Below are 71136 nucleotides of genomic sequence, written 5' to 3'. Positions count from 1 at the left end.
GCTGTTGTTTATCATATCGCAATATATTTATATGTTGATTTTTAATTACACTAGCTTACCCTTTGTTGTTTCCCTGATGTTTGGACTGCAATGATTATACTATGTATGGGAGCAGAGCAGGGATAGGTGGATGTCTAGTGAGGAGCCTTCAGCGGACCGGTGGAGTTGATCTCTTTTGTGATTATTTTGTTGTTGAGCTACTTGGGATAATAGCTTTTGATTGTAATTTTTGTACACTTTAACTCTGTTCAGACTGGATCATGTATATGTATATTCTAGACTTTATATGTATACAGTTGTTCTTTTCTGTGCGGTGTTTCTAGTGTGCTGTGCCGTGTGTAGTGACCAATCGGGTTGTTACACTATGCATACTTGGTGTTATAACTTAAATGAAAAGAAAAGCTTGATAAATATACTCCAAAAAAGATCGAAAGTATTTATATTTTCATGAGCACGAATCATATAACGTTATTTCAAAGTTGTGGTCCTAATAATAAGGCCAAGGAATAGGTTGCTGAAATTTCAGATAATTTAGATTAGTAGGTTGGAAGGATGGCGTCGAAGTGACGATCTCAATCCCAACTCCAAGCTTCCAGAAAGAAGGAAGAATCTGAATCGCCGAGAAAAAGTGGAAAACCAGGGATCGCAAATTCGTACATGGGTTAAGACAATTAAATAGCCGCTGCGGTTTTGGATTTTTACCTACAAACCATTATGGTTACATAAGAAAATTTAAGAACGGTTTACTTTAATTCAATTCGAATGTATTATGAAATTCAATTCAAATCAAATTAGATTTTTTTTTCTTGATTAGATTCGACTTTTATAGTTTTTTAAATTTAATTAATAATATATAATATTATATATTTTGTTTAAAGATGTGTATGTAAAAAATAAAATTAAAAATATATTTAAACACGAAATTTTTTTGTCACTTAATATATTTACTATTAATTCTTATTTTATTATTTTAGTAAAAATATATTTTAATATAATTTTAGTTATCGTATTAAATATTTTTCTCATATATATAATTTGTTATTTAAAATAAATTTATTTTCTTGTAAAATAATTCATAAATTTATATTCTAAAATATAATTTGGTAGCTTATAATATAATTTTAAAATATATTTTCAATCAAATTTATTATAATGTATATTTGATAAAAATTTAATAACTTTCAATTTTATAAAATATCTTTTATGTTATGTATCTATATTATTTATTTGAAAGAAGAAAAAAAAAACATATCTACATATAAGTATAGTTAAATTTGGTTTGAGTTGATTTCACATTCTTGTTCAAAAAACGAGCTAAACTGCATGATTTAAAAAAATTCAACAGAACTATTAATTTACAGTTTTGTATTAGTTTTCGATTCTGTTAATCAATTTGTGATTTTCCATTTGAATTGGTTTGATTTTAAACGTCTGAGATAATAATATTTTTTTTTCTAGAGGAGTGTATTAACATACGCTTTCAACATAATTTTCATTATTAATTAAAGTTTGTTTTGGTGTAAAAAAATTAAAGTTTTTTTTATATTTATAATCTATTAATTAAAGTTTGTTTAAAAAACAATTAAGTGAATCATTATTTCTTTAATTATTTAAAATCCCGCATTTGGTCATGTCGTGTATAAGTGTATTATATGAGTATAATGGTATGCTAATTATTTTCATAATATAATGGAGGCTCTAGGCCTTGGTAAGGTTTCTGCAGAGGCTTCTAAAGAGGCATATGGAGATAGGTAAGGGGGTGTTTGGTGATCATCAGGCTGTACAATTGAGTGCCCAGATGTCTTATATGTCTTATAGTGGGATGAGGAGATTCTACCTTCTATTTCTTTTCACCACATGGCCAATTTTCCTGAAATTCTCATCTTTCATCAAGAATTTTTGGATTGGTGTAAACCTTGGAAGGAGTGACTGTTATGGGGGAAAAGGTGTTATCAAGATTATTGACATTCCAAAAGATTATTTCCAAGTTCTGTTTACTTCTGATGAGAACTATAATTATGCTCTTATGGAATGGTCAGCAATAATGGTTGCTTATTATATTTTAATCCAATCTTGAATATCATTTTTTTTAGTCACCCAAGTGTGGCATGTAAAGTGGCGGTGTGGTCCGTGTGGATTTGGATTCCTGAATCCTGAGCTTCTCATTAAATTGTTTAACCATTAATTTCTATGACGGTTGGGTTGGGTTCTATCCTAGGAGTCATGCTAAAAAAGTAAAAATTGATAAGACAAGACACATTACATTATCCGTCATTTTTTTACACAAACGCACTTTATTTGTTTACGTTGTTTTTGGTTGTGAGGAAAAAAACATATGATAAATAGAATGGAAAAAATAAAAATGAAGAAAAATAAATAAATATTTGATTGTTTAATTAAAGAAAAATAAATGATAAATATATGAAAAAATAAGATATATATATATAAGATAAATAAATAAATAAAATTTATCGTCTTTTAATTTCTCTCTTTTTTTATTTTTCCTTAATCAAACAACTTTTCTCATTTTCACTCTTTCATTTTTACTTCCTTTACCATATTTCTTATGTATCTTTTTTTTATCAAACACAAACTTAAAGATAATTGTGGACAAGATGTACGAGGAATCCACTTCCACAAAAGGTGGAACACATTTTGAAGAGAATTTTCATTTGTAAGACATAATATAATTATTTTTTATTTTTATAATTTTATAATGCAATTTTCTTATAAAGAAAAAAGATTATGCATTACTTGTGTAAAATATTTATACTCGATCATCCAATCACAAATCACAGTTATAATAACTTTGTTAACTCTTAAAATAATTATCTTAAAAGTGACAATAACTATAACATTTTACTAGTTAACAATGTAAAAGTTTTTACACCATGATCATTAAATTCTTTTATACTGACATTATAATCATTAAGAATGTCTTTGAGAAAATTTTAAAAACTAAATTACTTGAATAATCAATTACATGTATAATGTATTATAATTATAATTAAAATAAATTATTTTAAAAAAATAATTTTAAGGTATTTGATTTTATTTAGATAAAAATACTTTTATGAAAAAGAAATTGAGAACTAATCATATAGTTCAAATTTTTAACCTCATAAAAAAAGTTTTTTTTAGCAAAAACTTATTTATAAATTAAAATTGTTGTTTTAAATATACAATTTTTACCCTAAAATACATAATTAAAATATAAATTATGATTCTTTTTCCAAATTTACTTTAAATCTATGCCATAGCTGACAGTTCATAAAAATAAAAAAAGGATAATGCCATATTTTCTCACATGCTGCGTGACAGTTTCTAAGTTTTATAAAATATTTTGAACTTCTCTTTATTTTTTTTACATCTAGACTTTGTCATAAAAAGTACACTAAACAAAGAATAAAATATAATAACAGCACATAATAAATTTTACAAATCTAAAATGAAATTAATTAGTATTGTTATCAGAAAAACCCAGATAATAAAATTCTATTATTTAAAAATATTAAAAAAAAATAAAGTTGATGGTATTTATATATTGGAGAACTAAAAATAAAATAATGATAATAAATGATAGGACACCACTTTGGCACGGATAAGAACTAATTTAGGTGTAGCCACCGTGTGAGTGTGTTGGCACTTGGCACCGAGCCACCAACGCGTCTTGCATACCCATTGGGTGACCATGCCAATTGCCAACATGCGAAATTGCAAATAAAAAAAAATAGTAAAATAATATTGACAATTCCTTTGACCACATTACTCTCGAATCTCGATTATTATTCTAGGGGTTTTGAACTTTGAATTTTGAAGTCTTCCCCTTTCATTCCGGGGTCCGCGTTATCCACTAAAATCCCAACTACATATGGGGTGACGTCAGTGTTGTTTTCTTCTTCCCCTTCCCCGCAACTTGCAACTTGCAACGCGCAAAACCAAAACTTATATAAACTCCCCAACGTTAATTCCATGATAACATAACGCAAGAGACAGAAATTAATTAAGCACGTGTTTGTTTGCCGCAAGACAGAAATTAACTTGGATGAGGAGAGACAAAGAGTACGAGCGTGTGCTAAGCTACTTCGACGACGACGGTGACGGCAAGATTTCGGCGTCTGAGCTAAGGAAGCGTTTGGGTGGCGAGGTTCTGTTGAAGGAAGCGGAAATGGCGATTGAGGCCTTGGACTCCGACGGTGACGGGTTGCTGTGTTTGGAGGATTTGGTGAATCTCATGGAGGAAGTGGGAGAGGAGGAGAAGTTGAAGGACTTAAGGGAAGCCTTTGATTTGTACGACACTGAACGTTGTGGCTTCATCACGCCCAAGGCCTTGAAGAGGATGCTCCACAAATTGGGGGACTCCAAGTCCACCAAAGAGTGCAAAGCCATGATTAGTGCCTTTGATTTGAACGGGGATGGCATGCTTAGCTTTGAAGAATTCACAATTATGATGAACTGAAATCTTATGCTACTTGTACATTCATTCTGCCACTTTAGTTCGTCTGTCTATAGTTTGGTTTGGTGGATTAATTAATTGATTTGTTTCTACATTGTCTTATGTCTAATTCTTTTCTTAATTCATGGGTTTCTGTTCTTACTGGAATTTGGTCGTAGGGGTGATCTGTCCAGTAAGATCGGTGAACCTCCTTTGCTTGATGTATTGGTGCTCCAAGATGGAGGAGGTACCTGCAAAAGAGACTCCGATGCCAAAGTTAGGGTTTGCATGAGTAATAGTCTCATATATATAATGCACGTACCTTGAGGTGATCTAGGTTTGCCTTGAGCTTTTGGGCTTGAGATAAGATATATCATGATATGATATGATATAATTGAAGGGCAGATCTGGTCTGGGACGAGATCCTCAGAATCAGGTATGATTTGCTCAAATACCGGGCTGGCGTCATGCACCGCGTGCCCGAGGTCACCTATTTGCATTACTAATCCGGGCTAGGAGCCCGGGTGCGAAATACGGTTAGTACACTAGCCCCCCGAGCTCCGAAAGCCGTAGGTCGAGGAGTTAAGGCCGGGCTCATTGGAGGGGAGCGGCTTTTCGCTATACGTTGTCCGAAGGTTTGCCATGTGTCACGACTGTTCATTTCCCGAGGGCGTTCGAGCGACGCGTTAAGGGAAGTGACGGTTGTGTAATGATGGTTTTGCAATAAATGTGTTGTCAGTTGTGCTTTTCAGCCGACACGTGTCGCGTCGGTTTTGAATTTTGGGAGAGAGTTTTTCCTTTTCTTCCACTCGCGCCTCTTCGTTTTTGCTCTTTGTCTTTCTTCTGACTTCTCGAGTACGAGAGCTTTTCTTGCTTTCTTGCCTTTGCGCTTCCGTCGTGGTTTTCGGTAACCCCTTCTTTGTTAGGGTTGTTTTCTGAGGAGGAGTACCAGGTACTTCCTTTTTATTTGCTTCTTCTCTCTTTTCATGGCCGGTGGAAGTGGTGCCGGATCCTCTGCGTCTGCCAGGGGCAAGGCGCGTGGCAAGGCGGTGGCCGTCGGAAGGGTCACTGTTGAGGAGAAAGACCCGCCGCCGCCTAGGGGCCCGGAGCCAGGCGTTCCTGGTTACGACTGGATCAAACGCGAGGTGGCTGAGGCTCAGAGCATTTTTCGCTCTATCCTCGAAGTGAATGCGTTTCGGAGAGCGCATAGGGTTTGCGATTCCTCCATCTCCCACCTGATTCGGCTTGAGCCCTGTCATGCCGATGAGGGCGTGTACATGGGGAGGTCTACTGATCCCTCCCATTTCTATGTATATCAATGCTTTTTTAGGGATTTGGGTGTCTGTCTTCCCTTCACTCAGTTTGAGTGCGATTTTTTGAATTTCATCAACGCGGCTCCTTGCCAGTTGCATCCCAATAGTTGGGATTTTTTGAGGGCTTTTCAGGTTATGTATACAGTTCTAGGTATAGAGGTGTCTCTTCGCGTCTTTCTTCATTTTTATCAGTTGAAGATGGGCGTTCCGCCTTATGGCATTTTGTCCCTGAGCGGGAGTAGGGATGGGGGTTTGTTTACTCCCTACTCCCAATCGTATAAAAATTTCAAGCAGGAGTTTTTCCGGGTCGCCCTCATGGGTGTTGACCCTTTGGAAGATGAGGTGTTTTACTTCGTCGGTTTGCCGAGGTTTCCGTTCTATTGGCGTCCCAAACCGTCTAGGTTTCACGACTTGGGAGATCAGAAGGTGACGGCCACGGAGGCGGCCGCCATTAAGAATCTTGCGGCGCTCCCTCGTCCGCTGGATTGCAAGCTCGTTCTGTCGCTTGCAAATTCGCCTTATAGGGAGAGGGGCCTAGAGAGTGAGTATTGCACGCTTCAATAGATTGTCGGGCTTGTGTAGTTGCCTTTTACTGATGTGCTTCTATTTCTTATCTGCAGGCATTATGGGGAAAAACTTGTGGCGTGAGCTTAAGCACCGCTACAACATTACCGAGCTCGAGGTTCCTAAGCCTCCGGAGGAAGATGTTGCCCCCTTGAAGGCTAGTCGGAAGAGAAAGAGGCCGAGGGAACCTCAGTCCCTCCAGGAGCCGAGGAGGTGATCTCCAAGGCCGCTGATGCTGATGCGGTGGATCTCACTGAGAGTCCACCACCCCAGGTGGCTTCTGAGGAGGTGGCTCAGATTGCTGAGCCTACTGGGCAGGTCGTCGAGGTGGAGGCCCAGACTGCCGGGCAGGCTGCCCGAGTTGCCGAGGTGGTGAGTATCGTCTTTCTCGGACTTTCCCTTTGCCTTTTGTTATGTTGTCTGGATGTCCGATCTGGGTGATTTTTTGCAGGCAGGAAATACCGCTGAACCTGAGGTGCAGGCTGCTGAGCTGGTCACCTCATCCTCCAAGGAGCGAGCGCGGCCTCGAGAGAAGGCGACGAGCTCCTGCAGCTCCCCCACCTGAGAGGCATAAGCCTCATTGGATCGCAACGCAATCTCAAGAGACTTCTGCACCCGGGAAAGGTCGCCATGCGCAGAATGGAGCTCAGCCTCGTGCCGCTTCGCCTCACCAAGGGCTGCGCTAAGAGCTTTATTCTCTTCCCTCAGGATCTTGTTTGCCTCCTTCCAAGGTTGAAGTCGGCCCCTCAACTTGGCCAGGTCCTCTTGCTGCTTAGCCAAATCCTCCCGCTGTTGGCCCCACTTAGGCTTCCAGTGGCTCACTATACCCATCACTCTTTGCAGCATGACCTGGGCAGCATCAAGGCTGTCCTCGGGACCGACCCTGTCTATCAATTCCCGGTCCTCGGAGCTCATCAAACCCTGAGGGAAGAACCCCTCCGTAGTCACCCCCGCGCTCCACAATGAATCCATGTCGGCAGAGGCGCTCACGTGATCCAGCCGTACCTTATCTATACCCTTCCCAAAGCGATGGGATAGGTATTGAGTCCGGTAAGAACATTTGGCGCCCACCGTGGGGCCAATCAAGACAACTCTTATCGGCCACCTGCATGGTTTCTACTAGAAGCCATATCAGACGAGCGATAGACGACGCAAGCCACTCAATCAACATGGACAGCGACGCTGCAACCCTAAGGCGGCTGATCGACCAAGTTGAGCAGATGCGACAACAGCACGACGCCGACCTTCAAAACATGCGCACCCAGCATGAAAACGACCTTGCAGCGAAGCGGACCGCTAATGAAGCAGACCTCGCAGCGTTACGTGCCGAGAATGAGTGCATTCGCGCCCAGCTCCCTCGACACCACTCCGAACAACCTCCGCACGAGAGCGACACTCATGAGGAGGAGGCACATTCAGCCTCCCAATCCCGAGCGACGACCAAGGCACCGACTTCACGGCCCGCCACGCACCGGTCTCATGCATCAACGCACAGATCAGGGCAGGGTACTAGCAGGGCCCCCACCCATGTCTTCGAGGGCCAAGAACCCTTCCACCGTCATCCTTTTGTGGATGGCATCATGGAGACCCCACTGCCCTGCGGGTGGAAGCCCCTCCACCTCGACCGCTACGACGGCACCACGGACCCCGACGAGCACATCGACTCGTACACAACTCAGGTAAACCTTTACACTAACAGCGACGCTATATTGTGTAGGGTTTTTCCGACCTCACTCAAGGGACCCACGCTTCATTGGTACACCCAACTACTAGCCGGATCCATCGACAGCTTTGCCACCTTGATGCGGCGATTCGTGGCACAATACGGCACCAGCCGGCCTCACCACACAACCTCGGCCGCCTTGGCCAACCTCAGGCAGAACGATGATGAATCTCTGCGAGCTTTCATGGAGCGCTTCTCCAACATCTCGGTTCGGATCCGGAATCTAAACCCGGAGGTCGCCCTGCACGCCATGCTCATGGCACTGAAACCCGGATCGTTCGTCGACAGCCTATGCCGCGACGCCCCCCGCGACATGGATGAGCTGCGTGCCCGGGCCGCCGGCTACATTCAGATGGAAGAGCACTCGGCCTTCCGCGACCAAGTTTGCGGGAAGGGCCCCGCAAAACCGGAATAGGACCTCAGAGATAAGGTAAAAGTCAATAATGACAGCCAATTCAAGAAGCCGACCAGAGCCAACAGAAGCGGGAGGTATGAATTCTACACTCCCCTAAACGCCCCGAGAGTCCACATCTTGGAAGAAGCCAGTAACAATAACCTACTAGCCCTTCCACCACCCGACCACACCCCCAACAGCGCCGATCAGTCCAAACACTGTCGGTACCACAGGAACTACGGCCACACCACTGACGAGTGCCGCACGCTCCGGGACCGCATCGAAGAGCTCATCCAGGCAGGCCACCTCGGCCACTACATCCAGCGACAGCCAGGTTCCTGAGGTGGCTTTGGAGGCCGGGGACGCGGGAGAGGCCGGGGACGCGGGAGAGGCCGCGGGTCAGGAGCTCGCACAGATTTACCCACAGGGTCCCAACAAAATGCTAACGGCGCGATACAGGCCGAAATAAGTCAGGAAACAGCGTCGGCTCCCTTACGGGGAGTAATCAACACGATTGCAGGTGGTTTTGCTGGAGGAGGCGCTAGCAACTCGGCCCAGAAAAGACACTTGCGGAACATCAGCTGCGTCCACTCTACCACCTCGACCCCGCACCCAAGTTCGCCGCCGATCTCCTTCTTCGATGAAGATTACGCCGGCGTCAGCCCTAACCAGGATGACCCCATGGTCATCGTTGTGGAGATAGCCAACTAGAAAGTGCAGAAAACACTCATTGACCAGGGAAGCTCGGCTGACGTCCTGTACTGGCCGACTTTCCTCAAACTAGACGTCCCCCACTCTCTCATTCAACCTCACACGGAGCCCCTAGTCGGCTTCGCGGGAGAACGAGTTCACACTCGGGGATATGTAGACTTGCTGACAACTTTCGGAACGCCACCAGATACAAGGCGGGTCATGGTCCGGTACCTCCTCGTGGAAGCCAACACTTCCTACAACATTATCATCGGGAGGCCAACCTTGAACCAACTCGGAGCGGTAGTGTCAACCCCACACCTCACTATGAAGTTCCCGGGCAAGGACAGTCAGGTCATCTCCGTCAAAGCTAATCAGAAGATAGCTCGGCAATGCTACGCCGAGAGCCTGAAGATCTCCTCGTCGAGCAAGCAAAGCGAGGAGAATCCCCCCACTATAGCTCCCTAAGTTTTTTGCTTAATCTTCTTTTACTTTCAGTACGAACAAGCTGTGCACTCTTTTCCCGCCTCAGTCCTCAACTGAGAGGGTTTTTAACGAGGCACGTAAGAACAAATCAATAAAATTATACGTTTTGCTCAATCCATTTCCTCACGAATTGCTTTTGTAACGCTCGAAGTTAAACTGGCCTCTTACATGAAAATCCGGGGTCGAGTACGAACCTCGGGACTCTCAGCATAAGGACGAATTTGAACCTTAATTACGTTGTTCATTTTAAAGCGAGGTCGAACACGAACCTCGAACATGAAAATCCAGGATCGAGTACGAACCTCGGGACTCTCAGCATAAGTTCGAATTCGAACCTTAATTACGTTGTTCATTTTAAAGTGAGGTCGAACACGAACCTCGAACATGAAAATCCGGGGTCGAGTACGAACCTCGGGACTCTCAGCATAAGGTCGAATTCGAACCTTAATTATGTTGTTCATTTTAAAGCGAGGTCGAACACGAACCTCGAACATGAAAATCCGGGGTCAAGTACGAACCTCGGGACTCTCAGCATAAGGTCGAATTCGAACCTTAATTATGTTGTTCATTTTAAAGCGAGGTCGAACACGAACCTTGAACATGAAAATCCGGGGTCGAGTACGAACCTCGGGACTCTCAGCATAAGGTCGAATTCGAACCTTAATTATGTTGTTCATTTTAAAGCGAGGTCGAACACGAACCTCGAACATGAAAATCCGGGGTCGAGTACGAACCTCAGGACTCTCAGCATAAGGTCAAATTCGAACCTTAATTATGTTGTTCATTTTAAAGCGAGGTTGAACACGAACCTCGAACATGAAAATCCAGGGTCGAGTACGAACCTCGGGACTCTCAGCATAAGGTCGAATTTGAACCTTAATTATGTTGTTCATTTTAAAGCAAGGTCGAACACGAACCTCGAACATAAAAATCCGGGGTCGAGTACGAACCTTATGCTTCTGTCCAAGGTCGAGTACGAACCTCGATGCTTCTGTCTAAGGTCGAGTTCGAACCCTAATGAAATAATCTATCTCAAACCTGAGGTCGAGCACGAACCTTGAGTCTCTCGTTAAAGGTCGAGTTCGAACCTTAGCTAAACAGCATATCCCAAAATTGAGGTCGAGTCCGAACCTCGACATTTCCGAGGTCGAGTACGAACCTCGATGCTCCCGATAAAGGTCGAGGTTAAAGGTCGAGTCCAAACCGCTAACCTGAGGACGACTTTGAACCCTGGCAAAGCACACCCCACTCTCAATACCGGGGTCGAATTCAAACCCCGGCACGACCAACTTACGGTCGAATTCAGACCTTGACTCCAGTCTAGGGTCATTTATGAACTTTCACAACATTTACTTAGTCAAAATTCGAGGTCGAATACGAATCTTAACACATTCATTTACGGTCGGGTTCGAACTCCCACGAAAAGTCCTACTAAACAAAAACTAAGGCCGACCTCGAATCTCGACTTCACCAACTCAAGGTAGAAGTATCACCATATACAAAAGCATATAGCAGACACCAAACATGTGCCTCAAACAGCGCGAACAGCCAAAATTGAACGCAAATACGGACAAGATAGAGCAAAATATATATATACAAACAAAGTTCTCAAAATTCGGTACATCAATTCAAGCCAAAGAAAAATAAATCCAACTATTACAAAGGCGGCCTAGGCTGAAGCATCCCCGCCAGAACTGCCGTCGGCATCGTCCTCCTTGACTAGCCTCCCAAAGCGGACGACTTTCTCCACATGCATGGAAGAAAAGTTGAATCCGGGAGCAAGAAGTCGAGCCTGACGAGCAACCTTTTGGAAGCCCCTCTTGTGTTCAACCACAACAGAGCGTTCGACCTCCGCGAGCCTCTTGTGCCACCAGCTCCGCGAGCTCCGCCTTCAAGGTGGCGATTTTGTCCTCACGGCCACCAAGAATGACCTCGTTACGGAGGCGCTCCTCAGCCGTCGTCGCCAACTCGCCCTTAAGAGAGGTCACAATGTCCTCCAGGGCCCGTACTTGGCCACGACTAGAGGTCACCTCATCCTCCAAGGAGCGAGCACGGCCTTGAGAGAAGGCGACGAGCTCCTGCAGCTCCCCCACCTGAGAGGCATAAGCCTCATTGGATCGCAACGCAATCTCAAGAGACTTCTGCACCCGGGAAAGGTCGTCATGCGCAGAACGGAGCTCAGCCTCGTGCCGCTTCGCCTCACCAAGGGCTGCGCTAAGAGCTTTATTCTCTTCCCTCAGGATCTTGTTTGCCTCCTTCCAAGGTTGAAGTCGGCCCCTCAACTTGGCCAGAGGCGCTCATCAAACCCTGAGGGAAGAACCCCTCCGTAGTCACCCCCACGCTCCACAATGAATCCATGTCGGCAGAGGCGCTCACGTGATCCAGCTGCACCTTATCTATACCCTTCCCAAAGCGATGGGATAGGTATTGAGTCCGGGCAGGCCTCTACGACGAGCCCGCCTGCGGCGCCGAATTCGTGGCAGAGGACGGATCACCCCTACGACCAAATTCCGGTAAGAACAGTTTCTAAATCGCTTTCGTGTTCATGGAATGTGCCAATATAATTAACAACTTGGTTAAAACTTAAAACTAGAACCGTGTGCCTCCAAGTGAAAGGCATCAATTTTGTAAGGTTTTCCTTAACATTCTCATGCTTTATTCTTTACTTTTAATTTTTATCGGGGAAAAGAAAGAACCACACCAATTACTCATCCCCTTCTGTTTACAGATTATGTTTTCGAATAAAATCCTTTAAAAAGAAAAGTAGGGATGAACTGCTGTTAGGGGGGAAAAAGCTTAACCCCATGTTAATGTTATGGCGTTGTAAGGAATCCAACATCTTATTTTTAGCTAGTTGGTTTGACAGTTATAAGCCTCTTACATATAATTCGATTTCTATGAACCAGTCGAAATAATTCCTATAATAACGAATCTCTCTCTTTAGTATCTTGTGCAGTTATAAGATATTTTGTGTAATTTTTATGGATAAAATGGAAAGAAAAAAAATAAACACCAAATGGAATTATTTAATTTATTATTAGTATAGATAAAAAAAATTAAATATGAGATAAAATTATTTTTAGTTTTTTAAATTAAAAAAAAACTTAGTTTAATCTATTTGATTAACTATCATTAATAAATTTGTTAAATAAAATTTACTTAGTACCTCACCAACTTTTTTTCTTTTTCAAATTATACAAAAATTCAAAAATTCATTTATTAGTATCTTTGTTAGTTAAAACATTATATTTAACAAGAATTAAGCTGCACAAGGAATCTAATCTATTTTTTTAGTTAAAACATTATATTTAACAAGAATTAAGCTGCACAACGAATCTAATCTATTTATGTCAATGATGATATTAGTTTTTTGAACATGATACTAGTAGCCCCAACAAACCGAAACTAACTTCATTTGGAATTATATTAATTATAAAATTGAGGACTGAAATCATATTTAAAAATAAAAGAAAAAATTAGTCACTTCTCCTTATTCGTTTAATTAATACTCCCAGTAGCTTTAAATTTAAGAATTTTGCATACTGTACTCTAAAGAAGATACCAACGATACACGAAAAAAAATGATTCAAAAAATCCGTAACGTATAAAAAAAGAGTCAACAATACAAATGTTGTTGAAACTAATTTAAGTTTCTAACATGTTAATAGTAAAAAGAATTGAAAAGAAACCACACACTATATGGTAAAAATAAAAAAGAAGAGAGTAAATAGGATGAGTGTCTTCCATGATAACAAAGAGAGTAAATAGAAGTAAAATATTTTTGTTAAATGTTAACTCAACTTTGGATGATTATAATATTTGTTTGCAATTTTGTTACTGAATTAATATAAATAGCGTGAAGTGATATATTGGAGTAAGATAATATACCATAATTTACTAAAATAAAATAAATTTAACTATATGTATATCCCTTAAAAAAATCCAGTCTGAATCATGAAATTCGTAATTCTTTTAAAAAATAATTTTAAGAACAGCATAAATAATATAATATTTATGATATTTATTATATTAAATTAAATTGAGAGATAGTTATAATTTTATGTATAAAATATATAATTTTTCTTTTGATTTGGTAGTTCTATTAAAGTAAAAAAAAAAATGAACTTGTGTCATGTGTGTAGTAGAAATTAGTGGAAGTTGATAATGAGTTAGAGAGAGTAGTAAAATAATTTAATATTAATTAATTAATTAAATTACTATAATAAATAATAATTATTAAATTATCCTTTATTGATATAAAATTAATAATGAAATATGTACAAAAAAACATCATTATAAATAAATGTAAAAGAGATTCTTACTAGTTGATATTTCAACAACTGAAAAAGAATACAAACAGGAAACAAAATAAATCAATTATAAAAATATCGTCTATAACATTTTTTCTTATATATATATATATATATGAAGAAGATCCATTTATTTTAGAAATAATTTTTAAATTTTAAAAAAAAAATTATAAATTTAATTTTTATATTAAAAATTTTAAATTTAACAATTAAATCATTAAAAATTTGATATAAAATATAAATTATTAAAAAAAAAAATTTAGATAAATTCTCTTAAAATAAATAGATCTCTATAATATATATGTATATAAAGAGGAGAAAACCAATAAAACTTGCAATATTGAGGAATCTCCACTTTTAACGTGTAACTGTGTATAGGAATAAAATCCTTTATTGAACATAAAGAGTAAAGACATCATAAAAAAAAAAAAAATGTACTGGTACAAACAGATATGGCCTTAGAACCACTCTTTAAATTATTTTTCGCTTTAAGCTTTGCTTTCTATCAAAATGTCGGAGAATCCGGTTCAACTATAAATGTTTTTTTTTTTTTTTAATGATTGCTTTGTTGGTTAATGTTCAACTATAAATATCTGAAAAATATGCCACACCCTAAAACTGTTGTTGCAAGTGACGCACGAACATGTGTAGGCTACATCGGTTTTTTTAACAAAAATAAATGATTTAATTTTAGCTATTTACAATAAGATTTAATGATTATACTTTTTTACTCTCACATTTTTTTATTTAAAATATTTTATACACACAAATTAATTATAATTTTGGTTCTTATACTTTTACTTACGCACAATTTTAGTTTTTTTAATTTTAATCAATCATAATTAATATTCATAACTCTATAATTATTTAAATTAAATCTCTCACATCAGATCAAATTCAATAATTAATAGAAATGTAATAATCAATAAAGGGAAAAAAACATGTAAAATATTTGATTAAAAATGAAAACAAATTGTATAAAATGTAACCCCAAAAAAACATTTTATATTTTTTCTTTATAAATTTATTCACAGAAATTATTGAATAAATTTTTTTAGTAAGAAATTTAATTTGAAAAAAAATATAAATATATAATAACTAAATACAACCTAAATTTAGCTTAGTTTAATACTTAATAGCATGTACCGAGATGAATTTTTTACCAATATAATATTTTTTTAAAAAAAAATTACAAGATTAACAACTGTGCATGTTTATTTGCCACACTAGAACCATTTACTGTGCATGCTCAGAATTCGGTTCCCCGGAAACCGAATTCTGAGCTTCAAAGTGTTATTTTTTTTGTTTTTTCTACTAAGAATTCGGTTCCTGGGGAACCGAATTCTGAGTTGTTTAAATTTTTATTTTTTTTTCGTGTTTGTGGGGGAATTTTGGGCAGATGTTAAAAGTGGAACGGCCCGTTCCAAAAGCAGAACGGGCCGTTCTGCTTAAAGCCACATAGTCATTTTGTTGGAATTAAAACGGGCCAAGAACGGGCCAAGAACGGGCCGTTCCAGAATTAAGAATTAACGGAAAAATAGACCCATGAACGGCCCGTTTTAAAGAAATTTTTTAGTCATTTTTTTGAACCTGGAACGGGCCGTTCTTGTTTTAGAACAGCCCATTCCAAAATAGAAATTTACACATGTTTTTGAATGTGGAACGGCCTTGGAACGACCCGTTCCAGGAGCTGTTTTAACGAAATAGAACGTAGTTTGGAACGAACCGCTCTGGTTTTGGAACGGCCCGTTCTGGGCAAACAGTAAAAACGCGGGTTTTTCTATAAAAAGGCCCTCTCCCCTTCATTTTTTTTTATGCGATTTCAACTTACCTTCTTTTCTTTATTCCTTCCGTCTACCCCTTTTGAATTACTTTCTTAGAATCACGTTCTTTTTCTTTAAACCTTTTATAAAATGGCTTCTTCAATCTACGTTATTGTTCATTCTGATGGTTCCATTAACCAATGTCCGAATGAAGGAATCACCTTCTCCTCTCCATCTGCAAAATTAGTTCGTATCAAGAGAGGAATTACTCTAGAAAGGCTTCAAAGAGTCATCCACACAAAGCTACATCGACAAGATTCTGAGAGGGTGGCTAGCATACATTTTCGGTACCCTATTAGACTTGGCCCAGGGGTTAGTAACTATACTTGTGTTGAGTTGACGGATGATGAAGACGTTGAGGCACTTTTCAATGTTCACGATTCTAATCAACTTCAATCAGGTATTGAATTATATGCTACATTTACTACAGTTGAATCACATGCACCACAAGTTTCACCTTCACGTTCACCTTACGAAATTTATCAAAGTTACCAGAACACTAGCCCATTTGGCCCCTCTTATGATATCCCCTCGAACTACGACATTGAGTCATACACACAGCTTTTAAGTGGTCCAATCATGGACCTTAATCAAATACCTTCTCAGCCATTTGAGCAAGCTACACCTTCTGCTTCTCAACCCAATGTTGAAACCAACATTGAAGATGATGTTGTTGTTGGTCTCCCAATAGAAAATGTCTTTGATCCTTTTAGTGAGGACGAAGACAAAATTCTCTCTGCACATGAAGATGATGATGAAGAAACCCTCCCAATTCCAAATAATCCACCACTACAACCACAACCAGTAGCCATATACAACCCACCTCCACACTTTTTAGAGTTTCCCAATGAAATCCAACAAGACACTGAGTATAGCCATTTGTTGGAGCGTGATATGGTTGTGTATCCACCTGGAACACTATTTGTTGGCCAACGCTTCCAAACAAAAGAACAAATGCAGGACGCCATAAATAGATTTCACATTGTCAACCATTGCACTTACAAGGTTAAAAACTCAAGCAGTAGTAGACTTGTTATAGAATGCGTTCACCGCGACTGTGCCTGGAGATGTCGTGGTATATTGCGCACCAGGGAACAACATTGAGAAATCATGATCCTTGAGGGCCCCCACACATGTGTTTCCCCACTTATCTCCCAAGATCATAATAAATTGGGATCACAAATGATTGCTCAAAGCATTGGTGAAATTATTGAGGCTGATCCATCAACATCCATTTCAACCATCATAGCCCACATCAAGTCCACCATGGGTTATACAATTAGTTACAGAAAGGGATGGTTGGCCAAGCAACATGCCATTGAGAATATCTTTGGAAACTGGGAGGAGTCATACAACAAGTTACCAGGTATGTTGCAAGCAATGCAAATGTATGTTCCAGGTTTTATTTAGAAATTAAATACGCAACCAGCTTACCAAGGTGAATTATTGGACGAGGGGAGTGTTATATTCAAAAGGTTATTTTGGACCTTTAAACCATGCATTGATGGTTTTGCCTTCTGCAAACCAATTGTACAAGTGGATGGTACCATGCATTATGTTGTTGCGCAAGATGGTCGCAACAACATAATTTCTATTGCATTTGCTGTTGTTGAAAGGGGAAACTAGCGATGCATGGTTTTTTTTCTTAAGAACTTGAGGCGGTATGTAACACCGCAAGATGGGTTGTGCCTTATTTCTGATCGTCATGAAGCTATTCGAAGTGCATACTCAAGAAAGAGATCGCATGTATGATTGTGCTGAAGATGGAGTTCTAAAATCTACTCCAAACAAATTTGTATAAAAATCCTCTGAAGTTGTTGCAAATGAATGTCGTCGGTCAATTATGTTTTCTTCAGGAGTGACGTAGTGAGGATTTGATACATGCTGACGAGTCTCTTCATGCGATCGCATGGAAGTTGCACCAGTCTCAAATGCTGTGGAAGTCCTTCGTTGTTGATGGGTCCTTGGATCTTGTAGTAGTCGTGGCACAGATAAAAAATAGATGGAATTGGCCATGTACTATTCCATGTATTCTCGTGTGTGAAGCAGTGGGCCTTGCATTGGATGACCCATCAATGTGTGCTCACGTCTATTGTTCCATATGTCGATCCATTGAGCATGTCTTGTAACCCAATTTTCATCTTGTCTTCCCCTCATGTCAATGTTGTGCAGGTTATCCAAATTATTCGGTGGAGAAGGGACATCCTGGAAGAGACGAAATTGCAATTTCACTCTATCAGATTGGTGCCATTCAATAATTGCAAAACAAATAATGGAGGTGCATGATGTCCATAGCAGAGCATCTCTATATGCTTGCATCGGTATTGTTGTTTGCAATACTGCATATGGCGCCCATAAAAACTACAAAAAAATTAAACTTTTTTAGTTAACATATTATGCTAAACAAAAGAAAATTAAAAAAAATAATAAAACTTTGATTTTAAAGAGTTACCTGATCATTCTGAATGTGATCAAACCTTGATCTATATCCAACAACATCATTATGAGGTACATTTTGAAAGTTTAAAACTCTGCCCTCGCTCCATTTACAGACTAGAGGGAATGTTGCTGGTATCCTGGAAATAGGCGCAATATATGGCATGCGATGCCATGCCCAAGACTGTAACAAAGATGCACAACCACCCATTGTTTTGCTGCTAACATTTGTAGCTCTACACATTTCCCTATATAACATAGCTAAACAAGCTGACCCCCAACTATATCGTCTTGTTCTTCTAAGATTTATTAATAAAGATAAATACATAAGATGTACCTTATTGCCTTTTTTGTTAGGCATCAAAACACCTCCTATTAAACCTAATATATAAGCTCTACAATATGCATCAATTTTTTCTTGAGATGGTTCCTCTGGTAATTCTAACATATTTTCTCTTAACCACTTTAACTTAATCATAGAGCCAATTAGTGACTCACCTTTAACTGGCATGATTCCGAGATAGGTGGAGCACATTTCCTCCCAGTCATATAATGTTGGGTCAATGACTGGTAAACCATCAACTCTTAGGCCAAGTTGAAGTACAACATCCTCTAGTGTTATGGTACACTCTCCGGTTGGAAAATGGAATGTATGAGTCTCAGGTCTCCATCTTTCAACCAAAGCTGTGATTAATGCGTGATCCACTTTTAGATGTCTGAGCTTTGCAACCCCAGAAAAACCAACTTCCTCTAGTATAGGAACAATTAGAGGGTGGGGTTCTGGCATTGAATGACAGTAAGAACAAATAATATTCTCAGTCTCCTACAATAATTACCAAAATTAGTACTAATTTATTACAAGTTCATTGAAATTTAAAGTAAATAACGAAAGTGCTAAACTTACCGTTCTACCAATGAAGGCAAACCTATGCTCATTTTGCTTCCACAACAACATTTTTTATATCTGGTTAATGAAAATTGAACCAAAAAAAGAATTTCTTACTATGAAGGTGAATCAGAAGCAGTACAGGGAAGGAATAAAGGAGAGAAACTTAGCTGAAATCGTATGAAAAAAATGAAGCGGAGAGGGCCTATTTATAGGAAAACATGCGTTTTTACTGTTTGCCCAGAACGGGCCGTTCCAAAACCAGAACGGCCCGTTCCAAACTACGTTCTCTTTCGTGAAAACAGCTCCTAGAACGGGCCGTTCCACATTCAAAAACATGTGTAAATTTCTATTTTGGAACGGGCCGTTCTAAAACAAGAACGGCCCGTTCCAGGTTAAAAAAATGACTAAAAAATTTCTTTAAAACGGGTCGTTCATGGGTCTATTTTTCTGTTCATTCTTAATTCTGGAACGGCCCGTTCTTGGCCTGTTCTTGGCCCGTTTTAATTCCAACAAAATGACTTTGTGGCTTTAAGCAGAACGGCTCGTTCTGCTTTCGAAACGAGCCCTTCCACTTTTAATATCTGCCCAAAATTTCCCCACAAACACGAAGAAAAAAAAATTTAAACAACTCAGAATTCGGTTCCCCGGGAACCGAATTCTGAGTAGAAAAAACAAAAAAAATAACACTTTGAAGCTCAGAATTCGATTCCCGGGAAATCGAATTCTGAGCATGTACAATAAATGGTTCTAGTGTGGTAAATAAACCTGCACAGTTGTTAATCTTGTAATTTTTATATAAAAAAAAATATTATATTGCTAAAAAATTCGTACCGAGATACTTAGACAAAATAAAATAAGATAAAATCTTTTAAATATTACTTAAAAAAGCGATTTCCATTTTTAGATAATTTGACAGGATTTCCTTAAAATTCATATAATAATTTTACACAACTTTTTTGTTTTTTTAAATATGTATCATCATGCAAAAAATAAATGAGCAATGATTATTTTAATAATATTAAACCAAATCTTATAATTTAAATTGCTGCAATTTTTTTAGAAAAATAAGATTATTACAATTTAAATACGTTTTAAGTTTTTTTTTAATTTAACCTATATACATTAATTAAAATACAAGTAATGTTATTCTTGCTGATATCAAAATTGAAAATTAAGTATATATTTATGTTAAATATTTAAAGAAATAGTTTTTTTTTATAATAATTTTACTAGAATTGAAAAAATTATTTATTTATGTTAAACATAAAAGAAATAGTTTCTTCTTCTTCTAAGAATTAATTTATTTTGAGGAGAAAATGAAGATAATAATTAATGTAAAAAAATTGTACTTATATAATTGAAACCCAAATTACTAGAGATTAATATGTACTTAGTGTTTGAAATAAGGTCAATTTCAAGAATTGTCTAGAGGTATGAGCACTCTGAATCCATAATTAAGAAGAGTCCACAATTTTTAAAAGAATTGTACAACTGTCAGATAATATTTTATATTATTTAATATTTCCTTTAAAAATAAAATTATTCTATATTTAAATATAAAACTATAACATGAGTATAAATTTACATTATTTTATTATTAATTTTTTATGTATTATATTTTTAAAAAGGGTAAAATATGATTTTGAATTCTATAAATTATTTCAAATTTATTTTTAGTTCTTGAAAATTTGTATCCTATTTTGACACTTTTAGTTTGGAGGTGCATACTTTTTTTTCTTCAAAATTATTTATAATGTTTTATAATAAATGATAGTGTAAAAATAAATTGAATAAAAATATAATACATTTTTTTATATACTTAAAATCTTAGTGATGTGATTTTGATTCTTATTTTTTTTTTTTATTATAAATTTCAAACTTCAACTTTTAAATATAACATGAAAGTATTAGAAATCATTGTGGGTATATGATATAACTTTTAAAATAATTATTATAAAAGTCATTTAATTCATTTGTCATACGCATATAACTTTTAAAATACTTATTATGAAAGTCATTTAATTTATTTATCATCCGTGCTAGTTTATGATTAAACACTTTTTTAAATTAATTTTAGATGTACATATTATTATTTTTTAAAATAAGAATTAAAATATATTTAAAATAGGATGTGATTGTCACAATATTTATGGAAGAAATATAATCTAATAAAGAAAACTTGTTTTTATGTAAAATGGTAGATAGGGGATGACATCTCCATGACTACTGATTAAGGAATCAATGGTATGCAGAGAATCCTCAGACCAAATATCATTATCTATTTAATGATTAATTGAAGCTTAACAATGTTTGATTTGACTCAAAGTTTTATTTGTTGAACTGAGGGTTAGTAAAAACCCACAAGAGGATTTTTATAGTCTGGCACTAAGAGATCTCCTTATATATATACTTGCCAAAGTAAAATTTTAGTCATAGGAAGTTGAACTTGAGTCAAGAAAAACTTAAATTAGACCAAATCTTATACTATTTGTGCTAACCAATGATAACGTTAAAAAAAAAAAAAAAAAAAACCTCAAATTATACTTTTGATCATTTATTTTAATTTTTATATTTATTTTGATCTTTTATATGTTAAAATGTTCATTTTAATTATTTATTTATTTTTATTTAGATCAATTTAGTTATTTTAAAATAATAATTATTTTTAATTTTGACTCAATTTTAAATTAATTTTTTACTCAAGACATAAAATTTATAATATTAAATTCACTTATAAATATTTCATAAACAATTAAAAAATAGCATGAAATTATATCTATTAAAACCTCTTATTTCACTATATATATTAATTACACTTTCGATTTAAATTTTAATTATAATTAATAATTTTTATTTAAGTGAATTTAATGAGATAAATTTAAGTCTTAAATTATTAAAAATAATTAAAAAATTAAAAAGAACCTAAATTTAAGAGATAAAGATTAAAATAAATATTTTTAAAAATAAAAGATGAAAATAAATTTAAAAACAAGAAAAAAGAAGAACAGAATGATTTAGAGAGTAAAAAAAGAATGCGGTGGAGTTGTGAGTTGAATTGTGAGCGGTGTAGAGCCCGCAAACGCATACGTATATAAGAGCGTTAGAAGGTGAAAGCATGGGCGCAGCGCAGGGGAGTGATAAGAAACTAAGGCAGAAACAACGGCAATGGATATGGTTATAGAGGTTCTCTCCGGTGCGCACTTCTCCGGTTGGCATCCTTCAACCACCTCCTCTTCTTCTCCAACATCCTCACATCACCCCTTCGTCATCGGTAACTATATATACTCCCAACAACCATTCATATTCATCTTTTTTCTTCTTACATTTGCCATTTTATTTTTATCACTTTCGTTCCCTGCAAAATCATAATTAATTTATGCTCCACTTGCTCCCCAACTACACATCATTTTTTTTCTCTCTTCAATTTTCTTGTTACTCTGATTGAATGAACATCTTGTTTTGAATTCTCTCGCGGATAGATTTGATCTTACTGTTGGAAAAGAACCTACAATCTCGAAACATTAGTTACGATAATTTTCCTGCATTTTCTCGTCGGAGAGAAATCTAATGGCGTGTGTTCTTCACGTGTCCTTCGATTCGATTTGTGTTCTCTGCGTGGATCAGGTGTCTCTGGAGGCACTGCATCGGGGAAAACCACAGTGTGTGACATGATCATTCAGCAACTGCAAGATCACAGAGTTGTGCTCGTCTGTCAGGTCTCTGCGATTCTCTACTTGTAATCTTGTCGTGGTGGTATTGGATTTGGATCGCAGTGGAATCATTGAATTTCTTCTTTGTAATTGCAGCCGAGTTAATTGCATTATGCTTAATTAATCTGAAAGCGAATACAGATGAATTCACTTTAATTATTAGTGGCTTGATTAATGATCTGTTATTGATTTACTGTTGTAGGATTCATTCTACCGCGGTTTGACAAATGATGAGTTGAAACACGTTCATGAGTATAATTTTGATCATCCTAGTACGGTAGCTATAGCCTTAATTATTAAATAATTCTTTTATGATTGTAATTCTAACCATGTGTTATGGTTTTGGTAGATGCATTTGACACAGAGCAACTCGTAGAAACCATCAGTAAGCTCAAATCTGGACAGTCAGTTCAGGTTCCAATATATGATTTTAAGCTTCACCAGAGATCTTCTGACAGATCTCGACAGGTTATCTTCTGACGTGTTAAGCTAGATTGAGGTGTTGATATCATTTGTTCTCAGATTTGTAGCTCAGGTTGAATCTTTGCAGTTACAAAGCTCCTAAAGAGCCAACGGTCGATATCATACACTTGATATTCTTGCCTGTGTATCTATCTAAGCATGCCTGAAATTGTATTTGTTTTATTCAGAAGAAGAAAGGGTATAATTTTCTAATTCATACCATTGGTTTATTGAATAAGTTTTCTTTAAATTTAATGTTAATGCCCTTTCTTCACTATGGTCTATTGGGCCTGAGTTGCTAGATGTTTTTAGATAATTATGATTGGAGGTGCAGTATTTGTACAAAATGAAAATTTAGGGACGATTTTAATTCTTTTTTTATTATTATTATTATTTGGCAGGTGAATGCATCTGAAGTAATCATTCTGGAGGGTATATTGGTTTTTCATGAACAACGTGTCCGCAACATGATGAATATGAAGATATTTGTTGATGCAGGTCTATTGCTCTTCCATTTTATTTAACGTTTCAAGCTTTTTATACCATCTATTACAGGTTAGATAAGTTACCCACATCGAACTTGATTTTGGCAAATTTCCGCTATAGCACTAGAACTGATCAAAGCTGGTCATAAACCACGGACTATATGTATAGTCATCCATCCAGCCTTTCAAGTTTTAACATTATTATCACTTAACAAAAGTATGCTAGACAAGTTTTTTTGGATGATTTGAGGTAATATAAATTGCTGTGTTATAGTTTCCTGAACATCATGAATCTATGTGGATCTATACATCCTATCCAGAGATTAAAACAAACTAACATGTTACTCTTCTAACCGTCATTCGCATTGGAAAAGTACCCTACATAACTATGATGAGCGGAATTAGAAATCATGTGATTTGGTACAGTGAGAGACTTTGCTTACTGTTCTGCTGGTCCATCTAAAGTTCTTGTTCCTTTCTGGCAGATTCTTTTCATCGTAAATAACTAAATAGTTTGAGATGATAAATGGCGACAATTTTATGAGAAAATAATTTTTCTATTGAAATTGTCGGTGGTTTTATATTTTCTTGTCGTCATACTGATATTGCATTGCATATTATACAGATCCAGATGTAAGGCTTGCCCGCAGAATAAGACGGGATACTGTTGAGAGGGGTAGAGATGTACACTCTGTACTGGAACAGGCAAGACTTATTATCTTTACATACATCAGACTGACAGATGTCAGGAATTACCATTTACCAAAACTAATTGTTTATTATTAAGATGATAAAATAAAAGAGATTTTTTATTTAGATCGACAAGAAACAAATAATGCTACCAATGCCCATTCTGAAATTCTTCCTGAATCCCATTCGGAAAAATTATTGTGTGGAAGATCCGGTTGCCCGAAACAATGACTCGGTCCCATTAATTGTAAAGGACATATGCTTCGAGTCAAAATCGGATTGTCATATAATATGCAACCAACAAATGCCCGAAACTCTTGGATTATGACGTTGTCTTTCTTTTTCAATTTTTTTTCTCAAAAAGGAAAAAATTCTTTCTTTTGTTTGGGTATAAAGATAATATTTTGCTGTTTGTATTGGGGCCCTATATCTGTTCTCAAGGATGAAAGAAGACTAGAAAACAATATGCTAATAGTAATAGTTGTTGGAGGGCGGTATCTCTGAACTTAAATCTCATTGGTGACATGATACCGTGATATGCATGAAACAATTTGTTTGCTTATAGCCTGAATTTGGTTAGGCTTTGTTCAACCCGAACTTCTGATTGTTACCAATACATGAAATTTGGTGGCTGATATGCAAAATCTTTCTTGTACTTTCAGTATGCAAAATTTGTTAAGCCTGCCTTCGATGATTTTATTCTTCCGTCCAAAAAATATGCTGACATTATCATACCTCGTGGGGGAGAAAATCGTGTAGCAATTGACTTGATTGTTCAACATATTCGCACTAAGCTTGGCCAACATAACCTCTGCAAGATATATCCCAATTTGAATGTTATACAGTCCACTTTCCAGGTGATTTTCATCTTCCATCATCTTCCCTCTAAAATTTTCTGTTTGCTTCTTTCCCCCACGGAAATATTTCGTATGCTAATTTATTTCTAATTTTGAAGCCTTCTTACAGACTAGAGGCATGCACACTCTTATTCGTGACAAGGACATATCAAAGCATGATTTTGTTTTTTATTCAGATCGGCTAATTCGTTTGGTAGGTAGTGGCTTTGAGCTTTAGACAGGATTTACAGCGCCTCTTAATAAATAATCTTAGTGTCACCGACTTCACAGGTAGTGGAACATGGTCTTGGTTACTTACCGTTTACAGAGAAACAAGTTATCACACCTACAGGTCTGTGACGTCTATCTAAAGGAGAGGAAAAATCTTTCCATCCTTTGAATTTGCGAACAAGTGTTTCATTTATTCACGTTTTACCATCCTCATCTCAACATTTTCCTGCTGTTTATAAGTACTCACAGACTCCACAATTTTTTCTTGTTATCCCATTTCAGGCTCAATTTATACTGGAGTTGATTTTTGTAAGAAATTGTGCGGAGTATCCATTATTCGAAGGTAATTTTCCTTGTTAGAAAGGTTTGCTGTCAATACAATACTTCATAGTCTAGTTGTCCATACTCCATTGTTGACTGTTGTTCAAGACTCTGGTTGTATTAATTGTTCTTATAGTAAAGTTGGGATACAAACTCGTTAGCAATTGTTTTTTCAAGATACCATTGTCCAGTATAAAGTTTTAGTTCCAAATCCAATATCTGATAAAAAAAATTATTCGGTCTGAAACAAATTTCATATGATATATATATATGTGTGTGTAACTCCTAATCTGAAGTGTGAAAAAATGCGTGTTGATGTAACTTCTTGGCAATTTTATGCTGGATCGTTTAATTATTCTCATTAAGTCAGTCATTTTAATTATACAAAAATAAAAATTACAGTTGGTTTCCTTTATAATATTTCAGCGGCGAAAGCATGGAAAATGCTTTGCGTGCTTGCTGCAAAGGAATAAAGATAGGAAAAATTCTCATTCACCGTGGTGATGGTGAAGGTGGTGAAACCCAGGTATCAATGTTCCTTTTTGACTCTGCTTATTCTTTCGTGAATTTGTTGTATTTGTGTATAAGATAATAGAAGATACAACTCTGCACATGTAATTATTACAATGTTTTCCATTCCATTAGCTTATTTATGAGAAGCTTCCTAAAGATATTTCAGAGAGACATGTTCTTCTCATGGACCCAGTACTTGGTACAGGTCAGTATCTTTTTGCATGCACCGTCTTCGTTCTTTATTTGTACATCAAACTCCTTAATGCTCACATATTTATTTATTTAAATTTAAATTTCTAAAATTTCACTATAAGATTTGTTAGTAAAATCTTATTATTGAACACTGCTGTACAACCAATTACTCGGGAGGTACTAGATGCATAATAATATATTACAGCAAAGTTTGGCATTTTCGAGACCAGATTACGAAACAGAATTTTAGTTTAACATTAGATCACTGTTAACTTACGAAGCTTCAGTCCAACAAGTTCTTTATTTACCTTTTTTTGTTCATTTATGCATGACACCGCCACTTCTTTCTGCTGGCAATAAGCACCTTAATAAATATCCAGGTAACACTGCTAGCCAAGCAATCGAGCTTCTTATAAAGAAGGGAGTTCCAGAGTCCCAGATAATATTCCTTAACCTCATTTCTGTAAGTTATATTCAATTGAATACTAGTAATATCTTGTGTTTGATGAATACAAGTACCGTAAATTTCAAAACTCATTTCAGGCTCCTGAGGGAATACATTGTGTTTGCAAACACTTTCCGCATCTGAAACTCATCACATCGGAGATTGAAGAAGGTTTAAATGACCAGTCCCGTGTCATACCAGGGTTAGGAGAATTTGGTGACCGCTACTTTGGTACGGACGATTCTTAGTTTGAAAGCAAAACAAAATGATTGCAAGTGGAAAAAACAGTAACAGATGTTGGAGTTTATTCCTATCTTTAGTATTGATCTGATTAGTAACCACGCATATAATCACGAGCAACTACACACTAAGGAAGCAGAAGTTTGGGTTTTTCCAATCGGAACTTGATCAGGGTCGTTTGTTTGTAAGCTTCGCTTCTGTTCTCCTTTGTTTCCACAGAAGCTAAAAAGGGTTCTTAACTGCAACTGGTTTTTGACTCTTTTAGTCTTTTATTTGCTTTTTTTTTTTTTTAAACGAGTTAAACCAGATCAATCGACTGTGTTTGCCATATATATATATATATATATATATATATATATATATATATATATATATATATATATATATATATGAGTTAATCACCTATACATTGTCAGTGTAAATTTTTTTACATTAGCAATCAATCAAAGTCGTTAGTAGTACTTTTTTTATTTTAATTTAATTAAATGAACAGATGAAAAGATATTATTAACGGCTCTAATTGACTGTCAGTGTAAAAAAACTTTACACTGACCGTGTATAGGTGATTAATTATATATATAATAAATAATAAAAATATCTTCTATTTTTAAAGGATCTATTTTGTTCTTCTCAACTTTCTTAAAAAAATAAATTAATGAGAATTTTTGTTAAGTTACATTTCTATCAGGAATAAAAACTTCTTATTACTCATAAGTGGTAATTATTATTTTTTTTTTCTCTTATTATAATCGGTATCCAATTATTTTTAAAATATAGGAACAATCTGCCTAGTATGTATAATGTTGTAAACACGCGTATAATTATAACTATAGGCTAAAGAAGGACAAGTTTGGCTCTATTATTCATTTGGAAAGTGAATGGGTCTGAGCCCTCTGGCATCACAGTGTTAAGTAACTTTTAGGAAATAATTATTTCTTTTAATCTTCTTGACCGAACTTATGAAAAGAAAAATATTTATTTAGAGAGTTCAAACTAACGTCACTAAATATATGACCTTTATTAGGAGTGCAAATGGATTGGGTTGAGTTGAGTCGAATTAAATAAATTTATTTAACTCAATTAAAATTTAATGGGTTGGATTAGATCAAATTTGTAAAAAACTTAAAAAAATTTAATCCAACCCAACTTAATCACGAATGAGTTTGATTAAATTGGGTTAATCGGGTTAACATAATTATATTTATTTATTTATTGTAAAAATTTAAATATTTCAAAATAGATGTAACTCATTTGATATATGTTCGTAAATTCAATGTTATCAACCTATGAAACAAATAATGATACAAATTAAATTCTAAAATAAATTTATTAATTTTTTATATTATTATCAACTTAAAAAATCAACATTAATTAATACAAAATAAAATTTAAAATGAATATATTATATTATTACAATGCTATCAAACTAAAATACAAAACTTGTTACTAAGTAAGAGTGACAGTGAGTATTATCTTGAGTAGATGATCGGTAACAAATTAGAAACACAACCTGTTACATGACCCATATAGTGTCAGGTTTTGATTGAGTTGAGTTGGGTCTGATCTGAACACTGAAAAAATCTAATTCAAACTTATTGGGTTGATTTGGATCAATTTAGATTCACGGGTTACCCGTACCCACTTACACCCTTACCTTTTATGAGAGTTTGCAATTAAGTTAAATATTGGGTGCAGACATGTGCATGTTAAAATTGCATTACAAACTTTTCTCAAGTTTATCAATTAAAGACCTCTTTTGCCCATCATATTTATTTATTTGGCTATTTGGTTTCATGCACCAGTCGTATGCATTTAGGTTTGCTAAAAGAGGAGGGTTTTATTCACTTTAGAAGAAAATCTATCTAGACTTATTTCATTCAATAACTCAACAATCCAACCGTTGAATTTAAAGTTCTTAATGTATAGATCAAATTTCAAATTTTTAAAAAATTTGAAAATCATTTAATACTTTGTTTCATAAATTCAAATCAATGTATAAAATGATTTTATGATTATCCGTCAATTTAAATTAATGAAATGAAGTATTAAATAATTTTTAAATTTTTTTAAAATTTATAAATTTAATCTATGCATTAAAAACTTTAAATTTAATGGTTAGATCGTTGAAATTTAATATAGAATATGAGTTATTAAACACGTGAATGTCACACCTCAAAAAAGAACTCAATTTGATTAAAATGGATATCCTTTTACTAAAATTTTGAAACGTGTCAAAATAGGAAAAAAAATCCTTAAAATTTAATAATGCTGTTATTTATGTTAAGAATTATCATATTAGGATGTATTTGATGTTCTTTTACAAAGTTATTAAACTTACCGTGGTCAGGATATTTATTTATTTTACTTTAATTATATGATATAATTGATTCTATGTTTTTTTTAATAATTATTAATTATACTCATAAAATTTAAATTTTAGACTAAATCCATTAATTTGTATTTTAGAATAAACCCTAAACTAAATTTTTAAATCAATCTCACTAAATAATAAGGAGTGTGTTAATATGTCAGTTATCTTTTATAAAGTTTGACTGAGGAATTGTGTTTATGGTTGCGACTTGTAACCACTACAAGTGCACGTAAGCCTAACGTAGTGTCCCTCTTTACTCTCTAATCTCCAAGTCTGGCAATTTTACATTTTATACCTTTTTCGATTATTGAATTGAATAAACATATATAAATAAATAAAAATGATATAACTTAAAAACATTTTGGAAAATGAAAAAGGTGGAAGAAAAATACAATAGATACCATCAGCAATCAGCATATATTGAAAGGTAAAATACAAATATCAAATTCTGCTTGGAACTTAATTTAGGCTCGCACCGGTGAATTACATTACTGTCCTATTTTATAGAGAAGAAATGGATAAAAAATAGGGTGAAGGAAGTGGAAATAAGAGAGTAAAAATGAAAGAAATTTTTTTGATTAAAAAAAATAGAAAAGAGGAAAATTAAAAGGTGATAGACCTCATTTTATTTATTTTGTTTATCTCTTCTCTCTCTTATATATACCTTTTTTTTTTTTTACGCACTTTTTACTTATTTTTCTTTAATCAAATAACTAAATTTTTATTTTATTCCTTACCAATTTTTCTTCACTTTTTATTTCTCTACACTATTACTCACCTATTTCTTCCCACTCTACCAAACACAAGCTTAGGCTGTAACTGAAAAGCAAACATTGGGATATACAAAGCATCAAAAAGAAAATAGAGTATACAACAGTATATTTCATCTGCCAGACAATAAAATAAAAAATGGAAAAAGCTGGCCGCATGTTTGCACAAATTTGAAAGAATGGTGATAAGAAACATGCCACAAAGAATATCACACATCTGCCATCGTAGTGACAACAGAGACCCTTAAAGATAACAGTTACGAGCAAAATATTTTTTTTCTTCCCTTTTAAGAACGATGATAACCTGTGATTATTGTGTAAAGCTATAATACGAATTTCATAATTAAGTTACAAAAAGAAATTCTTGACTCAGGAAGAAAACAATCTACAAGCCGCATTAACTCCATAGGAGCAAACTCTTAGAGACTAATTGCATTTTTCCTATCTGCAGGAGCCACACAATGCCATAATGAACGGTAGGATGCAATATTGACTGCTTCAATCCCCAGGGCAGAGAGGTTACGGGCATACTCCTGGTGACAATTTGCAAGAGGAAGGTTACGTAAATGGAAGCAGTAAGACTGTCAGAGGAACATTATGTAAATGAATTATGAAAGCAGTCAGTTTGCTGGAAACTGACTCAAAAACTCATTCAGAAGCCATGAGATTGAGATTTATGAGTTGTATATGCAAGAATGAAAGATCACACTGGTAAGGGTAATAATAAGTATTATACCAACCTGAATATCAAGGAACAACTGCATACAGATTTTATCGGTGTCAGACACGTTATTATCAGAGATATCTGAACTTGCTCCAGCTCGTCTTTGTGCACTCTGCCTAATTTTCTGGAGCGAAGACTCTGTCTTTCTTGCCTGATCATGATTAAAGTTTATTAAAACAAGTTCTAACATAGAATCCATGAATTCCATCAATGTATTTTGAATTTGGACACTTACCACGCTAACAAGGTCAGCAGCTAATTCATGATAACGGTCAGTAATCTCAGTTGCAGCATAAAGGAGTATTTCATTCCTGGTTTCACTGGCCAAAAATCTTGTAGCTCTTTCCCCATCCAAAAATGCCTGGGATGTATTGGCATGCCATCAATATACATTAATGATTTTAGGTATAACAATGCACTCCAATTGAAAATTATAAAAAATATTTCTTACAAATTACAGAACCCAAAAATATCAACACATTCATACATAAACTTTTGGCTTCTTTTTTTTAAGAGGGCTATTCAATGTTACCTTCATTTTTTAGCATATGTTGATTGTAGAGAACAAAAGAGGGTTTAAAATTGGGCACATGAATCATAACTGCCAACCATCATATCAAATTAGACTAAATTTCCATGAACGTAGTTTCACTAGTTTCAGACAACTGGAACCACCAGTGTAATGACTAAATTTTGAAGTTTGTCCTATGATCATGCCATCAGACTCGACATTCTACCCAAAATTGATTTAACTCCTATAAAGTGATATGCGTGAAGCAAGAAAGTAAAGATAGATCTACCGTTGATTGGAAATGAAATACATTGAAAACTTAACATACTTTAAAAGTTTAAATATGTTTTTACTTTTTAATTCCTCATATACGAGTTAAATTTGTTTTGGATCTCTCATTTAAAATTGATTTTTTAATCCATGTAATTTGAAAAAAAAAAAAAAAAAAACTTGATTCAATCCCAATGCTCAAATTTTGTTAGTAAATTAGTCCAAAAAAAAAACTCACCTATAGTTATTACTGAATTTGTCACATAAAACCCACTTACTAACACCCCTTGTTAATGAACGTGTGAAGACGTTACATTAAATCCACCCAACTAATATTGCACAACTAACTCAATCTATCCTTATCAATGATGCTGCTAGTGATCTTGAAGGACTAAAACAAGTTTCTTTGAAATTACAGATACTAAAAAAACAATTTTAAATTTAAGATACCAAAATTAAATTCCCCCATATTTAAAAGACTAAAACAAATTTAAGCCTATTTTAAATTAAAGGTGAATTATACATATTCTCACTTTAGAAACCCAAATCTGTTGGAAACATTGAAAATATCACCATTGCATTAACTTGAAATCAAGCCACCAATGCAAAGAAGAGAGCGAGGTGAAAATAAAATAAACCATGATACTTGATTGATACTGCATACCTTAAGGGGCCGTAATACCCCTGAAACATATGGTGAATGCCTCACAGGAAGAGGTTTATTGGTCATCCTATAGGTTGCCGTTATCCCCTTCATTTGTCTCAAGTCCTAAATTATTTTTGAACAAGAGAAAGAAATGAGTGAATTGAAGAGGAAGGGAAGAAAAAATAAATTCTAGAAGATTGCAAATATATATAGTAATTATACAATCCCATATCTGAATATTGCAACCAATTTAACGAATAAACCTGAGACTATAACATACCTCAACTGACTTTTCCACAAGTGACTCCACCACTGCTTTAATGACAAAAGGTTCTAAAGATTTTAATGATTGACCACTCAGTAAAATGCTCTGCCTTATTGATTCCAGAACATCAGGGGAACATGAAGATAAAAGCTGAAGCACATGTTGTAGGTAATCACCACGAACCTGCTCCTCCAAATATCTTATATCGTGAATAACCTAAAAATCATTTAAAATTTGTTATATTTCAGGTAAAGTACAACCAATATCTTTATTTTGCATATCTAGAAAACAATCCAAGTGATGCTAATGTTATTTCATCATGCGCATTGTCATTTTTTTTAACCATTCCTCGCATGGAACTTCAGAAAAAAATCTGGTAGAAGACTTGAGCATAATTTTGGGCATGTGTGGGGTATAGAGTATTTGAAGCAGCAAATTCAAGCTTTACTTCAACATACAGAATGCGAGTTAAATAAATGCATGATGCATACAAATATAAAGTGAAGACATGATGCATACAAAAATGAAGTCATCTATGACAGCTGAAACAGCCCATTCACACCCAGAGCTTGTGCTTGTGTTATGGTTCTTGCGAGCAGTCAGTCCAGATGAGAGCCAATGTGAGTATCTGCAAGTTCAAAGAGAAATTGGTTATTGTTCTATCAGCACCAAAAATACAACACAAATTCTTGACATCCCAACTTAAACTGACCTAGAAAGAAGCTGCAAGGATAACCGAAGGAATCTGTCAGAACAAGAAAGGACAAGAACATCTTCTCTCCAGCATGATCTCATACTCTCCAACAGAGTAACACTTTGCTTTAATGTTAAACCTTGATAATTTGCTTCACCAGCATCTGAATTTTGAACAGGGATAAGGCTGGATGTTGTAAGCACAGAATCTAGAGATCCTGCTATTTCCTGAAACCTGAGGCAATTGCAGATATGATTTCCATGTCAGAGAGCAATACAAGTAATCTAAAGTAATGACCATTTTAAAGCAGCATAAGTACCTCAAAGAGAAATATACTCCAATATTCCATTGCTTCATGAATTCATTATAAATTGCTTCAGATCGAAATTTAGCAACAGCAGATCTGGATGGACAGTAACCTTGCATAAAATTAAATGTTATAATACCAGTGAATAAGTAATCTTAAGGAAATGTATGAACAATAAAATTAGCAAATGTACTATCAAATCATATATTAAATCAACATAGTTCTTTGTAAATTGAAGCCTGTTTTTCTTTGTTCTTTTTTGTTTCTCAAGGTGAAAAGATATATAATTAGTAGTACCTTCTAGATAAGCCAAGAAATCTAAGCTTGATTTGTAATTTTTCAAGAACTCTGTTGGTCTTCCAGGAGAAAATGCACCTGGTTTTCCCTTCTGAATTGCAGAGAGAACCTCTTTAAGGATAGAATTGGCTAAGAAGTTAAAGACATGCAAACCTGAATTTTCTGCGCCAAAGACCAAGCTTATATGTAAAATTGTAAATATAGCAATTCTATATTTTACAGTCTTTTGATACGTATGAATGGCATTTTCATCAAAACCACAGCATGACCACAAATAGTCTAGCTAACAATACATGTAAATAATTAAGAATTTTTCATTTTTAAAGACTAAGAAGGACAAAGGAATGCCTTATCAAGGATTGACAGGGTCCAAGAAATCATACGGATTGACCGAAAAAGGTCCAATTTGTTCTTGGAAAATAAAGTAGCAAGAAGAAAGTCAGACAACATACCAGCTGAAGTAATTTCCAATAAAAATTTACAATCTTTATCAATGCACTCCTTAATTAGTTGATAATCATTTTCAAGACCATCCCCAGATGATCCAGCAACCACAGCCGATGATCCATGTGGGATAATCTTCTGTATCAATGGAGCCACAACAGTAAGTCGAAAAATTTCTTCAGCATTCTTGGTGTTATCTATGGCAGCATAGGCACGTAAGCAATTGTAAATTGCAGTTGCATCCCGGTGCTCCAAACCATTTACAAAGCAATGTCCCAAGCTTGCATCTACTGTTAGGCTTGCATTTTGAATCCTCTTCTCCATATTCTCAATAAAAGGAAGGTTCTGTACTGGCATAATAGAGAAAAAGAGATGAGCACAGAATGTACCAAGGCCTTGAAAAGGTCTATTTTACTATGAATCTCACTCACAGCTATAAAACACTAAGACAAAAAATGTTAAAAGGAATAAATACATTAACATCCATAAAACTTCTGCAAAACTTCAAGGCGCATATCTATCTATCTACCCACAGATATAGGACAAACTCAAAAAGCTACTAATTAACGCAGGATGGCAGGACCCAATACTATGATTCTTAAACCAAATTTTATTTCCTAAAAATCGCTTTACAATCTTAAATACCTTATCTGCACACAATTTAAGTACTAATCCACTCCTTTCAATGGAGCAATGACACAAGAAACAGTAGTCCTGAACATAAATGCTTCCTTTCTAGACTTATCCACTCCGAAACAACTCTAATTATAGCAGAATGAAAATGCACAGTAAACTTCAATAATAAAAATACATATATGGTTTGGTTTGTCCGTTACAGGTTCCCTTTTTGTTCTTAATGAATGTTAATTGGAAGTATCAATACATTAACAATGAGAAATAACAACCAACACACCCATAAAATGATATATCCTTGGTTCATGCCAAGCTTCTGCATCCAATTCCAACTCCATTTTCTAGTTTCTACTAAACTTAACTGCCAAATGATTTACAATTTTTTTCTGAAAATTATCATTGCAAGTATCAACACACCTTACACAGAACAAACAACAAAAGTGAAAAAAAAAAAAAAATTAAAACAAACCTTTGCATGTGTAACATAGAACTTTAGTCGATTCATCTCACTGGCAATTCTTTCCAGCAGCATGCTTTGAGTCTCTCTGATACTTGTCTCATTCTCAACATGCTGCACAGAAACTCCATTGCTCAAGTTATTCCTCTCTGACAAATTTACATCTCCATTTGACCAATCGGTGGGTACACTAGGTAACTCTTTTATCAGCTTCTCAACCTGCAATCACACAAATTTACCACATACAATAGTCCTTCAGTTTCAATCCCAACATTTCAAAAAATCAATCTAAGAATCTATTGAAATAAACACGTCTTATCGAAAGCTATGATGAATAATAAAAACTAACCAGTTCTAGAAACCTCCCTCAACATAAACCTAACAATGAAACTACCGCTACAGGTTCTTACTCAAACGAAGCAAATAAACAAAGAATACCATAATCTATTAAGAGGCCTTGGACTATGGCAAGAAATCCTAGTCTCTATTCTGATTACCGCCATTATACACCAAAAAAAGAATCTATTAACCTTACTACTCAAGCAAATGCATCACATCATAGTTAACAGCGAGATCACACTAGGTTAATTCTGTAAAACCTTCATCAAAAACAGAACAAATGCCATCAGGATCTTCAATTCCATTCCACTACATCTAAAAACCAATCAGAGGCACAATTAAGGCGCTACCTTAGAAACGACGTGAAACGTGTCGAGAAGAAGCTCCAGAGTCTCTCTAGCGGAGGCCACCTCAGATCTCTGCTTCAAGCGGTTCTTAATGGCGACAAGCGAAACCTCGATGGATCCTCTAAACTGCTCGATCTTCTCCCGGAGCTCCACGAGCGGCGCGCGCATACGAACCACGACGGCGTCGACGTCGACGAGCTTGGTGCTGAGGTTGACGAAATCGGCGTAGTCGCGGTTAATGAGGTCGATGAGCTCGTGGTTGAGAGAAGAGAGGTAGTTGTTGAGCTCCGAACGGAGCGTGTCGAAGGGGACGAAGGTTCGGAGCTCCGAAATGTAGGATTCGGAGTCGAAGTCCGGGGAGAGAAACGACGCCGGTTTGAACCACAGCGGGTGGGCGTCGAGTGGATCGGAGAAGAGGTCCGTGGCGGATCTTGGTGGCGCCGGAATCGGATCCGCCATTTTAATTCGCTCGTGTTTTGGGGGAAATTCCGGAGAGCGGTGAGAAATGGGAATTGGTTATGGTTGAGACTTGGAAATTGGAATGAGGAACTGCAACTGTTCGCACTGCACCTACGCCTACCGGTCTCTCCCTCTTCTCTCTCTAATCTCCAACTCCATGGCCGATTTTACATTTTATACTTTTTCCGATTATTGAATGAAGAAAATATATAAATAAATAAATAAAGAATAGTAATAATAATACTGTAACTTGAACATTTTGGAAACATTTTAAACCAAAAAAAGAAACGTTTTGGATACAGAAGCAAATAAGGTAGAAAAACATGCAATATGTCTTAAATCAAGCATATATTAAAAAAAATGTAGTTAAAGAGGAATGTAATAATGAAATCATGCGGTTGTTTTGAATAAAATTACATTTTATGGTTAATTTTATAAATAAAATATCATTTGATTCAGCATATATATCATAAGAAAGGTCGGAAGAAGTGAAATGAAATTATATTTTTCTCTCTCTATTAATTTTTAAGAATTTGATTGAAGGATAATGACAATATTTAAAAATTAGATCATCAAGTCATTTAAAATATTTAATTTTTTTAGTAAAGATATTAAAGATTACAAAGATAATTGTAATGAGGATTGAGTCTAAGTTTTTATATTTCTAACTACCTCAATTATTTCTCATTCAACTATTAGGTTAATCTCAATTATTTAAAATATTTAATTTGATCTACTATTTTTAAACTATTCAACTTAATTCTTTAATTTTAAAAAAATTATTAATGTCGTTATTGTCAATTTAAAATAAAATAAATGATAATATTGAATATTTTTGAAAATTAAATGATTAAATTGAACATTTAAAAAATAATAGGATTAAATTAAATTTCAAAAATAAATAGTGACTAGAAATATAATTTAACATTTTATTTAAATGTATGAGATGTAGTCACACTATTATGACAGAAGAAAAGATTTTTTTTTCTCTTTTATTAAGATACTAGTATTTTAACAAGTGTAATGTACATGTTAAATACTTATTATATATAACTAAAGTTTAAAATAAATTATGTATATAAATAAATATTATGTTTGAATATATAAATTATATTTAAATTTTAAATAAATAGATAGTTTTAAATATATATATTATATTTTAGATTTATAATAAATATTTTATTCGGTAACAATGAGATTATTTTTATTTATTAATATTTTATTTTACAAGTATTAAATTTTAATTTATAAATAAGTATAATAAATAAAAGTCAAATTAGATATAAAGATAAACAATCTTTAAAAATTCTTGTGTCGAAAAAAAACCTCTTAAAAATCCTCTCAAGTAAGACATTATTATTTTATATATAGGAGTTGAAGTTATCGCTTTTAAATATCTTGATAAAAATGTTTGATGTAATATCTAAAAAAGATTCAACTTTCCTAATATTATTCACTTAACTCCTATAAAAACAAGACACATAACAAACATAATGAAGTTTAGTCATGCTAATAATTTCTAAACATAGAGAAAGTCATTTAATTTTTTGGCATCATGACTTATGAATCTTTTTTCCCTAATGTTAAGAATCACTTGGAATGACTCATTTGATTAGAAGAAACATTCAAGAATTACAAAGAACTTTCAAGCTTTGGGACATTTCTAGCACCAAAAGAAGACTTAATGGCATCTTCAAACACTTATTTTATGATACTAATAGATTCTTGTAGAACCTCTAAACCAAGTTGTGGAAAACATATAAGGGTGTTCTTTATCAAAAAATAGTTTTTTCTTTTCAAAAACTCTAGGTACAAGTGGTGTGTAGTAAGATTTCCATGACATCACTTTGAAGAAGAAAAACACGACACTTTTTAGAACGATAATTGATAATAAGCTAGTTTACAATGAGTTGAAAAAGTATATCACTAAATATTTCTCCAATATCTCCATAAGAAATGATACATTTATTTGTATTTGTCTTAAAGGTTGTTTAACACAAAGGAAAAACAAGAAGGTTAAATTGTGTTTTACAAAATTTTAAAAAAAAATTGTAAAATTTTAAGATGACAAGTTAATTCATTTAAGATTGTTTGTAAAACACAAATAAAGAGAGTGATATATATAGTTCTTTTAAAATGTGTTTAGAAGATAAAAATAAAAAATAAAAAAAAAATTATATTAGTTTTTCCTATCATAAAATTACATTTGAGTGGTGTAAAAAAAATTATTATAAATATTTCTCAACCCCAAACTTCTTCAAACTTAATAACCCAAATATTATTTTCACACAAGTTTCTCATCTCAACTCCAAATATTATCTTTTGTACAAAATCTCATTAAACTTTCACAATTTCACTTAGAAAGATGCTTAAATATAAGGATCACTCAAGTATATTATCTTAATAAGACAAATGTACAAATTTAGGCACATATCTTTTTCTTTGTTATGGAGAAATTACAAAAAAATCCTAAAAGAGAGGTTAATAAAATTGAACATAATTTTTGAACCTTAAAGATTTTCTTCATTTTTAAGTTTATGATACTTACAAGAGATATGTAGATTATAAAAGTATTCTATAAGCTCCTAAATTAAACTCATGTATCAAATAAATTTATTTTAGTTAAATAAACTTATAAAGTGATAAAAAAAATAAAAATAAAACTTATAGACAGCTTATCCAAAGAATTTATAAAACAATTTTTTATCTTACTAGTTGCTTCCTTTATCTTAATGACTCCATAATTGATTATTTCATATAGCAGCTACTTAAAAAAAAAATCCTATCAATTAATATTATTCTAGGCATAAATGAAAAATTACATTTTAAAGAAGCTAAAATTAGCTTAAAGATTTCTTTGAGGTTGGGCAACTAAGCTCCAATTGTAACGACCCGGCTGGTCACTACACACTACATAGTACACCCGAAAATCGGACAGAAAGGAACAAGTGTATACATATAGTGTCTAGAATATACATATATACATGGTCCAAGTCTGACTAGATTCAAAATGTACAAAAATACATCCAAAGCTACTATACCAAGTAGCTGAAACAACAAAACATCAACAAGGATCAGCTCCGCCTGCCAGCTGCAGACTTACCACTGGTCACCACCCTATCCCTACTCTGCTCCCATACATAGTATGATCATCGCATTCCAAACCACATAGAAACAACAAAGGATAAGCTAGTGAAAAAAATCAGCATATAAACATATACATGAAATATGAACAACTACAACTTATCAGCACAACATCAATATACACCTCATCAACTATACAGCGTAAATAGCAATAAGCACACAATGCGTCGTCACGCATATCATCTCGGAGATCTCCTACAACAACTCAGCCTTACGGCCTACAACAACTCAGCCTTATGGCCTACAACAACTCAGCCTTACAGCCTACAACAACTCAGCCTTACGGCCTACAACAATTCAGCCTTACAGCCTACAACAACTCAGCCTTACAGCCTACAACAACTCAGCCTTATGGCCTACAACAGTTTATATCAACATACAACATAGCACATCTTACAGCATGCAGCAACAACAGCTTACAGCACGGCAGAGCTCATCAATATACATCTGATACGGCTCAGCTCAGCAATAAACATCTAGTACAGCTCAACATCACAATTCTACATCCCCAACTATAATCAACACAGCATATTCATCAATTTCAGCTCAATTCGGCATAAAACAACATTTTACAACATCTATCAGCATATAGTAAAACATCACCTCCGCGCCGGGCGCAATCCTGGTCGCGCCCAGCATGGCACAACTAGAGAGCACCAGGGGCCATCGCGCCCGGCGCAAGCATGCCCGCGCCCGACGGAACCATCCAGAGAGCCCAGGCTCACCCGTGCCTGACGCAATACCAATTGCGCCCAGCGCATGCCAGGCAGAGACTCCATGGAGTCTCACGCGCCCAACGTGCCTAAACCGCGCCCAGCGTGGGGAAGGCAGAGACCTCCCTTGGTCTCGCGCCCAGCGCAATTCAAATTGCGCCCAGTGCCCTCAAGGCAGAAACTCCCAAGGAGTCTCACGTCCAGCGCGATAAGGGTCGCGCTCAGCGCAGAATCAAAAAGCCCAAAACAGGTTACAACTGGTATCGCGTCCAGCGCGGTCCAAGTCACGCCCAGCACGGACTAGCCAGAGACCCACATTCCCAAGCGCGCCTGGCGCACCCATCATTGCGCCCGGTGGGCTTGCCTAAATGGAGTCCCCTGGTAGCCACGCGCCCGGCGCGAAGCTCAGCAGCAACTCCAGCAAGTTCGAAAATTTCACCCAACCCTGCAAAACAACCAGAAATCCAGCATGCAAACCAACCAAAAACCCACATTTTCATCAAGCATTACGAAAAACACTTCATTTTCAACATGCAACCATCAAACAAGTAAAATCCCCAAAATTTGCACCCAAACCTCGGAAAACCCGAGAACGAAAATCCCCTTCAATCACAGCCAAGAATCAACCACTTCAACAACTAATGAGTTGCCTGAACTCATTTGCATCCAAAAACAGCGAAGAAATCTAGCTTCCCTTACCTCTGATCGAAGATCCTAGCTTCCGGGAAGGAGACAAGCTCAACGGAGGAATAAGAGAGAAGAAGAAAGAGGGGAGAATCAAGACGGAGATGAAGACTTCACTAGCTTCCAACACCTCAATCAGCACCTAGATCACCACAACCACCAAAAGCACCAGGAATCCAAGGCAAAGTGAGTGAATATGAGAAAAAAATAAGTGAGGGAAGAGAGAAAAGGAAGTAAAGGCTGCGAGGGTCTCACACCAATTACCCTATTGTAAAATTGCTCATAATACATTAATGTTAGAATCTTTAAAATCATTTATAATAAAAAAAATATAGCTTTCTTGATCTCCTCTTCAACAACTTCTTATAAATAAATTTAAAAAAAAAACCCTCATCTAAACACAATTATAATAATATTTAATAGCATAACAAAGAATAAATAAACTTCACAAAATTATACAAATATTTTATTTTTAATCAACTATGAAGAAATAAAATTACTTACTATAATTTAAATATGGTAATCATTTAGATTAGATTTTTACTAATTTTTCTAATAAGTTAGTTACATCTTATCCTATACGATTGAGAATGTTATCCCTTATCATCTCATAAAAATGAGGATAACATCTCATTAAGTGAGAGTGTGATCGACTTTTTAAATTTACTTTTACCTTGAAATAAATAATTGAATCAAACATTTTCATAAAGATCCAATTTATAATAAGCAACTTATTTTGTAAAATAAATATTGAAATAAAAAAAAACTTTTAATTAAGTTAGTAGAAAAAGTTTTTCTACTAGTTAACTAAAACTTATTTGTGTAATCCCTCTTCAAATCTCATCTTGATCGAAAATACCATTTATTATTTTTTATTGATTTTCCTATTTTAATGTTTATCCAAATTTCCCATATAATAAATCTCACATATTTTATTTTTAAGTTGTGTTTACTCGTTGTGAGGTTTTAATTTTTTTTAAAAATTAATTATTCTAAAAGATATAATGTAATTTATTTAATTGATATTGTAAAAATAAAATATTTGTAAATCACATTTCAAACTAATGTCTATTAGTTTAAATAATTTTTTACATTTTAAAATTATTTTTTTAATTGTATTGATTGCATGAAATAAAAGAATGCTATTGAAATAAGTAAATAATATTTCAATATTTTGTAATATTTATTATTTTTATCAACAAAAACTATTTTAGATTTCAATTTTTTTAAGATTCTTGTTTTTAGTCAAGTTTTTGAATTATTAATTATTTAAATACTTTTTTTTGGAGTATTTATCAAATTCATTTAATATATATTGTCACTTTTAAATTATGTTTAAACAATTTTTTTTAACCTAAAAATATTATTGGACAATAATATAGAAAATTTTAAATATTTTATTTTTTATAATTTCTTAAAATTATTCAATTGATAATGTACATATTTTTTATACATAATAATTTATGTATAGTAAATATTTGTAAATCATCTTTAAAAATAGTTATTTTTAAGTATAATTTTTAAAATTTTTAAAAATTATAAATATGTAAATTTTAACTCTTTCATGTATGTTTTTATCATTAAAATAAACTTATGTTGATTAAATTAATTTTACATGTTTTTTACTCATCATTTTTTTAAAATAAATTTAAATTTTAAAAAAATCACCGAACAAATTTTAGCTTAAAAAGAAGTTTAATATAATATAAAAACAAATTTTACCAAATTAATATTTTATTTTAAAACTCATTTCTAAATATTATTTTGATTTTAAGCCCAAAAAATAATCTGGGCCAACATAACGCAAGACTAGTCAAAGTTGTTAACCGTAATTTAATAGAAAACCATCCCAAACTTCCTTCGAACTCAACCCAAAAGACACAAAAAGAGTCAACATACTGCGTAGAAAGAAATGCTGTTCAAGGGGTGAAACGCAAAGTAAGTTGAATGAGCCAGGGAATTCCACAGTAGTCTGCCACATAATTACGATGATACATAAAAATTACATGTTACTTACAATGGGAAACAAATCAATCTATTTAATTGATTTGAAAATAACACTATTTTCATTATTTTCTACCGTCTCCCTCGAGTTAGAGCACAAAGCTAACTGATGTATATAGCATCGACAAATGTTTTTCCTCTACGTGATTGTAATTCGGCATTATCATCGATTATTATTAAAATATAAAATACAATATTAATTTAAAATATGCCCTTAATTCTGAAATGTGGTACTATCCAACCCCCAAGTGGATATTGGAGAAGATAAGATGTGTGGTCTTAAAATTTTTATCTATGTGGGTTCTCGTGTAATTAACATTAGCGATCAAATCTCCATAGTCCATACTGTCAACATCACGGGCATTGACAATTCTTGGCGAGATATAATTTATTAATAAAACATAAAATCATTCAATAAAAAGATGCATCCTGAAAACTTGAAACATTTCATAATTGGATAATTCAAATGAAGAATCTTCATCCATGGCCATCATTCCGCAGGAATCAATTAAAGAGGACAGTTAAATTGTTTGATGTACATAAACGTGAAAAAACAGATAAAAGACAGGATCTAAATGCTTATTATTCCAGCAGATTTCGGTAGAGAAGAAACAACAAATATATGCACAGGATCACCTGACTATTTTATCTTTTCATCTAGGACTTAATAACTCCAAAAAAATAAAATAAATAAGAACTCGCTCTATTGGGCTGAGGAACAAAACAAAAGTAGCAGAGGAGGCCAAAATTCTGGAAAGGCTCCACTACTTTCAAAATCCATCACCCCAAATGTATTAAAAAGAACTTTTTAAATAAAAACCTATATTTCATTTTACAGACGAAATGGCTCAACAGCAAACCCAAGGAAGCCATGAAAATCAGCAAAACTATTAAATGTGCAGGCTTCAGGAGATGGGGGCAGGAAATGGGGAGAAAACATGTAAGCAAATGAAAAACTCTCACATGAAATAGCTGAGTGCTTTCTTTACTCTTGAACCCCCTTCTCCATATTGTTCATTCCATTGTAAAAGCTCGGTCATATTTACTGATTCGGAAGAAACACTTGCACATACCTGCTCCCATATAACGTACAAATTAATATATTACTAAAAAAGAAAAGTGGGAGAGCTCATAGGATGGGAGAGGGCTTTGCATAAATGGAATTTCATTTCATACCTGTTGATGAGCGTGTTTGAAGTCTTCCATGTTCAAAGATCTGACATCCCCACTGCTGCATAATGCTGGAGCTGGTTGACCTTCTGCTAGAGCAGCAGCACGTTCCTGTCATGCATCAAACACATTAAGCAGGCATTAGCTCCTTTTAATCATAAACCCATATATTTTGTAAGGATACTATAATTCCCCTTCATTAAAAGTACTGACTGACTAACAACTTAATCAAAAATAAAAAATAACTTCAAAATCTAAGATCATCAACAAATAGAGAATTCTCCAGGCCTATTATTCTATTGTCTCAACCAGTCATAATTTTATAGCATACTTTTTACCACATGCAAATAGCATGTAGACATTACGGACTCAACCCAACAATGACTTTTATCATCAAAAGCGTTGACAAACCCATAGAGATACCAAGCATAACACTAACATACAGAAGAGTCGTACCTTTTTTTCCTTTTCTAATATCTCTTTAATAGGCCGGTGTGCAGCAGTTACACACAAATTCTGCAGTAAAAGAGCAAGCATCAAATATTGACAAAAAGTAGTAACACTGATTTCAAAAGAATAGGGTAACAGGAAAAGGATCCCCAGCAACCTTAAGATCACTTCCAGAATATCCATCAGTCATACTTGCAACAGCATCCAAATCAACATCGGGAGACAATTCTTCTTTTGACAGTATAACTTTCAATATTTTTGCTCTATTAGGAGCATCTGGCAAATTTACCATCAATCTGCAGAAAACAAAAATTACAAAAACTTAACATGCTAGGCTTCGCCCCTGTTGGCAAAAGAATGGGAGGGGAAATTGAAACACAGTAGAATAAGGTATTCACCTTCTAGGCATCCTCCTTATGACAGCTTCATCTAGGTCAAAAGGCCTGTTAGTGGCAGCCAGCACAAGAACTCGCTCAGTATCCTTCGTACGTAAGCCATCCCAGTTCACCATGAATTCATTTTTCATCTTTCGCATGGCTTCATGCTCCCCTGGGTTTTCCCTCCGACCCAGCATGCTGTCAACCTGAAAGTGAAAGAAAGCTAGTAAACTTATATCCAATGAATCAATACAAAACAATATCCTTTAGTTAAAAGGCTTACCTCATCAACAAATATAACACTAGGAGAAATTTTACTCGCCAAAGAGAAAACAGCTTTCACATATTTCTCACCCTCGCCAAACCACTGAAGCAAAAAGGAGCACGAACACGAGTTAATTTAATATGCACACTGATAAACGTGAGATCAAAATTCACTCAGAGGGACAAATTTAACCTTAGATGTAATGCTTGACATAGAAATGTTAATGAAGTTAGCACCAGCTTCAGTAGCAATTGCCTTTGCGAGCATTGTTTTACCAGTTCCAGGGGGACCAAATAATAGGATACCTTTGCATGGCTGCACAAAAGGTAATTCAGAGTTGTGATAACATCATAGATAATATTTTGATAACAATATTAAATTTATTAATTGTATTTGTAATATACCACAGAAATATTTCCAATTTTTTTCTTTACAAAATACAGTTTCTGGAAATCAATTGCCTGTCACAGATGTTTTTAGCTTTTACAGTTCTATGGAAAATTTCAAACAAAAAATGAGTTGCATATCCTGCAGAGTGCAGAGGCCAATATCATATATAAATGCAACAAATCCTACATGTAAAGTAGACCAATCAAACAATTAAAACATGGTCAGCTGATTCCACTTCCTTCTTTTCCCTTTCTTTTAAAGTGGGGACAGAGTTTAAAGCACATTAAAAGCATCACAAAATCAATTGCTTGATCAAATCAACAACTCAACTAACTAATAAAAGTATGCAAATGCAATGAAATAAAAAGAGCAATACTAGAGGGATCTATCTCACAAATAGTCAACTGACCTAAAGAGCAGAAGCAAAAATCCTGTTAAACAATAAACAAATTTTAATCTGTAAAGGAAATGAAACCTTGGTTAATTGCCCCTTGCAAAACAGCTCAGGCCTCTGCAAAGGAAGCATCACCAACTCCTTCAATGTATCCTTGACCTTTTCAAGAGCTCCGATATCATCAAAAGTTACATCAATGTCACTAGGAGGAATAACATCAGCTAAAAGCCTCTTTTCAAATTCATTTTCTGTTACAACATCCTGAGCAAGCAACATAGTTTAGAATACAATGTAAGGAGCAAAAAGCAGGAATGAAATCTAAGTAACAAAAAGCATAATTAATCTACCTTAAGAGATTTCTTCAGGCTCTTGGACTCATTCTGGATTGACTGTAAGATCCCAATTCCATATTGAATGCTGGTGGAATAACATATGACATCACCATTGTAAAATTATAATTAAGTACATCTAATATTTCAAATAACAAGCAACACAAGCCAGCAATTACCTGTCACACGATAATACAAGCTTTGAATCAGGCTTAGCTTCTGAATTCTGCATGAGGTGGTGACTTAGAGCCCAACCAATTATCTTTTCTGCATCTGCAATGTAGCAAACATGATATAGGAGAGAGATCCTAGAGAAATCCTTAAGCACTTAATTGTAGAAGCCTAGAACATACTTTCATTTGTAAGTGTCTGATCCTTAATGCATAAGGTCTCAAGTCCTTCACATTCCATTCCGCAACGTCCCAAAACCTATAAATAAAATTAGCCAGACTGTAATTAGTAATTACAGTAAATTTAAAATACTGCAACTGCAACTGTAAAAATCAACATTTACATCACTACACAGTTCAACATCCGTGTCAGGTAACCCTAACATGCACCATTAGCCCAAAAAAGTTATTCACATAAGGATTTGGACTTACAACTGAATCTGAATTCTTAAAAAATGAACCTCCAAAAAAGTAGTAGAGTTAGAAATTAAGAAATTTTAGCAACACTCTTGTTCTAACACTTTCCCTACTATTGGCTAAAATTTATCAGAATTCACAAATTTTGGTGGATCCAACTATTGAATTAGAAGAGAGAATCATTGAATGAGATGCATGACCCACCAAAAATTGTAACTTCCATCCAATTTCAGCCAATAATAATGTGTTAGGAATGTTACTAGCATTCCTTGTAGAAATTTATTGGTTGACTTGCATCAAACAGACCAATTAAATCAAGGGTCTAAATTCTCCTATCTAGATAAGAAAAAATTACACAACTAAATAAAGGCCAGAAGGGATTCTAATTTCTAACTCACTTCTCAGTTTCTTAAATTTATAAAAATTAAAGTTCAAAGTAAAATTAAAACTTTGCATGGGCAAATCATGCATGATGGAGAGATGAGATGATAGACACAAGGTTAGGAAAACAAATCTGACCCGCCCAAACATCCTTCCACAACTGATACAAGAATACCCACCTTCCAAGCCTTAAAAAGTGGTGATCTAAAAGGACATACATGCAAGGGAAACAAACTTCCATGGGCAAGCATAACATGCATTGACTGTTCAACTGGTATCCCAGCCATTCATATATAAATCATACTTTGAATTACTTAGTTCCACAATGAAATCTTTGAAAGAAAGTACTATATAAACTTCAACTATATTTTTTACACGAAATATGAAGATGTCACAATAAAAATGCCTTTAAATTATGCTGAATGAATTAAATTTCCAAGCAAACATAAGGCACTCACTGTGCGCAATTGATGTAAATTTCCTTTGATTTTGAGAGTCTCAACATCTCGATCCAGTTGCTGCTTCCAAGATGCTAGAAGAGCCTCATCCTATACCAGGAAATATATTATTAATACTGTATAACGATTAAGGAGAACAAAATTCATAACAAACATTCCACTGTATATACCTGTGGCATGTGAATTGTAATTTTATTAGGGAAAAGCTTAGTCAAAGTTCTATTTGGTTTCGGGACTTCCTTCCCCCTGTCATGCAATCGTCCAAAACTATCCTGAAAAGATTGAAGAGATATAATTTATCTCACTGTTAGGTCCTATGTGAGAGGATACGCAAAATTCAAACATATGTCACTCATTCCTGTTTCTCTCCTTCAAATAGAAGTAATAAAAGTGGAAAGGAGATTTAGTCATTACTGGGAAAGCCAAGTCAAGAAGGGCAGTCTGATTGCTACCAAATTTTGTAAAAAGCAAACCACCAGGATGTGACTGCAGGGAAAAAGTTATACATCAACAAAATAATCACTCAGAGAAATTTAGAATAGTGACAAGAAAGAAATTCAATCAATCAAACATATAGAATATCTGAATTAGAATGGCAATGGGGCAGGGTGGGCACAGGTAATAGCCCCCATGGATATTTGTTAAAATGTGAAATTTTAAATAAAAAGGCAAGAAATAAAATAAAAGTAAAAAGTAAATAATTTTAAAACATATATTTATATTGAAAATAAATTTATAATATATATTTCTACTAAAAATAAAAAATATGACAAATTTATTAAAAAATAAATTAAACCAAATTAATTTATATATAATTAAAAGTATTTTTAAAGTGCTAAGACCCACAGGTATGGGTACCTTATAATCCGTCATCGTCTCATTGTTAAGTGGATAGCCATTTAATTATCCATTTAAAATTCATAGCAGGTTTTATCCACAGATACAGTTTTTTTTGTCATCCCTAATCTAAATTGTATCTTATTTCACTACAACATATGTCACTCACAATTAATACAGAGGAATATGATATAGAAAGCCCACAATTACTAAAACAGTTCTTTGGAGACTCATGATTCCCTCCCCCCCCCCCTAAAAAACCCTTCATTGAATCAGAAGCTTCAAATGAAATCATATTTTTTCCACCCTAAAATGTGAGCATTACCTCTTATAAAAACCAATCTTTCTATGATACAACAACTTTTCCAGATTCTTAGTATTTTTTGGTACAGGTGTAAACAAGTTGAGTTAGGCTAAGCACTTGAAGTTTAGGCTTCGCTTGGAAAAAATAGGAGTTATTCAAGCTTTAGTTCATATATTTAAATGAGTCTGATTGCATGCTAAAACTTGGCTTGTTTTTAAAATAATAAATAAAGCTTGACCTTGGACTTGACTTGTTCATTTATAACCTAACTTTGGTCTTGTGAAAAGTTTTCTGAAATTATTTTGTAACTTTTACCAAAAACAATCACTTATAGAGAAATTTAGACCAGAGTGACAGGAAGGAAATTCAATCAATCAAATACCTTCTCCTTGCGGCTGTCATTTTGAGTGTGTGAACCTATTACGACCACATTGTCTGGAAGATTTTCAAGCTTACTTTTAAATGAATATGAATCTCCATTTCCTACAATAGACTTCTCAGCATCTTTCATGAACAAAATGAATGGCGCACTTCTGCTCTCACTAAAAACAACCTGAAAAGGAAAATCAATTATAAAATCTAATTTTAAGGTTGAAGTAAAAATGATTATAAGACATTCTTAGACTACAGGGTAGGGTAAATGGCAACCTCAAACAATGAATGAATAAGTAATTTGTCCAGTTCTTCTACAGCACTGCTTTCCAAACGAAGATCAGTGACTGGAAACAGAAAAATAGTAAGAATCAACACTATATAAAATATAGATCAAAATACAATACATTATATCTAGAAATATAAAAGTTGTATTACAGAAGCAACACATTACCATTGCAGAAAAATCCTTGACCTCCCTCACAAGCGCCACCAAGATCAACTCCATCAGGTATTGGTTTATCAAATCTCACACCAATTTTAGACAAGGGATTATCATCAAACAGTAAGACAACCTTCCCCCGACTTCCATTAGATGGTCCCCTATATATAAAATTGCTAATCAAAATAATGATGAAAAAATAGAAACACTAGCTCTTGAGCATTGTTATCAACCCCAGACCAACATACAGAAGGATGACCAGTGGCCACTATACCAAGGAAATAGTTGTATTTCTACTTAAATAATCCAGTTCATAGAAAAGAATTAAAGAATAACATATAACTGCGTTGTTTCCCCCTAACAAGGAGTTTCCTACATCACAACACAAGCAACAATCTGATACCTTAACTTCCTCCTTCAGGTACGTCACAACTCATAATTTAAAACACTATAACTGTCACACAAGTGCTTAATACAGAATTAACACAAACATGACTGCCTAATTAACTAGAACATAGTGGCCTAAGATTAAGAAGAGAACTTGGCCTATCAACTATACATGTATAAATGCCAAAAAAGAAAGTATCCAAAAATAAAGGCATATTTGTGATTAAAAAGTTAGTCTTAAAAAACAGAACAGTGAGGGGTTGAGCGGCAAAGCAGAGGGTGAATAAAAATTAAAAAAGCATGAACAGAAGACAGGTTAGAAATGGTATCGTTGAAATCAAATAGCAGGAGACACTGGAAACCAAGGAGTGGCTGGAGATACAACAGGAAATCAAAGGTATGGAGCTCTGATGTTGGACTTGGACCAGATGAACAAAGGCAAGCTCCAAAGCTGAATAATGTTTGGAAATGAACAAAGGAGGCCTTTCGATTTTCTGATTCTGAATATGTCACGGAAATGATGAAAATACTAGTTAGGGTTGGAAAAATCAGAGGAAAAAAATTGGGGGCAAAATGGGGCATTACCTTCCATGATGTAATAAGGGTTTGAATAGAAACGATTTTGGCTGTGAATCACAAACAACAGGCACAATATAAAAACACCAACCAAAGATCTGTAGCAGCCTCTAGCCACAATGCCCTGAGACAGAGCTACTATGCCGTTACAACAATTGCCTATTGATAACTATCGTTTGGAGTTGGTGAATGTGAAGAAATGGTTGAAAGCAATGGAAATTAGGGTGGAAGTTACATTAAATTGTTCAGAAAACAACAGAGAATATGGATATGGAGGAGTGAAATAGAAAAAAATAATTGACTTACATATTGCTATATATTGAGAGAAACTAAAGTGAACTAAAATAAATGAAATTGCTAATGAAATTCAAAGCACACAATCTTATTGATCATCTTAAACAAAATTAGCAAATCATGAATATATAATACTGCTTTACTCCACTTTCTTGTTTCTCATTTCATTTGAACAAAATCCAAACAGGATAAGATAAAGTTAATTTCTAACACCTCATTTCCAACACCAATTTTATTTTCCCTCATTTCTTTCCTACCAGAAGTCCCAGGTTCATGTCCTGTGAAAGCAGTATTTCCCCTTACAGGAGTAATGCAGCTACATACATCGACCCTCCCCAAATCCCATTAAGTGGGGCCCTGTGCACTAAATTGCCCATTATACTTCTTTCCCACTACATTTCCACCCAAACACAGGTTGAAGTTGCAACCTAGAATGTGAATAACAGGAGTGAATGAGAGAGAGAGAATACATAGAAAGAATACAAATGTGAGCTAGGTAGTTATCAACTTAAAGCATAGTAGTTCCAACGTTTTACCAAAGTACAATCACCATAAAGTTTTTTCTCCTCTCCCCATTGGTATCCAAATCTCCCAACAGTGGTATAATCATTTCATTTTTCAATTAAATAGAAATTTTCGTCATAATCATGAGTGATCAGGGTAATGTGCGGTTATGCTTTGATTTTGGCCTATAAAGGCCAATTCATTACACTACTTTGTCATGCATAAAAAGTTGGACCTGCATAGGTAGTCATGCTAAGTGGGGCTCTATAGTTCATCCGACATGCAAAATAAAGCACAAAACAAAGTGTATGAATGAGAAAAACAAATCAATGCAGAAAAGTTTTCACAAATCCATACCTTGAAGATGTCTGATATACACCACAAGAAGATGAACAGCTAAATTTCACCCTATCACCTGCATGATTATATATAGAAAATACAAACAGCTTAAGATGAAAGTACAAAGCACATACACTGACATAAAATGGCAGTGCATATATTTATAATTTAAAATTTAATATTCATGATATCATAAATGGATATAAGTCTCAAGATTTACACATCTTAATATTTGTCATATGTACCAAAATGAAATGAAAAGGTTGGAGCAAATTAAAATTGATAAATGGCAAAAGCACCCATCTCATCTCCTTTTATATTACTAAAATGGCTCAAATGTGTTTTTAGTTCTATAAAATTAGTGTTGTTCAATTTTAGTCCTTGTAAAAAACATTCTTTGGTTTTCATCCCTCAAAACTATGATATTGTTTTTGGTCCCTAGACTTCTTACTGTCTTGCAACACTCATTAACTACTTATTTGTTCAATTAAGGTTCAGTGACCATCCTAGGTGACACCCACTAGCACCATATCAGCATATGGCATCTCTAAAAAAATCATGAATTCCTAAAATGAATGTTATTTATGTACCTTAAAATAAACATTAGAGACTAAAATAATAATTTCAAATTTTTATGGTATGAACATGAAAGAAAAATGTTTTACTGGACTGAAACAAAAATTCACTCTTTTTTCAAGGACTTAAAGTAATGATTTCAAATTTTACTATTTTAGAAGAATGAAAATTAAGGAAAAACATTTATAGGGACCAAAATCAATACTTCATTTTATAGGGACTGAAACATATTTAAGCCTAATTAAAATTTGCTTAAAACTTAAAAACTGACTCAACCCTTGCATGATATTTATTTGTTTCACAAATTTTAAATGGTGTTCTGCCAATGTTGTGGCTGAAAAAATTAACTTCTAGATTGACCACACATGTTATATACATGTTCAACACATGAACACTGCACCAAAAACCGTGCTTTATGTAAAAGCCAAATCAAAGAGGAGGAACTGTAGAAGAGCACACACCTAATTTGAACAAGCAACTTTTAGTTGTCCCAGAGGTGGAAGGCATGTTATCAGTTTCCAACTTAGGTTGAGACTCAAGACCACCTGATGTAGGTGCATTTGAAGAGCTAGGTATCTCTGTTTCACTAGCTATTGGGTCCATGATCCTAGCCACATCTGTGGCTGTAGGACTTTGTTTAGTGCAACTGAAGGATTTTTCAACATTAAATCCATCTTTGAGTAGCTCAGCTTCCTTGGAAGATAAACCCTATTGTAACACAGCAAATAAAGATTCCTGTCAGTTTTAAGCTAAAAATACTTCAAGAACTCAGTCAATAAAGGAAGCCTTATCTTACACCCAAAAGCAAATGACTATCAAATATGAGCAACTTAGCTCCAAAGTATTTCGCAAGTGCTTTTGCCAACATCTCCTGATATATTTCAGACCCTGCAACCAGCAAATTTTTTGCAATTAAGGGAACAAGTACTACAAGAAAAAGACAGAGCAGTAATATAATACTCACACACCTGCAGGTCCTGAGAGAAGAATACGAGGGTTTATGGTTGTAAGATCTGCAGTAAACTTTTCATGTTCTTTATGCCTGAGGTGCATAAAGCAAGCAGCCACCAGAACATTTTTTGTATTCTCACTACAAAAAGACATCCATACAATTAAATAATCCATCAAATAAAAGAGTAACAAGAATAACTTCAAGCATGACATTTGAAAGACTCAATCAAGTTACACAAATAAAGAATAGTCATAATCATTTAAAATTCTAAAAGAAAAAAATATATATATATCTATATATATAGAGAGAGAGAGAGGAACCTCAGCAAATAATTTAAACTAAATGTCAATTGTTACATCCTAGGCTCCTAACATAATAAATATATGGATATTTCAAGAAAGAAACAACATGGAAAGTGAAAGCTAATAATAAATGTCCCACCATCATTTATAAATTCAAATACTAAAAATAAAAACAACGGTTGACACAAGAAATGAATTTATAGGAACTTTAACGCACATTGCAATAGATAGTGTAAGAAAAGTATACCTTAAATAGTAGGGGAAGGTGTCAAAAGAAACATCTATCTCTTTTCCATCCAGTATTGCAGCATGAACATCTTCTTTAAAAACTGCACAGCGCACAGATGTACCCAAAGTCGATGCAGCCTGCATATCCAGCGTCCCATTTCTTTCTTCCAACACCTGTTTACAGATACTTTTGCTCAATTTCAGTTTACAACTAGGTTGAGCTAAGATCCTGAAGAAAGGCCTTAGGAAATCATTCACCCCAGAGAGTTTTACATTGCCTGCCTCTGCACCAGCCTCTGGATCGCAATCTATTGTTGAATTCTTGTCACTTGTTTGAACATCAGCTGCTTTATCACTCCGCACATTTGGAGCTGATTCTGAGCCATCAAGCTCAATTTCTGTGCAATCATTAACAACAGAATGACTAGAGACATTGGTACCCTGGGTAGGCTTACTGGAGGTCTGAGATGGAGATTTCCATCTGGTAAGATCCTGTCTGATGTTAGAAAGGGAAGCCAAAATAGAGGCCCCAGCTACAGCTGAAGGGTCTCCACTTCTCCTTTCAAGCTGCAGAAATTTCCCAACACCACTTTGAACTTCTGCACCCCTAACAGCAGCCTCAATATTTAGTTGCTGGAAAATCTAAGTTGAAGGTTAATTAAGAAAAAATCACCAACGTAAATATAAGTTTAAAAATAAAACACCTCGAGAAAAATGAAACAATTGATAATTGAGAAATTCTATAACCAATATTGTCATTTCAAAATAAAAAATCACATCCAACTGAGAAAATGAAAAGGATACATAAGAATGATTTCCAAGAACACCAAAAACCACTTCATCACCCGAGTTAAGCACACAGCTGGTACTCTTCTTGACGTGGGTCCCATTTACTAGCACAGTCCCTTTGCTACCCGTACTTTCTAGCACAGCTACAGCACTTCCTTCGCGCTGATCATTTCCAGAAACAACAGTAATCAAACTGCACATGCATATCCTACCGTATTCACCTCAAATAACTGAAAAAACGAAAGACTGGAAAAAACCATCCAAGCATATAATTCCAGAAAATATTTATACTTATAGGGATTTAGTATACCAAACTTTGCGTCATTGAAACAGGGTAAAATGTTCAGTTAACCCTTAACACAGGCCTTCATTTGAGCATAAAAAAGACCTAACCACACAGTCTAATGAAAAATCCAAAGCTCCATGGAGTAAGCTTGTATATCCTTCAAATGTACCTGCGTATGTTTGATCTTGCATAAATTTCCACTTATTGTTTGATGAGTTTGATCCTTCAGTTGAAAGCTGCAATTTTTATTAGAACCAATCGTGAAATTGGGTGTGCATACAGCAACATTAGGATTCTGCAGCAGTAACACAAATTCCAAGTTAAAAAAGGTGTGAACTCAACAAAAAACACCACGTGCTTCACGTGGAGTCAACACTCAAAAGTGTGAACAGTGTCTACTACTACAATCGCCACTTTTCTGAGTCACTTCACTCTAACGACACGAATTTACCTGAGCAGACTGCGACAAGAACCTGCACCACGGTCCTCCTTCGATAGTCGGATTCTGTTTCTGATAAATACTCCGCGAAGAGAACGACAGACCTTCAGAGTAAAACGACAGGAAAATTATATAAAATAAAATAAATAAATAACAAAAACGACGGACCTTCTGTTATTAGTGATTCTGAAACTAGAAAAAAAGAATAACAAAAACCGAACAAATTCGAAAAAATAAAATAAAAAACAGAGTGCTGACATGCGGCATCAGCAATCGGTGCCGTCACAGGCACGGCCGGCGTAGCGTCACCCTCGGCGGAGTTCACTCCATCGGCGGCAGGCGCTCCGGCGATCTGAGCATCGCCGGAGCCACATTCTCCGGGATCAGGCACAGGCTCCGGAGTAAATAAATCCTTGGAATTCTCCGGCGGCGGCAGCGGTTTCTCCGACGAAGCGCCATTGTCGACCTGAAAAAATCGGAACAAGTCTCAACGCCTGAATCGCAGAAAGCGACGCTAAGTAAGGGCTCGGAGGCAGGAAATCTCCGAAAGCGAAGCGTTGGGATTAAAGTGAATCGAAATAAGAAGGGAAAAAGGGAAGAGGAACCTTTTGACGCTTGGGCGAAGGAGGTTTATCTTCGGAAGATGAAGATCTTTTGCTATTGTTGGCAGAGAGAGATCCACTGCGCCTCGTCGAAACCATGCTTCTTTCTTCTCTCTTCTGCTTCTCCCTTCTTTCTCCTCTGTTTTCAAGGAGAGGGGATATCAATGATTTTACGTTTTCTTCTTTTTCATGGAACTTAAATAATAACTTTATTTATTTTTTTATTTTTTTATTTTTTATTATTCGCTTTTTTTAATTGTTCCTACCACGCGATACCATGTGCGTAAGTTAGTACCTTGGCCTTTCAAGCTTGCGCAGTTTAGCCAGGTACATATAGCCATATGGGTATAGCGTATAGGTATCTCAATTATAATAAGCTTTTTATTAAAAAAATATATATACTAACAACATAGTAATAATTCATTATATTATATCTATAGCACTGTTTGTCTACAAATTTGCATTGTTTTGTGAAAAAAAAAATTCATGAGGTTCCATGTAATTTTCCATGCATTATGAAATCATGATGCAGAATAACTTTCATGAATTATTTCCTCTTCTCGCCTTTTTCATGCTCACCAAACACATTATTTGAGTGATTTGCATCAAACTTTTATTTATTTTATTATTATTTAGTAACTAATTACGTGCAACCACATTTTCTGATCAATCAGTGCTGTAATTTTTCATACCATTTGTTTGGTAGCTGAGTTTTCTTTTCTGAAGTGAATTCTGAGTCTTCTGACTCTGTCACGTATTCATTGCGTCGAATTTTTGGGGACACTAATCTGATGGTCTCACCGGTGAAGCAAATCAATGCTCCCTCATGTTTACTTTTTATTTTTAATTTTTAAAGAAGGAGCCCAAATGCCTAATCATGTTTGTCAACAAATAATTAATTATTATTCTCGTATTTATGTATGGATATGTGCATATAAAAGAATTCACACCAATAATCACAAAACGTGTCAATCAATTGATATTAATTTTAAATTTAAGCTTTGACTATGCAATTATTATAAATATTCCGAAGAGTTTTTTCACTTATTATAGTTTTATCTCTTCGAGCAAGATTATGTTAAATATAAAATACCAGTGATCTTGTAAAAAAAATCACACCAACAAAAAAATCAAAACATAATCTGACTGAAGTCTCGAAAAGATAAAAATCACACCAACAGAAAAGTCAAAACTCCAAAAAAACAAATTGCTGGTACAGTTTAATTTAGAATTTTATAACTTAAAATATTCGCGTTCGAGCATATTAGGAGTAGAGAATCTTGAATCACAATTTGTGCTCCAACTTGTTTCTTTCTTTCTTTTTTTCCAGACATATTATTGACTTAGTCGAAAATTCAAAATTATTTAAATTAATAGTTTTCCCATGCGTCATATTATTAAAATGTGGTTTGTATTAAATATAATTATAAATAAATATAAAGTTAATGTTAATTTGATGTACTTTATAATTATATTTATAAACATACAATGGTGTTAAGGTCACTCGAAACCATGTGACTCAAAAAGGGTGAGAAAATTACTCGAAACAAAAGATAAAGGTCAACACCTACTAAGATTAAATTGAGAGTCTTATTTGTTCACACGTGAATGTGTTCGAATAGAATTAATTAAAATTGAACAAAGGAGTGCTCGAAAATTTATCTGTTGTTCATTGAAGGTTAAGCTAGAACGCGGTCTCGATAGTAACTCGAAAATGTAATAGTAACGCGAAATTATAAAGAGTTGTTATTGAAGGGATCTTAACAGTTAAGACGCACTAAGGTAGTTATTAAGGGTCGAATCGAGTAAAGTTGAAGCGCGAGGTGAACGGTTATGGGAAGTTACAATTTAGAGCCACGTAACAAGCATAGTGGATAGCGGTTATCCCCTAGTGGCGTACATGCATGAAATTAACCGTTCTTGATTGGCTCTATAAATACAAGAGCTTCGTACCTTCACAGAGGTCGGAAAAACTCATACTTGAACTAAACTCTCAAGCACTCTCCGCCTGCGCATATGGCTTTCGTGCAAGGAATTATTTTTGGGTATGACTACTTCTCGGCCACTTTTCTTTTCTCTTTTTAGGAGTAGTCTTAATGTAGTTTTCGTGTTTTTCTGTTAATCACGTAGTGTAATTGTGTACTTTAATCAATATGTTTCAACATTTGATTGTAGTTTGATCGTTAAACAAAGTGAACCATAATCTATATTGCAAATATATATATTGTTCATTCTATTCGTTTTATTATTTATGTGCATGAACGTTGCTTATTGGTAATCATTGATGAATATCTGGAAACCAATAACTGTTAAAATCTTCTACTCTATCTTTAATTCTCCTTAAGGTCATAAACGCATTAAAATACCTAAATTGAAATACTTTGTGTGCTAGTTCGAATATAAAGAGTCCACAAACTAATTCCACCGTAAACAAATGGATATAATACATTTCATGTATAGATTCAAATTTTGTATTAATAAGGTGAATATAAATATATTTCTCTAGAAACAAGGTGATAAATATATATTTAATGTGGTGTAAAAAAAAATATTTAATGTGTTTTGAATTAATGTTAAAAATGCGTATTACAAAATATTAATTATCAAACAATTTATAGGAAAATATTAATTATCAAATAATTTATTGGAAAATATTATTATAAAAAAATTGATTGTACACCCAAAAAAATATTTATTTCCAATTTAATAATCATATAATTCAATTTGGTGTATTTTAATATAAAATTATATCTATAATTAATTTACATATTAATTAATTTTTGAATATTAATTTGACTCATCATATGTTTTATTTTGGATTTTTTCGTTATTTATTTAGTTAAAATTTGTTACACAATTAATGTTGACATTTGATAATAAAAGTGTTCTTATTTCCTCCTTTCTTATTTATATAAAAATAATAATAAATATCAATATGAGTAATCAATATCTATAATTACTCTCAAGTCAGTTTTATTGATATATGTAAATAGATAAATAAATATAAATATAGTGGTAGGGAGTTGAGTAGATACATAGGGTTTGATTTTTATTATCACAGTCGTAATTTCCTTACCCAAAAAAAAAACAAGGGTACCATCTTTTATATTATATTGTTATTTTAATTTTAATAATATACTAACAAATCATTAAAAAAATTAACTATGATTTAATTTAAGTAATTGAATATTCTGTTAAATGTTTATATAAGATACTTTGTGCTAATTATTGAGTAAATTTAAAGTCTTAACTTAATTTATATTTGAAAATAATTAAAATGTTGACTGCATTTGTTGACTTTTTTAAATAATTAATAAAATCAAAATACTTTAATGTCTATCCATGTTATCTAGTCCATTTCAATTTCATGATTGTAAGTGTGTCGATAACGTGGATACGGAATCGTCTTTTGGTTGACGAATTTGGTTACCTTCGAAAACTATCCGGATTTTTATCACATACATGAAACATTTATAGCATTGAAAACGTTACCGTATAATAGCCACACACACAAGAGATTGTTATTGTATTATTATTATCCACATGGTGGCTAAAGTTTGCGATGGTTTAATAATGTTTTAAGTAGTGAGATGGAAGTGAAAAGAAGTAGAGGGAAAAATGTGAGAAGTGAATTCAATAAGAAATAAAATAAAAATTTAGGTTATTTAATAAGAGAAAAATTGAAGAAAGATTAATTTTTTTATTGGTTTTGTACTCTCCACACCAAGTCTGTAATGTCAAATGCATGACATCGTATCATTCTTGATGTAGAAATTATCTCAACCTCAAATCATCTAATCACATCAGTTAAAAGATTAAATTATTCCCTAACTGACAAGATAAAAAAAAATAAGTATGCAATCTTATCTTAACCAATGAGATATTCATATAAGGAGAAAAAAATCCTAATCAACATCAAGATATGTGCACTATATATATGAAACACTCACATCTACAAAAATTAACTTAAGCATTAAAGCTTTTTTTGCATATACCACCTGCATCTTGGAACACCCAACTTGCAGAACATGAGAGATTCATCAATCTCATCGATAGGAACTTAATTTTTTATGTTATGTTTCTCTTCATTTTCTATCTTATCATTTGCCACACATATCGCATTATTTTTTTCTTTAATTTTTTTTCTATCTTTCTCTACTTTTTACAAATACACTCTAACAAATGAGATATTTGTTCAGTAATTTCCATAAGAAATATTTTTAAAATATTTATTTTAAAAATTTCAAACAAAAATTCATTTATTTGTGTACATGTCCTAGTGTTACACAACATTGATGTTTTATAGAGAATATCACAAGTTCCTTCCAATTAATGACATGGGCTTAAACTTGAGTATATTTTTCTTCTATAATCGAGGACCCCTCAATACTCATCTTTCATGAGAAATATTTGATCATACACTAGTTCAAACTAACATGATAAATACATTCAATTAAATGTCAACACAATAAAATATTATTAAAAAATAGAAATTAAAATATAATAATATATTAGTGGTATTTTTTTTCTATAAAGTTTTGTTTCTTGTTATCTTCTTTCATGATTCCCTTGCATATATTATTGTAAAGAGTGAGAGACTGCGCAATAAGTTATTTGCAAAAATGAGTTATTCCCCGTTTCATATTTAAAGGTTTTATTTTGAAATTATCAATGCCTTTTATTTTTATAAAGGATGAAAAACACTTGACAATTAGAGTACATGACAATTAACCAACTAGCTAGTAATTCTAAATCTTTTTGTAACAAACTTAATATTTGTATATTAACTCGTAGATTGTGAATACAAAATACTAAATAGCCAAGACTTTCTATCTTTCTCTTTATTCTTTGTTCAATTCATATTTCATGTTCAACAAGCCTGTTGCAAAGCTTCTCCAACCTTGTTTCGATCGAGTTAGATGAGAACAATTTTCTTCCTTAGGTACAACAACCATATTAACTTTTTGAGAGCATAAATTGCATGGTCACATCATATAATTGTGAAAAACTAACAAGTTCATCTCTAAACAGATGTTATCAGTTGCAAATTTTCTAAAGCTTACTTCAATTGACACATGTATCATCCAACAAAATTATCAAAACTTTTATAACTTGATTGCCTAATGACTTGTGTGTGATTCACTTTAGCTTTTGATTTAGTGAAGTTTACATTTTATAAATTAAAAAAAAAATCATCGAAGGAAATATTCTTCTTGTTTTAAAGATGCGTTAAATGTATGAATGTAGTCTTCATATTTTAAGAGACAAAATTCGTCTCTTTTGTGGCGACAAAAAAGTTGGTGAAAGGGTATGTGATAATTATTACTTAAACAAGTTTGTGCTTTTAAGTAACATATTCAAAATGTTTTTCACTTCTCTCTCAATTTATTGTTTTAATTACATGTTCTTAATTTTTTACAAATTGACTTATTTTAACTCTAAAAAATACCATGTAACAAATCATAAAATATATTTTGTAATATGAATGTGCAGCAACATACAATTTTTTGTCTTGTTCCTTTTGTTATTGTATGAGAATCTTTATTTGTAAAAAGTTTTTAGGTACTTGTGAGAGTAAACACATGGAAGTTTTTATTTAAATATATTAGACGTTACTTATAAAGATGAATAGTTGATGTTTATGTAAAATACTTTTTGAACACATTACTTTCATGAAAAAATATTTTTTTTCTTCTTCTAGGACATATGTCGATTTATTTTTTTATTGTTTTACAAATATGAGATATATGTATAAATTTTTAATAAATTTTAATTGCCTTTGATATCATAAAAACATGAGAGGTTAGATACTTTATTTATTTTTAGTTCTAATATTTGCTTTGAATAAATATTGTACATGTTGTACTAACACTAATGCAAGGAGACTACTTTACATCAATTAAAATGATTTTTTGTACAACAATTGTGGATCGATGTTGTTCTTGTCAATGTTAAAAGTGAAGCATTTTGACATGGTAATGGAATCAATGTAAAACATAGTTTTATACATTAGTTATGATAGTAATTGATGTAAAAAGTTATATTTTTTACATTGGACATGTGACATATATAATGTAAAATGTGACCACTTTTTATATTGATTATGGTACAATTAATAATAAATATATTTTTTATTAATAATTTTGATAGATAAAAATAACATTTTTTATTAATAGGTTTGCTTTACTACTATCTCAAACTTGTAAATAACAAATACAATGGACAAATGCTTCATTATCAATTATACGATAATGACCATATGATTTACAGTAAAATATCATAAACTACATATAATCTAGATTATATATATATTTTATTATTTATAAATCACATACATTATAAATTAACCAAACAATTTATAAAGACTATAGTTAATGTTGATGTTCAAAATTAAATACATTATCTTATATCATGAATCAACTATTTTTTTTAAACAACAGTAAACATGTGTTTTGTAACACAATAACCACACTCGTAATATTTAGTTCGTTAACGATACTACACTATTGAATAGCAAATTTAAATATTAATAATTATGATATAATTTAAATATCAAATTTAAAGTACTAACATGTAGGTAAATTCATTTAAAGTTCTTTAATTTTTTGTGTTGCTAACAAATGATATCCACTCATAAGTCATAGATGGGTAAAAATATATGAATGTAACAACTACTCTTGACTTATGTAACTAAATTAAAATTTCTTACTATTCATACAATCTCATCTTATTATTGTGAATAATCAATTTTTTTGGTTGCTATTTTAAAAAAATGACAAAGTCATAATGTAACGTAGCAAGTTGTTTTAGAAAGCCCAAAAGTCTAGTATGGGTGATTCAGTAGCTTAGAACGGGCCGTTCCCAAACTGGAACGGGTTGTTCCAAACTATTGAATTGACCTATAAAACGTAGTTGAGAACGGGCCGTTCTAGAGGGAGAACGGGCCGTTCCAAACCCCAAAACGGGCCGTTCTGGAGGGAGTATGGGCCGTTCTGGATGGAGAATGGGTCGTTATGGATGAGTCCCAAAACAGGCCGTTCTAATTTCAGAACGGGCCGTTCTGCATGTAATTTTTACACATGATGAAGGGGTACAGAACGGGCCGTTCCGAATTCGGAACAGGCCGTTCTGGCCACTCCTGAATGTCTATAAATAGAGTTGGGTGGTTTAAGAGAAATGAAGGTTTTTAGAGAGAAGGACTCTGGACTAGGAAACTTGCTTTGGGTGGATTGGAGTTTTGGGTTGAGCTTCGGAAAGGGAATTCCGCTTCTTGGCTATTCTGAGCCAATCTTCAGGTAAGGGAAGCTAGATTGTAAAGTTGTTGGTTGTATGTGAGTTGGGAACTTCTTTGGGTACTTAGGTTGATTAGTATGAGTTATGTTATGTGATGAAAATATTGTGGGTTGATAATATATGATTAAATATTTATTAATGATGTTGTTGGAGATGCATGTGGTAGTTAAGTTGTGAAGTTGTTTATAAGTTGTGTTGATCTATGATATTGTTGAAGCTAGTTGAAATTAAGTTGATAAAGTTGCTATATGTTATGTGTGGACATGTATATGTTGTGAAGTGCATGATGGTAATATTGTTAAGTTGTTAGAGAAGAGTTGTATGTTGTGCCATGTGTTGAAATGAGATGTTGTGTTGTTAAAATGTGTTGTTAAATAACGTTGATGATTTGTTGTGCTGATGTACCATGTTTTTAAAATTATTAAAGTTGCATGGTTGTATAATTGAATAAGAAGTTGTCAATCTGGTATATAATGTCTATTGTTGTATTGTTGTAAGTTGTCTAAAGTCGTTAAGATGCTTATTGTTGTAAAACTATGATGATAAGTTGTTGATCACTAGGACTAGAGGAGATGCTTTCAAAGTTGTTCATACCATTATGCGGATTGAGATAGTTGTGGTGCTTTGAGAGCCCAATTTGTTGAAAATTCTCCTTGGGAATTTGTCCCTTGGAGTGGATGTTGTGTTGTTCTCCTCTATGACTTAGTTGATCCCGTGTGTGGGCAAGGTCGAGGCACATGTGTATAAAGCGACCACGGTATAGGGGCCAGGCCGAGCTATACTGATTACAAGCGGCCAGATGTTTATTATTGTAAAGTTGTTATGGTGTCTATTGTTGTAAAGTTGAAAAGTTGGGGACATATGGTGAAGATATATGTCCTATGTTGAGATACATAGTACTAAGGTGATAAGTTGAAAGTTGTTTTAAAGTTGAATCCCTTAGTACTGTGTGGGCGACATGGAAATAGTTGATCCATGTCATGGTTGAATGACCAATTTGAGTAAGGTATCTAGTTAGAGATGTAGTCTTTGACTATGTACTGTAGGGTGTGTGGTACTTGGAGGACAGTGGGTGGGCTAACTCCATATGTGGATTGGTGATGCTAGCCAAGGCCGTGGTAGGCTCATACCCAAACCCTTCTGTCCTGACAGTAATACTGGACCTCCGAGTCTAAGTGGCACACCTGAGAAATTGCTTATTGTTGTCTATACCTGGTTCTCTTCGGAGTTCTTAACGTTGTTCTATACCTGACCTGGTTGAGATAGGTCAAACGTTGGATTTGGTAGGGTTTATACCACCTAGACTGCTCAACCTCAGTTGTTGGAGATCTTCGAGTTGAAATGTGTGACGACGCATAAGTTGTTGATGAGTTGATTTGTTGTTGATAAAAGTTGTATCTATGTTGTTATGTTGTTAATCTGTGATTGTGATGTATGTTGTGATTGTGTTGTATGTTGATCCTGTTGAGGATGATGATAATGTTGTTATGTTGTAAGTTATTTTAAACATGTATTTGTTGAGAGGTGTTGATACAGCGTTGATATGTGGAATTAAGTTGAAATGATGTTAAGATGTATATATATGTGTTGTTTATCTTTTGTGTCAGATGTGAAGATGATTATAGAGTTGTGTTTCATATTTGATATTATGAGTTGTTTATTGTCTCTAGCTTACCCTTGCGTGTTTCCATGTGGTTTGGACTGCGATGATCATACGTTGGTATGAGAGCAGGGCAGAGATAGACTGAGAGATAGCTACTAGAGGCCACAGGAGGTGCCTGGAGATAGATTGATTTTTTTGTAGCTACCTTATAGTAGCATACTTTGTTGTATATAATTGATTGTTGTTGGTTGCTTGATTAGCAACTTGTGTTGTAAATATTTTATAATACTATTTTAGTATATATATATATATATATATATATATATATATATCCCAGTAGTGTGAGTGTTGTTTCGTAGTGTGACGGCCACAGCGAGTCGTTACACATAAAGAATAATAAAATAAATAAATAAAATAAAAGATGATAAATAGGAGAAATTGCAAAGACTTGGTCTTCAAAGGATGGAGCATAGCAACTATAAAAAGAAGGTTATGATATAATGGTTGTTATTTAAAAAGAGGAAAAGTGATTAGATAGTAAATAGTTCTTAAAAAAAAAGTTAATAAATAGTTAGTTACGAATCAATTCCACTATAAAATGAGGCATACAATTTTAGCAAGGTATGGTTTATTTTACAGTGAAGTGAACTGAGTATGTGAGTATCAATGTTTAACTTTTTTATTTTTATTTTTTATATATATAATATTGACAAGTTTAATAATTAGAAATACTTACAATATAATAAGAAAAAATGAAGATGCATACTTGTGAATTTTGATCGTGTGACATGTAACTTATATTTTTTTAAGGGACAAAATAAATATTTTAAAATTGATGTGGATGTAGGTCACAGAATGTGTCAAATTAGATGGTTTCATATTATTTGTTGAGTTTTTTTGATGAGAAATAAAACTTTAATTTTGATCTCTTTAAATTTGAAGTCTTAAATTGAGTATTTACTTTAACTCATGCAATGATTTTTTTTATATTAATGGAATAATAAATTTTTTTTTTGATAAACAAAAAAGATTTAAATTATTAGGAGTACAAGGGGTACTCCAATCCATTACAATAGAATTCAAAACTAAAGCAAAAATTATGAGATACACAAACTCGGGTTATAATACTAACTAATGTAACTAAAAGAACAACCGGGGACAGAACTAGTAATCCACTTCCATGAACGCAGTTTAATGTTGTCCAACACTTCCTTGCAATCCGTAACACCTTGCTGAAAGATAATAACATTCTGATGAAGCCATAGTGACCAGTTTACAGAAACCCAAACCACCTGAAAAATTGAGAGCGTTTTTTTATATATACCAAGATTTGTCCAATATAGATAGAGAGAAATTAAAGAATTTGGAAGGACCACCGCAACCTCCAACCAATTAGTAACAGCTAACCAAGTATTAAAAGCTATTGGGCACATTAGAAATAGATGAAGAGAGTCTTCAACAAACAGAGAGCAAAGAGAACATAAATTGTTATCCAACTCCACACCACGTACTTGTAACAATGATTTGCACGGGAATGCATTCATGAACATCTGCCAACAAAACACCAAGCACTTGATCGGAGCCTTACATTTCCAAAGACTTTTTATGACTAGATGAAAATCTGAGGAATATCCAAGTTCTCCACCCATCGAGCGCTGCAGCCAAAGGTACACACTTTTCACTGAGAATACACCATCCTTATCACAAATTCATCTCCAATGATCTTGCTTAGAAGAGAAAATTTGCAGACCCTGAAGCATTTTCGACAAGGTATTCACACTCCTTATTTCATGGACAAAAGGTTCTATTCTCCAATTAACCTGCCACACCCACCTAGATCCCTCCCAAGTTCCATTATGCCCCACCATTGACAACGAATCAAAGGCAAAGGAGTACAAATGAGGAAAGACATCCAACAAGCGCAAACCACCTATCCACTTATCCTCCCAAAATTGGGTCATAGTGTCATCGCCAATACAACGTTCAATCTTTTCATCCAACCAAAAATTTCCTTGTTGTAGCACCCACATTATATCCTTCCACCACCAAGAATCCCTCCTATCCACATTTGAGCACTTAGAAAAGGACTCAATGCAGCCATACCTACCATGAAAAACTTTAGCCCACATTATACCTGGAAAGAGCATACACCTCCACACCCATTTCCCTAGTAGTGCCCAATTGAACAATCTGACATCCTTGATTCCTAGTCCACCCTCATCCTTTGACTTACACACCGTTTTCCATTTTACCCAAGGAATCTTTGAGGCATCCTCACAAGAAATCACATTGGATGGCCACAATTTCCTTAATCACCGAGTTTGGTGCTTTAAAAAATGACAGAAAATGGATGGGCATTGCATTCAAAATCGAATTAATTAAGGTCACCCTCCTCCCAATGGACAAATGCCTATGTTTCCAAGATGATAGACACTTACGTAAGCCATCAAGCATTGGTCTCCAAGTAGACAACTTCCTAGGATTTGCACCAAGAGGTAGCCCAAATGCTTAAACGGTAGTTGACCCACCTTTCAATGTAAAAAAGAAGCCACCAAATCAATAAAATTTACCCCTGAGTGAATGTCAACCACGCAACTCTTGTGAAAATTAATTTTCATACCTGAAATTAACTTAAAACAACGCAATATGGACTTTAAGCACCACAAATTCTGCATAGTAGCTTATCCAATTATCAAAGTATCATCAGCGAACTGCAAAAGAGAAATTGGCAAACTTTCACCACCCATGTGTAATCCCGTAAATAGATTCATATCTAAAGCCCTAGTCCTCAACAATTTGAGACCTTCTGCAGCAATTAGGAACAAAGATGGTGCTAGTGGATCTCCCTACTTTAATGCCCTACCAATAGCTACTTCCGCTGTGGGACTCCCATTCACAAGGGCTGATAGACTACCCCCACATACACAACCTTCCATCCACCAGACCCATCTCTCATCAAAACCACACCCTCGGAGCATGAACAACAAGTAATCCCATTCCATAGAGTCATATACCTTCTCATAATCAATCTTCATAACAAAAATCGGCTTCTTATATTTCTGAGCATAATCAATTGCCTCAGCCGCAACTATAACACTATCCAACATATGTCTACCAGGAATAAAAGCAGACTGGTTCTCTAAGATAATTGATGGAAGAATACCACGTAATCTATTCTCCAATACCTTAGAAATAATTTTATACAAGCACTCAAGCAACGAAATAGGAAGAAAATCAGTCATACCTTGAGGGTAGGGAACCTTGGGGACCAAAGCCACAAAATAAGACAAAAGAGCCTTTAGAACCTTCAAGTTAGTATGAAATTCAGCAAGCAAATCCATCACATCCACCTTTATAAGAGGCCAAAATCTCTTCAAGAAAGCAAAATTAAACCCATCAGGTCCTGGGCTTTTGTCGCCATCACTCTCCCTAATCAAACAACACACCTCCTCCTCAGTAAAGTCACCAACCAACCTTGCTTTTTGCGCATTAGACAACACAAGAAAGCCAACAAGTGATAATCGTGGTCTAAGCCAACTTCTAGCTTTGAAATGCTCCTCAAAATATGACCTCACAACCTTTTTGATCTCATAAACCTTCTCTACCATTCGCTCACCTATCTTTAAAGCAATAATCTGGTTAAGTCGCTGCCTTCCCCTGATATAAGCATGAAAGTATTTAAAATTTAAATCACCATATTTACCCAATGAACTCGCGCCTTTAGAGCTAACAAGCTTAGTTTGTTTCTCCGAGCACACCAAATACCATCCACTAGCTCCTTTTGCCTACTCCTTTCTGATTCTGCAAGAAAGTAATCCTCATTCTTCGCATCCAGCTCTTTTAATTCCTTGGTCAGACTTTTTATCTTGGTATCCACATTACCAAACACGTCGATGTTCCACTTCTTTAGAGCATTTTTAACATTCAAGAGCTTTCCTCTTAATCTCTGGGCGGCCCATGTACCTTGGACCTGTTTCTCCCATGCAGACCTCACCACACCCTCAATACCACTATGTGAAAGCCAACAATTATTAAAGCGAAACGGTTTAGGACCCCAGTTTAGTACCTTGTGGTTCAAAATCAATGGACAATGATCAGATACATCACGTGGGATCATCTCCACATATCCTACGCCCCAATGAGCACTCCAACTTTCTGAGACCAACACCCTATCCAACCTACTCATCATAGAACCATCACTTTTAAACCAAGTAAATCGCTTCCCAACTAGTGGTATATCAATCAACTCCATATCTCTTATAAACGAATTGAATTCCTCCATATCCCGTGCACCGTATTCACCAATCACCCTTTTTCTCTCATCTTGTCTTCTCATCGTGTTGAAATCCCCAACTATACACCATAAACAACTCCCAAAACCACGTTTAGACATGATTATCTCTTCCCACAACCGTCGCTTATCCACCAACTGATAAGGAGAATAGACATTCATCACCACACACTTATTCGCATTCACACCTCATTGCAAGCAAATACCATGGAAACCAGAACCAGAAAATGTAAACACCAATTTACCTCGGTTAGAGTTTCAAATAGAAAGTAGACTGCCACTCCTACCTTGAGAAGGAGAAGCAAACCACTCAAACTCTATAGATCCCCATAAGTAAGCACAAAAAGCATGATCACACCTTTCCAATTTAGACTCCTATATTGCAATAAAATCTAGCTCCTCAAATCGAATAAGCTCAGATATACGACGCCTTTTCACATCACCCCCTAGTCCACGATAATTGAATGTACCAATTCTCATTGCATATCCGAGGAACCCCTATTACCAATCGCCACCATACGATCCCTCCACTCTAAGGAAATAAGTTTCTGTTGCACCTCGTCTTTATTCCCACGCACCTCCATTCTAACACTCTTGCAGATAGAGAGAATATGATCAACCATGACTTCATCACAACACCGTTCTAACTTTGCACCTGAATTAACACCTTTAGTCTCAATCGACGGGACCAACGTTGAGGTCCCACCATCTACAATAGTCGTTGCAGACACAAAATCTTCCGACGTTGACACCGAATCTTGGGAAGCTCCTTTGTTCTGCTTTTTCTTTCTGGCTTTTTTTAGTACACTTCTCATATTATTTCTCACAATAGGCTCATCACTTTTGGCTTGAAGGGAGTCTATTGACACCACCCCCTCCCTAGGCTCAATACACCTCTCCACTTCATCTGGCCAGAGTACTTTGTTAAACCCAAGAAGGTCCTTCTGGGATACTAGCCCCAATTCCTCATCTAGCCATGCACACCCATCCCGACTCAGGCCCTCCGTTGTTTTAGAATTCAAACCCCCCTTTAGTCACATCTTTGGGAGGATTTGGATCAACACCATCAGTAGTCACCACATTTAGAACCTCCATTTCCACCTCTGTTCGCACCCCTCCATCATCACCCTCCACACCACCCCCTTTACTAAACACTCATTTCTTTTTACTACCCGCCCTACTCCCATTGTTAATCAAACCACCACCATCATCCAATGTCACATAGTGATCATCGCCTACCTCCCTCATAGGGCTCACCATATCATTATGCATATTCCCCTATGCCCCATTTTGAATATTCTTAGAGACTTCGTTAATAGCCCCTTCAATTGCTTTAAAACCTTCCATTACCAAATTTGTAAGTTTAGCAACTGCCATAGCGGATTTTGTTGCCCCTTCAACCATCTGTTCCACCGTTTGCTCTACCCCCTCAACACAATTCCCACCACTATCGTCATTGCCAATCCCCGATGAGGCCTCACCACTACTACGTTCTTTATTCTTTGTCTCCAGTTGCCCCTCCTCCATCCCTCTATCCTCATCAGAGGAATAATTTTTCAAATCCTCCAAATCAAATGATTGATCAACGGAGACATCCTCTAAGGTGTTATCATCGCTATCCCATTCTTTTATCATAAATTGTCCTCCATGTT

At 34.5% G+C, this 71136-nt stretch overlaps 7 protein-coding genes across 10 annotated transcripts; 3 read left to right on the top strand and 4 right to left on the bottom strand.

Moving 5' to 3' along the window:
• Positions 1–4045: 4045 nt before the first annotated feature.
• Positions 4046–4459, top strand: LOC109801262 (putative calcium-binding protein CML19). The gene has a single exon (XM_020362287.3). It carries the CDS (start codon positions 4046–4048, stop codon positions 4457–4459), a length of 414 nt encoding a protein of 137 aa, XP_020217876.1.
• A 962-nt stretch (positions 4460–5421) lies between these two features.
• Positions 5422–9719, top strand: LOC114915975 (uncharacterized). Its single transcript, XM_029271565.2, has 2 exons — positions 5422–6289; positions 6369–9719. Exons 1-2 carry the CDS (start codon positions 5422–5424, stop codon positions 6527–6529), a joined length of 1029 nt encoding a protein of 342 aa, XP_029127398.2. The 3' UTR covers positions 6530–9719.
• An 8038-nt stretch (positions 9720–17757) lies between these two features.
• LOC145958104 (serine/threonine-protein phosphatase 7 long form homolog) lies at positions 17758–19129 on the bottom strand. The gene is made up of 3 exons (XM_083074575.1): positions 19079–19129; positions 18191–18997; positions 17758–18099 (listed from the first exon to the last, which is right to left on the bottom strand). Exons 1-3 carry the CDS (start codon positions 19127–19129, stop codon positions 17758–17760), a joined length of 1200 nt encoding a protein of 399 aa, XP_082930701.1.
• Positions 19130–22085: 2956 nt separating this feature from the next.
• LOC109791416 (uridine/cytidine kinase UKL1, chloroplastic) lies at positions 22086–27494 on the top strand. Of its 2 annotated transcripts, none has more exons than XM_020350716.3 (14): positions 22086–22334; positions 22688–22779; positions 22976–23045; positions 23123–23241; positions 23637–23733; positions 24346–24425; positions 25073–25267; positions 25377–25460; positions 25538–25598; positions 25760–25820; positions 26225–26324; positions 26444–26516; positions 26884–26966; positions 27047–27494. In XM_020350716.3, the coding sequence occupies exons 1-14, from the start codon at positions 22229–22231 to the stop codon at positions 27194–27196; spliced, it is 1371 nt and encodes a 456-aa protein (XP_020206305.1). In that variant the 5' UTR covers positions 22086–22228; the 3' UTR covers positions 27197–27494. The 2 variants fall into 2 exon arrangements, with proteins under 2 accessions (XP_020206305.1, XP_082931560.1); XM_083075434.1 differs by having other exon boundaries at positions 22087–22334; positions 25377–25464; positions 25542–25598.
• Positions 27495–30411: 2917 nt separating this feature from the next.
• On the bottom strand, positions 30412–36901 carry LOC109791417 (oligomeric golgi complex subunit-like protein). The gene is made up of 12 exons (XM_020350717.3): positions 36267–36901; positions 35590–35796; positions 34496–34832; positions 34044–34205; positions 33759–33858; positions 33458–33673; positions 33265–33373; positions 32761–32961; positions 32499–32603; positions 31289–31414; positions 31070–31204; positions 30412–30862 (listed from the first exon to the last, which is right to left on the bottom strand). The coding sequence occupies exons 1-12, from the start codon at positions 36720–36722 to the stop codon at positions 30749–30751; spliced, it is 2268 nt and encodes a 755-aa protein (XP_020206306.1). The 5' UTR covers positions 36723–36901; the 3' UTR covers positions 30412–30748.
• Positions 36902–43825: 6924 nt separating this feature from the next.
• LOC109791412 (uncharacterized) lies at positions 43826–56476 on the bottom strand. 3 transcript variants are annotated; one of them, XM_020350710.3, is made up of 28 exons: positions 56301–56476; positions 55954–56161; positions 55708–55799; positions 55426–55551; positions 54986–55132; positions 54440–54823; positions 54201–54355; positions 53668–53789; positions 53496–53587; positions 53161–53407; positions 52142–52199; positions 50036–50184; positions 49858–49928; positions 49592–49762; positions 48483–48554; positions 48239–48340; positions 48069–48158; positions 46996–47071; positions 46822–46915; positions 46661–46730; positions 46395–46574; positions 45722–45844; positions 45548–45631; positions 45286–45470; positions 45045–45183; positions 44894–44953; positions 44444–44548; positions 43826–44340 (listed from the first exon to the last, which is right to left on the bottom strand). In XM_020350710.3, the coding sequence occupies exons 1-28, from the start codon at positions 56394–56396 to the stop codon at positions 44227–44229; spliced, it is 3612 nt and encodes a 1203-aa protein (XP_020206299.1). In that variant the 5' UTR covers positions 56397–56476; the 3' UTR covers positions 43826–44226. The 3 variants fall into 3 exon arrangements, with proteins under 3 accessions (XP_020206299.1, XP_020206300.1, XP_020206298.1); XM_020350711.3 differs by having other exon boundaries at positions 54455–54823; XM_020350709.3 differs by having other exon boundaries at positions 54201–54823.
• Positions 56477–66320: 9844 nt separating this feature from the next.
• LOC145958103 (uncharacterized) lies at positions 66321–70744 on the bottom strand. Its single transcript, XM_083074574.1, has 7 exons — positions 70657–70744; positions 70063–70454; positions 69730–69801; positions 68952–69622; positions 68044–68850; positions 67014–67296; positions 66321–66848 (listed from the first exon to the last, which is right to left on the bottom strand). Exons 1-7 carry the CDS (start codon positions 70742–70744, stop codon positions 66321–66323), a joined length of 2841 nt encoding a protein of 946 aa, XP_082930700.1.
• Between the last annotated feature and the right edge of the window lie 392 nt (positions 70745–71136).

Source organism: Cajanus cajan, chromosome 5 (assembly GCF_000230855.2).
Source record: "Cajanus cajan strain Asha chromosome 5, NIPB_CcT2T_4, whole genome shotgun sequence".
Lineage (NCBI taxonomy): Eukaryota > Viridiplantae > Streptophyta > Magnoliopsida > Fabales > Fabaceae > Cajanus > Cajanus cajan.
Note: the sequence above shows the minus strand (reverse complement) of the source record. Positions and strands in the feature narration are given on the sequence as shown.

What these genes read in the sequence shown, in the direction of transcription:
- LOC109801262 (XM_020362287.3), top strand. Translation starts at nt 4,046, where the DNA reads ATGAGGAGAGACAAAGAGTACGAGCGTGTGCTAAGCTACTTCGACGAC.
- LOC114915975 (XM_029271565.2), top strand. Translation starts at nt 5,422, where the DNA reads ATGGCCGGTGGAAGTGGTGCCGGATCCTCTGCGTCTGCCAGGGGCAAG. An exon ending in TAGGGAGAGGGGCCTAGAGA is followed by an intron (nt 6,290 to 6,368) that starts GTGAGTATTGCA and finishes TCTTATCTGCAG; the next exon opens with GCATTATGGGGAAAAACTTG.
- LOC145958104 (XM_083074575.1), bottom strand. Translation starts at nt 19,129, where the DNA reads ATGTTGTTGTGGAAGCAAAATGAGCATAGGTTTGCCTTCATTGGTAGA. An exon ending in TTGCCTTCATTGGTAGAACG is followed by an intron (nt 18,998 to 19,078) that starts GTAAGTTTAGCA and finishes TAATTATTGTAG; the next exon opens with GAGACTGAGAATATTATTTG. An exon ending in ATCACATTCAGAATGATCAG is followed by an intron (nt 18,100 to 18,190) that starts GTAACTCTTTAA and finishes ATTTTTTTGTAG; the next exon opens with TTTTTATGGGCGCCATATGC.
- LOC109791416 (XM_020350716.3), top strand. Translation starts at nt 22,229, where the DNA reads ATGGATATGGTTATAGAGGTTCTCTCCGGTGCGCACTTCTCCGGTTGG. An exon ending in CTTCTGACAGATCTCGACAG is followed by an intron (nt 23,242 to 23,636) that starts GTTATCTTCTGA and finishes ATTATTTGGCAG; the next exon opens with GTGAATGCATCTGAAGTAAT. An exon ending in CAGATCGGCTAATTCGTTTG is followed by an intron (nt 25,461 to 25,537) that starts GTAGGTAGTGGC and finishes CCGACTTCACAG; the next exon opens with GTAGTGGAACATGGTCTTGG.
- LOC109791417 (XM_020350717.3), bottom strand. Translation starts at nt 36,722, where the DNA reads ATGGCGGATCCGATTCCGGCGCCACCAAGATCCGCCACGGACCTCTTC. An exon ending in ATTGGAAATTACTTCAGCTG is followed by an intron (nt 34,206 to 34,495) that starts GTATGTTGTCTG and finishes TCTTTGGCGCAG; the next exon opens with AAAATTCAGGTTTGCATGTC. An exon ending in TTGTGGAAAAGTCAGTTGAG is followed by an intron (nt 32,604 to 32,760) that starts GTATGTTATAGT and finishes AAAATAATTTAG; the next exon opens with GACTTGAGACAAATGAAGGG.
- LOC109791412 (XM_020350709.3), bottom strand. Translation starts at nt 56,396, where the DNA reads ATGGTTTCGACGAGGCGCAGTGGATCTCTCTCTGCCAACAATAGCAAA. An exon ending in ATAAGGAGGATGCCTAGAAG is followed by an intron (nt 45,184 to 45,285) that starts GTGAATACCTTA and finishes TGTTTTCTGCAG; the next exon opens with ATTGATGGTAAATTTGCCAG. An exon ending in ATTCTGGAAGTGATCTTAAG is followed by an intron (nt 44,954 to 45,044) that starts GTTGCTGGGGAT and finishes CTTTTACTGCAG; the next exon opens with AATTTGTGTGTAACTGCTGC.
- LOC145958103 (XM_083074574.1), bottom strand. Translation starts at nt 70,744, where the DNA reads ATGGTGAGCCCTATGAGGGAGGTAGGCGATGATCACTATGTGACATTG. An exon ending in GCAAGAGTGTTAGAATGGAG is followed by an intron (nt 69,802 to 70,062) that starts GTGCGTGGGAAT and finishes GGGGATCTATAG; the next exon opens with AGTTTGAGTGGTTTGCTTCT. An exon ending in GATCTAGGTGGGTGTGGCAG is followed by an intron (nt 66,849 to 67,013) that starts GTTAATTGGAGA and finishes CTTTGGCTGCAG; the next exon opens with CGCTCGATGGGTGGAGAACT.